Source organism: Coenobita brevimanus, chromosome 72 (assembly GCF_032717465.1).
Source record: "Coenobita brevimanus isolate Jiangsu-jjx chromosome 72, ASM3271746v2, whole genome shotgun sequence".
NCBI classification, from domain to species: Eukaryota; Metazoa; Arthropoda; class Malacostraca; order Decapoda; family Coenobitidae; genus Coenobita; species Coenobita brevimanus.
In genome coordinates this window covers 309358-381446 of record NC_137025.1, presented here as the reverse complement: position 1 = coordinate 381446, position 72089 = coordinate 309358, and the positions used below count along the sequence as shown (strand labels likewise).

At 44.5% G+C, this 72089-nt stretch overlaps 1 protein-coding gene, 1 long non-coding RNA gene and 1 other non-coding gene across 3 annotated transcripts; 1 reads left to right on the top strand and 2 right to left on the bottom strand.

The window, feature by feature from the left end:
- Positions 1-13407: 13407 nt before the first annotated feature.
- LOC145407170 (uncharacterized) lies at positions 13408-33201 on the bottom strand. Its single transcript, XR_013898674.1, has 3 exons — positions 33114-33201; positions 24955-25175; positions 13408-13863 (listed from the first exon to the last, which is right to left on the bottom strand). It is a non-coding gene; the product is annotated as an uncharacterized LOC145407170 (long non-coding RNA).
- On the top strand, positions 30326-30443 carry LOC145407344 (5S ribosomal RNA). The gene has a single exon (XR_013898705.1). It is a non-coding gene; the product is annotated as a 5S ribosomal RNA (ribosomal RNA).
- Positions 33202-38590: 5389 nt separating the features above from the next.
- On the bottom strand, positions 38591-58661 carry LOC145407158 (uncharacterized). Its single transcript, XM_080278182.1, has 5 exons — positions 58641-58661; positions 47021-47104; positions 43758-45080; positions 40988-41110; positions 38591-40094 (listed from the first exon to the last, which is right to left on the bottom strand). Exons 2-5 carry the CDS (start codon positions 47099-47101, stop codon positions 38949-38951), a joined length of 2673 nt encoding a protein of 890 aa, XP_080134308.1. The 5' UTR covers positions 47102-47104; positions 58641-58661; the 3' UTR covers positions 38591-38948.
- Between the last annotated feature and the right edge of the window lie 13428 nt (positions 58662-72089).

Sequence of the window (72089 nt, the reverse complement as noted above, 5' to 3'; positions counted from 1 at the left end):
ATCTCAGTCTTTTATTGCTTCTACATTAAAATAAACCCACATACCCTACATAACCTAACCTATTCTAATCTAACCAAAATAACCCAATTTTAACATAGGTATGATAATGGATGAAGTTGGACAGTTCAACAAAAAGCGCATTGCAATGGATAGATGACTTACCATTACGTAAACTAAATGATGAAATTTTGTGGTAGGTGGGGGCACTCACCATCCACTCACTCGATGTAGTGCTGCTCTCAAGTGACAGTCTTTCCCTCTTTTCCTTCCTTCTTTCCTTCCTTGCTCTTCTGTCTTTCCTTCTTTCCCCTTCCTTCAGTCCGTGGGTGACTCTACACTGAATGACAAGCCAAATGGTTTCCTGTACACCAGGAAACCATTTACTATGCTGGGTGGTAATCATATAATCAAACTATGATGCCTGGTGGTTTAGTGGGTAATGAAGGTGCTCCAACCGGATTGAGCCTGTGTAGGTTTATATGATCCAAAGGGTGGTTGGGGTTTATTGCCCATGTAATGCCACTGAGGGATGTGTGAGGCTGGTCACCATCATTTTAAATGCCAGGACCAACTTTCCTGATTTTTTTCCCCCTCCATTTTTGTTCATGGTTCACTAAAGTTTTCAAAATGTAAGATTGGTAGTCTTAAATTATTCCACAGATCTTTCATGTAGATTCACAAGTAGATTTGTCTTCCGTGCCCTGTCATAACTGAGATTCTTTTTTGCAGGAAGGATGAGGAGAGTGATGTAGTTGTTTGCTGCAGTTTTATACCATGCAGTCCCCAGACCCCCACACTCCTGAAGGGGAAAGAAGGACTGGATGGACTTCCCTTGTGAGTAAGATGTTACCACTGTTTAGAGGACTTGATTGAGGTGTTCTAGTGCTGTATAATTATATGCCCTTCCACACCTTAACCAATAGACCTTGGAAGGTGTAGAATGCTGTATTGTACCTAGAGATCAGCAAACCATTGCAGTAAGTTCCATTGATTTCACCTTTTTTACACCATGCACTTGCATTTTGAGTGGGTAGAGGTGTTGTTCCTGTTTAGAGGGCTTAACTGAGGTGGTGCCATGTATGATGAGATGCTGTCTGAATTGTGTTTTTAACCCTTATGCATATTTTGTTTTCTTGCTTTCTGGACATTACCTAACCCCACCTTTGTGCAGGAAAAACAGGTAGGAAGGATGATGGTAAGAGGCCACCCATAACCTAAATGCATTTGGCTGCAACTAGCTAGGAAATTATAGCTAAGATTTCTCATGTCCTGAATGTGTTAATAACCGTTGAGCGGTTCATAAACATGAATCATTACAGTATAAGTACTGCCAATGATAACTGTTCCTTAATTTCATGCTGGCCACCCACATGTGTGTTAGACCCAGCTTAGATTTTTTTTTTTTTTTTTTTTTTTTTCCCCCCCCAAGGCTCATCTGGATATGAACCTGGTGGACTGCAGGCTGAAATTGTCCTTGTGCTGTCCACAACCCTCCTTTTGGGGGATAAGGAGGGAGCTGAGGAATGCTTGTATAACCCAGCAGCTCCACAGCCTGGCTATACCAATGCCATATACAGTTCCATCAGCCCCTTATGTACATCAATAACTTTGTTGTATTATTTAGCCACCCTCATACAAGTTCCTGATAACTTTGGAGGAACTTCTTAACGAAATTAGAACTCCTATCAACGTCATTGATCAAAGGAGTGAAAGCAAAGGCAAACAGCAATAGACCTAACAAACATTTTGAGGAATTTTTTTTTTTTTTAATAGAAAAGAGTCTGCTTGCTGTGAAATGGGAATAGTTCTCTTCGGCACCACCATGTAATTTTTATGCTTGTAATTATACTTTATTTTTTGTCAGGGCAACTCCAGGCCAGACATGACCTGAGAAGACTCCAGTCTAGGTGTACATGACTGCAACTAACCCCAGCCTGAGTACCTGTGGCTGCAGCATCAACGTAAATCGTCTCCGTTGACACCAGCTTGATTCAGTGCACATGACTCCATTGTGACATACATGATCTTGGTTGCACACAGGACATTAGTAAGGTAAGAGGGAGAGGGAAGTGCAGCACAGGCAGTCATTGTATTTTTTTTTTTTTTTTTTTTTTTTTTTTTTTTTAGCAGCTTCAACTGCTGCTAGCCGAGACCTATCCAGTCTGTTTGTCTGAAGGAAACTTTGTTGGGGGGACCAGATTTCCCCACCCAGGGGATATGTCGATATATTCTCACTTCCACCTCCTGGAGGTGGTCATCAGGGCGCTGTGCCATCCTCACCCATTCTCATGTGCATTCCATATCATTCTCCCTTCAGTTTCCCCTCCAAGCAGTGGCAGTTCAGCTGCACTGAGGGAGGAGATACACAGTGTGTAATGTCTATCTGCCACCAAATACTGTTATCCTTTGAGAGAACATTGATGGGTTGATTCACCAGCTTTCCTGGCAATTCAGGATTTGAACAGAGGGCAGGAGGGATGTGGTGGGTGGTTGTGTTATCTGCTGCCATTCTGATGTGCCTTCCACTTCATTCTCCCTGCAGTCCCCTCCAAGCAGTGGCAGTTCAGCTGCACCTAGGGAGGAGATACACAGTGTAACATCTATCTGCTGCCAAATAATGTTGTCCTTGGAGAGAACCTTGATGGATTGATTCATCAGCTTCTCTGGGTGTTCAGGATTTGAACAGTGGGCAGGAGAGATGTGATATCCATTCTTTGAGGGGACTTGCTGGTGTCAGTGATGGAGGACTGGGACCTCTGTGTCCTCAACACAGGATCCTACACATTAGCAAGTCCAGACTGGTATCCTTTCAGGTGTTGACCTCACCCTGTCTTCACTTGATTGGAGTAGATTGTATGTGGAGTTTTTTGATGATCTGCGTGGCAGTGACCACTACCCAGTTTTACTACACACATCTGGCAGTCCACCCACACCACAGGTTCCTCATTGGTGCCTGGATCAGGCTGACTGGGATCTTTTACAAGACCAAAGTGTTCTTTAGTCATGGGAGGAGGAGTTTTAGTGTTGATGAAGCTGTACTGGGCTTTTTACTTTTTACCAGGCAGGTGTGAGGACAATTCCCAGAATAATTTGCTACTTTCCTTGTGGGCCAGTCCTGTGGTGGGACAGCGAGTGTGCAGCAGCTTGCAAGGCCCACAGAGCTGTATACATTCATTACCATGCACACTGGCAGAGCAAGATTTCAAAGGTGTAGTTCCACCATGCCTGTGCAAAATACTATCTATCTATATATGTCTATCTATGAGGCTAAGATGGGAATGAATGTGTGTGTGTGGATGAGTAAATTGGGAGTGTGTTTTCCTGTTTTGGCTACCTCCCTTTCTTTGGGGGAAGCAGCCTAGGTATATAGATAGAATATAGCCAGATGCCATAATCCCATAAGGGGTGGATGTTTAACTTTGAATTAGTTGATTTAGAGGGAGGGGCACTAACTGTCCGCCAACCCATTTGTTGACACGTAAGGAACACGTATAAAATACAGGTGGACCACAAAGAATGAAAGGCATAGCTCTTGGGAGTCTGTTTTTCTTCCTTTAATTTCTTCATCCTTCTGTTCCAGGTTTGGAAGTGGATGTGGAAGGTACAAAACTTTTTTTAAATATCAGTGTGGGTTTTGGCAGATGAGATCCGCTATGGATAATCTTCTGTTCCTTGAGTCATCCATCTGCACCGCATGTGCTGCGAAACAGCACCATGTTGCCTTTTTTAAGAGGCTTGTGACACGACATTATGGAATTTCATCCAGTCTCCATTTTTTAGTGTTTGGGGTTGCTTGCCCACTTTTATTCAGAACTTCCTCTCTTAGATTAAGTTTCAGGTGTGTGTGGGAGGAGGGAGTGCCACAGAGAAGTGTTTGAAGTGTGACATTATTTGTTGTTGCAGTGAATGGATTGTTGAGGTCCCACTGGAGGGAGTCCTCCTTGTGGATGACTTCTCTGCTTTGTTTGCCATATCCTGTATATCAGTGGCAGAGTGCCGACTTCAGCTTGCAATAGATTGGGATTTTACCTGGGGTCAGAGTCTCTGCATTAAAGTATTTAGAGTCTCCTTATCTAAGACAGTGGTAGTGCTATTCTACTTCTGCCAATTACATGGAGTGCATCCTGACCCAGATTTATTTTTAAATGGCCAAAGGATTGCTTGTAAGGAGGAAGTGAGGTTTATAGGCCTCACCTATGATCCCATCATACTTGGGTCTCATATTTAAAGCAGATAAAAGGCTTCCTGGGTGAAGTTTTGAACCTTTTTAAAGTTCTGGCTTCATACTGGATGGGATACTGAAAGACATATCCTCCTTCTGCGCCATTGAGCTCGGGTGTTATCCAGGCTGGAGTATGGTTGTGATGTGTACTGCTCAGCTGCCCCTGCCTGGTTATGCACCTTGGTACGGTGTCTGTCCCATATAGCGAGGTGCTGGTACAGAGTCCAGAGGCGTCCTGAGACCCCAGCTCATGACTGGGTTTTCATTTCTCCCTAGCACACTTTATATGACCTCCATGTGTGATTTCCTCACTCCTGTAGTTACTGGCCAAAGGAAGTTATCTCCCACATACTGTACTTCAGTCTTGGGCATGGAGACATCTGTTGTTCCACCTTGGGTGTTAAAAGTCAGGGACCCTGATATATTGGCAAAATGTAAGTCAGTGACATCAGATATGGTGATCTACTGTATACCCAGTTTTTAGCTTATGTTATCTCGGTTTTTATAAATGGCAGAAAGTCTGATGGTCTTGTCGGATTTGAGTTGTCTACCCAGATTTTAGCTGATTTTAGCATGAGTGGCACCTTTCCCTCCTCAGCCTCAATTTGTTGGGAGTTCTGACTCTGATAGCTCTCCAGCTTATCTTTATGTCTGAGACAGTTTTACTATTTTTAGTGACTCTAGGGCAGCCTTATCTGCGCTTGAGCTTTTTAATTCCCCACCCTTTGGTGTTGGAAATGCTCATCATTATGGGTTGCCATGACCAGGTTTTGGAGGGCGTCAGCTCACGTTTGACTTCAGAGAAGTGAATGTACAGATGAGGCATCAAGGACAGCAGCTTTCCTTGATGTATCAGACCTCTTCTGTATTGAGATTACTTCCCTGATATTAAGGCTGCTGTCTGGGACTCCTGGCAGCATGCATGGGATACACTTCCTGTACCAAGCAGGCTGTGGGAGGTGATGGCGGTAATAAGTCCATGGACCTATACAGCCAGGCCCCATCACTGGGAAGTTACCATGACCTGATGTATTGCCATCTCTTTGAGGGAAGACCCCCTCCTTACTGTGAAAACTGTCTGGTCCCTTTGACTGCCAGTACCACTTACATGAGTGTCGTAATCTGGGGGATGCTCACTGTTGATACCTCTCCAGGTTTAGGGTGGGAGACAGGTCTTTGCAGTTTGTGGAGAGATGTGTATGACAGTGGGAGCCACCTTTTTGTTGAGGAAGTAGGCTTCCTAAGACAGGTTTAGTTTTTATGCTTAGTCTTAGCTGCTGTTGTTTTAAGCATAATTTTATGGTGTGTCCATGATGTAGTGTATGAACCATAATGGTAGATGACTTTGATTTGTGTTGTTGTTATCTGTACATATGTACACTAACTATCTGTGCTTTGTGTTTACTCCTGTTGTACTGTGACAATGACCCCTGTTGTTATGCTATCATGATCATTTTATTGCAGTCAATCAGCCATTGCATACGACTGTAGAATTGTATTCAGTCAGTCAGTGCATACAGCCATAGAATTCTGACCCATCCCTTGAAATTGCCATAGCTGCCTAGGTCATTTTTCCAAAGAGTGGACTTTTGACCCACCCATAGAAGCTGATATAGCTTCCCAAGGTCACTTTTCCATACCATGGAATTCTGACCCAGTTGTGAAAACTGACATGTTGTAGCTGACTAAGTAATATACTGTAGCTGCATAAGGGTTGCTTTTCAGTACCATTGATATTTGACCCATCCATAGTAACTATCATACTTGGTAACTTTATGAGTGAACTCTCTCCCACACACTGCAGTCCTTGGCATGGAGACATCTGTTTTCTGTTGTTCCACCCTGGGTGTTACCCGGGGTCAGATTTTGCCTGTATGTCGTGGCCCCTAAGGCTGTGGCATAAGATGTTGGTATTTGCTCCCTGTTTATGACTCATACTGCCCTCCATATTGGGTTTATCTCAGTTCTTACCAACTGTCCAAAATCTGATACTGGTGTTGGATTGGGAGTTGTTTTCCCAGATTTTAACTGAAGTGGCACCCTATCGGATTGGGAGTTGTTTTCCCAGATTTTAGCTGAAGTGGCACCCTATCCTCCTCACCCTCAATTTTCACTGTCGAGCTGTCTGCAGTTCTGATGACTGTCCAGCCGGTCCTTACCAATGAGAATTTTTTTCTTGATACAATTTTTAATGACTACAATGTAGCCTTGTCTGCTCTTGAACATTTTAACTCTTCACACCTTTGATGTGGGAAGTTTTAGAAAACCTCCTTCCCCTAGACAGTCATGGCCGTAGAGTTTCATGTTGAACTGAGTGAAAATTAATATTCAGATGCAGCAGGAAGGGCACCAGCTACCTTTGGTGCTTCATCCTTACAAGGATTACTTCTCTGTAATTAAGACCGCTGTTCAGACCTGGCAGCATGTTTGGCATACACTTCCTGTTCCAAGGAAGCTATGGGAAGAGGATAGTAGTAGTTAGTTCATGGGCCTATAGTCCTGTCCTGTCACTGGGCAGTTGCCTTGATCCATCCACAGGTACATCTGGAGGGAAGACCCCCACCTAGTTGTGAAGATTGGTCCCATTGACTTGAAGGCACCTCGTACATGAGTGTCCCAGTCTAGGGAATACTCACCGTTGATAACTCTCCAGGTTTAGGGTGGGGAATGTGTCTTAGAGTCTCACCTCAGTCCTTGGACAGAAGCTATGAATGACAGGGGAGCCAGCTTCTTGTTTGATGAGGAAGCAGACTTCCTCAGTCAGCTTTAGTTTTTATTTATGATTTTAAATGTTTTGTATGCGTAGTCTTACAATGTGTCCTTGAGGTATTATATGATTTCTTCAGGGTACAATATTCCCACGTTATGCAAGCGGTGACTATATATATATATATATATATATATATATATATATATATATATATATATATATATATACTGTATAATGTCACATACATAGCTCCATGTTCTGCTGTTATCTTGATATAAGTTGCCAGTGACTTGTGTTGTTATGCTACTATGATCATTTCTTTGTAATCAGTCTGTTGGCCATCAGCAGCAGCAGCAGCCCATTGCCAGCAACCAGTAACAGCAGCAGAAGACAGTAAAGCCACCAGCAGCAGCAGCAGCAACCAGTATAGCCACCAGCAGCAGCAGCAGCAGCAGCAACCAGTAGCCACCAGCAGCAGTACCAGCAACCAGTAGCCACCAGCAGCAGTACCAGCAACCAGTAGCCACCAGCAGCAGTACCAGCAACCAGTAGCCACTAGCAGCAGTACCAGCAACCAGTAGCCACTAGCAGCAGTACCAGCAACCAGTAGCCACTAGCAGCAGTACCAGCAACCAGTAGCCACCAGCAGCAGCACCAGCAACCAGTAGCCACCAGCAGCAGCACCAGCAGCCAGTAGCCACCAGCAGCAGCACCAGCAGCCAGTAGCCACCAGCAGCCAGTGGCCACCAGCAACAGTATCAGCAACCAGTAGTAACCAGCAACAGTACCAGCCACCAGCAGCAGCACCAGCAACCAGTATAGCCACCAGCAGCAGAATACCAGCAACCAGTAGCCATCAGCAGCAGTACCAGCAACCAGTAGCCTCCAGCAACAACAACAACCAGTAGTCAGCAGCAACAACCAGTAGGCACCAGCAGCCGCAGCCGCCACCAGCAGCAGCAGCAGTAGGAACCAGTAGCCACCAGCAGCAGTAGGAACCAGTAGCCACCAGCAGCAGTAGGAACCAGTAGCCACCAGCAGCAGCAGCAGCAACCAGTAGCCACCAGCAGCAGCAGCAGCAACCAGTAGCCACCAGCAGCAGCAGTAGCAACCAGTAGCCACCAGTAGCCACCAGTAGCCAGCAGCAGCAGCAGCACCAGCACCAGCACCAGCACCAGCAGCAGCACCAGCACCCACCAGCAGCAGCAGCAGCAGCAACCAGTAGCAGCACCAGCACCAGCAGCAACCAGTAGCCACCAGCAGCCACCAGCACCAGCAGCAGCAGCAACCAGTAGCAGCACCAGCACCAGCAGCAACCAGCACCAGCAGCAACCAGCACCAGCAGCCACCAGTAGCAGCAGCAGCAGCCACTAGTAGCAGCAGCAGCAGCAGCCACCAGTAGCAGCAGCAGCAGCAGCAGCAACCAGTAGCCACCAGCACCAGCACCAGCACCAGCAGCAGCCACCAGCACCAGCAGCAGCAGCAGCAACCAGTAGCCACCAGCACCAGCAGCAGCAGCAGCCACCAGTATCAGCAGCAGCAGCAGCAGCAGCAGCCACCAGTATCAGCAGTAGCAGTAGCAGCAGCAGCCACCAGTATCAGCAGCAGCAGCAGCAGCAGCCACCAGTATCAGCAGTAGCAGTAGCAGCAGCAGCAGCAACCATTAGCCTGCAGCAGCTACAGCACAGCTGCTGGCTGCAGGCTGCTGCGGCCTGCTGGTTGTTGCTGTTGCTGGCTGTTGCTGTTGCTGGCTGTTGCTGTTGCTGGCTGTTGCTGTTGCTGGCTGTTGCTGTTGCTGGCTGTTGCTGTTGCTGGCTGTTGCTGTTGCTGGCTGTTGCTGTTGCTGGCTGCTGCTGGTGGTGGCTGCTGCTGCTGGCTACTGCCTACTGCTGCTGCTGCTGCTGGCTACTGCTGCTGCTGCTGCTGCTGGCTACTGCTGGCTACTGCCTGCTGCTGCTGCTGCTGGCTACTGCCTACTGCTGCTGCTGCTGCTGCTGGCTACTGCCTACTGCTGCTGCTGCTGCTGCTGGCTACTGCCTACTGCTGCTGCTGGCTACTGCTGCTGCTGCTGGCTACTGCTGGCTACTGCCTACTGCTGCTGGCTACTGCTGCTGCTGCTGCTGGCTACTGCTGCTGCTGCTGCTGCTGGCTACTGCTGCTGCTGGCTGCTGCTGCTGGCTACTGCTGCTGCTGCTGCTGCTGCTGCTGCTGCTGGCTACTGCTGCTGCTGCTGCTGCTGCTGCTGGCTACTGCTGCTGCTGCTGGCTACTGCTGCTGCTGCTGGCTACTGCTGCTGCTGCTGGCTACTGCTGCTGCTGCTGGCTGCTGCTGCTGCTGCTGGCTGCTGCTGCTGCTGCTGGCTGCTGCTGGCTACTGCTGCTGCTGGCTACTGCTGCTGCTGGCTACTGCTGCTGCTGGCTACTGCTGGCTGCTGCTGGCTACTGCTGGCTGCTGCTGGCTGCTGCTGCTGCTAGCTACTGCTGCTGCTGCTAGCTACTGCTGCTGCTGCTAGCTACTGCTGCTGCTGCTGCTGCTGCTGCTGCTGCTGCTGCTGGCTGCTGCTGGCTACTGCTGCTGCTGCTGCTGCTGCTGCTGCTGCTGCTGCTGCTGCTGGCTACTGCTGCTGCTGCTGCTGGCTACTGCTGCTGCTGGCTACTGCTGCTGCTGCTGCTGCTGGCTACTGCTGCTGCTGCTGCTGCTGCTGCTGCTGCTGGCTACTGCTGCTGCTGCTGCTGCTGCTGCTGGCTACTGCTGCTGCTGCTGCTGCGGCTGCTGCTGCTGGCTCATGCTGCTGCTGCTGGCTACTGCTGCTGCTGCTGCTGCTGGCTACTGCTGCTGCTGCTGCTGCTGCTGCTGGCTACTGTTGCTGCTGCTGGCTACTGCTGCTGCCGTTGCTGTTGGCTACTGCTGCTGCTGTTGCTATTACCTGCTGCTGTTGGCCATGGCTGCTGCTGGCTACTGTTGCTGGCTACTGCTGTTGCTGCTTACTGCTGCTGCTACTGCTGCTGCTGCTGCTACTGCTGCTGCTGCTGGCTACTGCTGCTGCTGCTGCTGGCTACTGCTGCTGCTGGCTACTGCTGGCTACTGCTGCTGCTGGCTACTGCTGGCTACTGCTGCTGCTGGCTACTGCTGGCTACTGCTGCTGCTGCTGGCTACTGCTGGCTACTGCTGGCTACTGCTGCTGCTGCTGCTGCTGCTGGCTACTGCTGCTGCTGGCTACTGCTGCTGCTGCTGCTGCTGGCTGCTGCTGCTGGCTACTGCTGCTGCTGCTGGCTGCTGCTGCTGCTGCTGGCTACTGCTGCTGCTGCTGCTGCTGCTGGCTACTGCTGCTGCTGCTGCTGCTGGCTACTGCTGCTGCTGCTGCTGGCTACTGCTGCTGCTGCTGCTGGCTACTGCTGCTGCTGGCTACTGCTGCTGCTGCTGGCTACTGCTGCTGGCTACTGCTGCTGCTGCTGCTGGCTACTGCTGCTGCTGCTGGCTACTGCTGCTGCTGGCTACTGCTGCTGCTGCTGCTGCTGCTGCTGGCTACTGCTGCTGCTGCTGCTGGCTGCTGCTGCTGCTTGCTGCTGCTGCTGCTGGCTGCTGGCTACTGCTGCTGGCTACTGCTGCTGCTGCTGGCTGCTGCTGCTGCTGCTGCTGCTGCTACTGCTGGCTACTGCTGCTGCTGCTGCTGCTGGCTACTGCTGCTGCTGCTGCTGGCTACTGCTGCTGCTGGCTGCTGCTGGCTACTGCTGCTGCTGGCTACTGCTGCTGCTGGCTACTGCTGCTGCTGGCTACTGCTGCTGCTGGCTACTGCTGCTGCTGCTGCTGGCTACTGCTGCTGCTGGCTACTGCTGCTGGCTACTGCTGCTGCTGCTGCTGGCTGCTGGCTGCTGGCTGCTGCTGGCTGCTGCTGCTGGCTACTGCTACTGCTGCTGCTACTGCTGCTGCTGCTGCTACTGCTGCTGCTGCTGCTGCTGCTACTGCTGCTGCTGGCTACTGCTACTGCTGCTGCTGCTGGCTACTGCTGCTGGCTACTGCTACTGGCTACTGCTACTGCTGCTGCTGCTGCTGCTGCTGCTGCTGGCTACTGCTGCTGCTGCTGCTGGCTACTGCTGCTGCTGGCTACTGCTGCTGCTGCTGCTGGCTACTGCTGCTGCTGCTGGCTACTGCTGCTGCTGCTGCTGGCTACTGCTACTGCTGCTGCTGGCTACTGCTGCTGCTGGCTACTGCTACTGCTGGCTACTGCTACTGCTGCTGCTGGCTACTGCTACTGCTGCTGCTGGCTACTGCTACTGCTACTGCTACTGCTGCTGCTGCTGCTGGCTACTGCTACTGCTGCTGCTGCTGCTGGCTACTGCTACTGCTGCTGCTACTGCTACTGCTGCTGCTGGCTACTGCTGCTGCTGGCTACTGCTACTGCTGGCTACTGCTACTGCTGGCTACTGCTACTGCTGGCTACTACTGCTGCTGGCTACTGCTGCTGCTGGCTACTGGCTGCTGCTGGCTACTGGCTGCTGCTGGCTACTGGCTGCTGCTGGCTACTGGCTGCTGCTGCTGCTGGCTACTGCTGGCTGCTGCTGCTGCTGGCTGCTGGCTGCTGCTGGCTGCTGGCTACTGCTGCTGCTGGCTGCTGGCTGCTGCTGGCTACTGGCTGCTACTGGCTACTGCTGCTGCTGGCTACTGGCTACTGCTGCTGCTGGCTACTGGCTACTGCTGCTGCTGGCTACTGGCTACTGCTGGCTACTGGCTACTGCTGGCTACTGGCTACTGCTACTGCTACTGCTGGCTACTGCTACTGCTGGCTACTGGCTACTGCTGGCTACTGGCTACTGCTACTGCTACTGCTACTGCTACTGCTACTGCTACTGCTGGCTACTGCTACTGCTGGCTACTGCTGCTGCTGGCTACTGCTGCTGCTGGCTACTGGCTACTGGCTGCTGCTGCTGGCTACTGCTGCTGCTGCTGCTGCTGGCTACTGCTGCTGCTGGCTACTGCTGCTGCTGGCTACTGCTGCTGCTGGCTACTGCTGCTGCTGGCTACTGCTGCTGCTGGCTACTGCTGCTGCTGGCTACTGCTGCTGCTGGCTGCTGCTGGCTACTGCTGCTGGCTACTGCTGCTGGCTACTGCTGCTGCTGCTGGCTACTGCTGCTGCTGCTGGCTACTGCTGCTGCTGCTGGCTACTGCTGCTGGCTACTGCTGCTGCTGCTGCTGGCTACTGCTGCTGGCTACTGCTGCTGCTGCTGGCTACTGCTGCTGCTGCTGGCTACTGCTGCTGCTGCTGGCTACTGCTGCTGCTGCTGGCACTGCTGCTGCTGGCACTGCTGCTGGCTGCTGCTGCTGGCACTGCTGCTGGCTGCTGCTGCTGGCACTGCTGCTGGCACTGCTGCTGGCTGCTGCTGCTGGCTGCTGCTGCTGGCACTGCTGCTGCTGGCACTGCTGCTGCTGCTGGCACTGCTGCTGCTGCTGGCACTGCTGCTGGCACTGCTGCTGCTGCTGGCACTGCTGCTGGCACTGCTGCTGCTGCTGGCACTGCTGCTGCTGCTGGCACTGCTGCTGCTGCTGGCACTGCTGCTGCTGCTGGCACTGCTGCTGCTGCTGGCTGCTGGTGCTGCTGCTGCTGGCTGCTGCTGCTGCTGCTGCTGGCTGCTGCTGCTGCTGCTGGCTGCTGCTGCTGCTGCTGGCTGCTGCTGCTGGCTGCTGCTGCTGCTGGCTGCTGCTGCTGGCTGCTGCTGCTGGCTGCTACTGCTGCTGCTTGCTGCTACTGGCTACTGCTTGCTGGCTGCTGCTTGCTGGCTGCTGCTGGCTGCTGCTTGCTGGCTGCTGCTTGCTGGCTGCTGCTTGCTGGCTGCTGCTGGCTGCTGCTTGCTGCTGCTTGCTGGCTGCTGCTTGCTGGCTGCTGCTGGCTGCTGCTTGCTGGCTGCTGCTGGCTACTGCTTGCTGGCTGCTGCTTGCTGGCTGCTGCTGGCTACTGCTTGCTGGCTGCTGCTGGCTACTGCTTGCTGGCTGCTGCTGGCTACTGCTTGCTGGCTGCTGCTGCTACTGCTTGCTGCTGCTGCTGCTGGCTGCTGCTGGCTGCTACTGGCTGCTACTGGCTGCTGCTGGCTACTGCTGGCTGCTGCTGGCTGCTGCTGGCTGCTGCTGGCTACTGCTGGCTGCGGGCTGTTGCTGCTGGCCGTGGGCTGCTGTTGCTGGCTGCGGGCTGTTGCTGCTGGCCGTGGGCTGCTGCTGCTGTTGCTGGCTGCGGGCTGTTGCTGCTGGCTGCGGGCTGTTGCTGCTGGCTGCGGGCTGTTGCTGCTGGCTACGCGCCTCTGCTCCTGGCTATAGGCTGCTACTGCTGGCTGCTGCTCTTGCTGGATATTGGTGCTACATGATGTTATTTTTAGGTTTTGTTTAATTTTTCGTAACTTAATTTAAGGCACACTTAATGACAGTTTAGTGTCTGGAAAAAATGTAACGAGAATATTATATTAATACTGGATTATAAAACTAAACATATTGAGGTAATTTTTTTTTTTTCCAGATATGTCTACATAAATTTAACAAAATAGTTTAAATAAAATGAAATCTGGTATATCTGTGTAAAGCCTAATGCAAATGAATACTAGAATGTGGGGCCCAGCCTCCACCCCAGTTTGTGCTGACTTGTGATCTTTTGGGTTGAGTTTCAAAGTATGTGTATGAAAACATGTCTTCCATAAGAGATCAGATATCCTCTTGATCCACTTCCTCAGATTTGGTGTTGGAGTGAAGCTGCAGTTTTCATGTCTTATCTTGTTCCCAGGTTGAGGATGAGCACTTCAAAGTCATGGATGATTGGCCACTTTAAGAACCGGGAGGCCTAGGTGTACCAGCAACCAACCTTGGGTGAATGCATCTTGCAGTTCCAAGCAGACGAGATTACCATGTACAGCAACATCATCATTCTTGTCACCCAGCTGAAGTTACACACCTGCAGGAAAGGCAAATATTAATACTATACATTACTACTTATAAAACTTAAAATACTTAAACAAGTGTTCCCAAAATAGGGGGAAATTTTTTACATTCCAGGGTATGGAGGGATATACACAAAACCAAACAGGTAATATTTTTTTGTGTTGGTTATAGATTTTATATTTTATGGCCAAACAGCTTTTGCCTCACTTGTGCTGTTTATGAGTAAGGTCAGAATTTTGGTCCCAAATATCATGCAACTTTAAAATTACACATATGGTAAAATATTCCCAAAACTTCTTAAAAATATCCAAAATAATGCTAAATGTATTGCTGTTACATCTTAAGTATCACTACATGGAGATAAAATAAAATAAAATACTCCTTGCAGGGGAGGGTAAATGCTTTCTGGCTAAAATAGGGGAATGACCAAGAAAAATTTAGGAACCTCTGCTTTAGAACAACCATACTATAAGCTGTATAGACAAGCAGTAATCAGCATGAACCCCAGCAAATAAAAGCCTTAGGCCAGAGACATCCATCACCTTCCACTGAATTCCAGTCATGTAGTAGTAAACCTGCTTTCACTCAAACCCTCCTGTTTTTATATTTTGTTCCTGACAGGCTGAACAGTTCACTAGTTCATGATTTAGCCTGCTGGAGATGTAGCTTATTACTTTTGAGTGTACATGAAAGTCATATTACTGATAGTGAGGGAGGAAGGTAGAGTCCCGGAGGATTGAAAGTCAGGTATAATTATTCCCTTGCACAAAGGTATAGAGGAAAAAGAAGTGTGTGGTAATCACAGTCTTCTTAGTATAATAGGAAAAGTGTATGGTAGGATACTTATTGACATTGTTAGAGAAAGAACAGAGGAATTAGTTGGAGAAGAACAGGGAGGCTTTAGGAAGGGAAGAGGTTGTGTAGATCAGATATTCATTCTTAGATCTTTAGTGGAAAAGTTTCTAGAGAAGGGAAAGAAGATGTATGCGGCTTTCATGGATTTGGAGAAAGCACATGACAGGGTGGATAGACAAGGACTGTGGAAAGTATTAAGAATATATGGAGTAGATGGGAAGTTGTTGAATGCTGTGAAGAGTATGTATGATGGTGCTAAGACTGCAGTGCGTGTGGATGGTGAACTGAGTGAATTTTTCGTTTTGAAGGCTGGGTTGAAACAGGGATGTGTCATGTCTCCATGGTTGTTCAATCTGTACATGGATGGGGCAATAAAAGAGGTACAAGGTAGGGTAGTGGATGTTGGAGTGGCCCTGGTGAGAGAGGGTAGTGTTTGGAAACTCCCTGTACTGTTGTTTTTGCTGATGATACTGTGTTGTTGAGTGAAGACGAAGGAGAGCTGCAAGGCTTGGTGGATGAGTTTGGGAGTGTGTGTAATTAATGGAATCTAAAGGTGAATGTAGGGAAGAATAAAGTGATGGTCTTTGAGAGAGTTGAAGTCAGTCAATGTACAGCGAGGTTGGATGGTGAAGAATTGGAAAATGTGAGTGCGTTTAAGTACTTGGGTAGTGTGATGAGTAAGGATGGAGGTTTGGAGGGTGAAGTGCTTGAAAGGGTACAACAGGGTAGAAAGGTTGCTGGTTCCTTGAAAGCAGTGATAAGAAGCGTGGAAGTGAAAAAGTTACTACATGACAGTATTGTGATACCAACTCTAATGTATGGAAGTGAAGCTTGGACGTTGCTGGAAGGACACAAGTCAAGAGTGAGAGCAGTGGAAATGAGCTAAGAGGAGCCTGTGGAGTCACATGGAGAGATAGGCTGACAAATGAGGATATAAAGGAGCACTGTGGTGTGGATGTGATAGGAAGCATTAGGAGGAATACACCGAGGTGGTTTGGCCATGTGGAGAGGATAGAGGGTGAAAGACTGACGAAGAGAGTGTATGTGAGTGAGGTGGAAGGGGGAAGAGGCCAAGGATGAGATCGAGGGATGGGTGGAGAGGTATATGAGAGAGGGGGGTGTGAGTTGGGAGCAGGACAGTGAAATGGCAGGGGACAGGGCGACGTGGAGGCGATTTGTTTGTGGCCACCCCGAACAGGACTGAGGCGTCTGGCAATAGATAGATAGAAAAACAGGTAAAACACAGTTGTAATGATAAACAATAATGCCTGAGATTGTGGAGAACAGGAAAAAAAAAAAGTAATGATAAACAATACTGCTTGAAATTACAGTTACCCCTTAGGTTTTAGCTGTTACTAGAGTATTTTAGCAATGTCTAAACCACTCAGGGCCCAGCCACTTACACCAGTTATGAAAATAAGAAAATTTACCGAGCAGCATAATACAGTAATCCCTGTAAGACCTTTACATTCTGGGCTCGGGTCCTCAGACATACACACACACACAGTTTTCAACCCTACTTAGAATTTAACAAGTGGTGACAAGCAGCTGTGTTTTGGTATGTAGTTCTGCTAACATCCAGTAGAGAGCCCATGTTTCTTCCCCCCTTCCCGCCTGTCTACCATCGTGACTACATGCCCATCGCTACGGCGGCCCACGTGCTTGCCTTTGGGCTGGTGCCCTACTTGCTGCCTCTTACTCGTATGTATGATGAGTACCCAGCTGCCTGACAAGAGGAAATGAGTGGTTCTGACTCTGGAGAAGAGGAGGGAGATATTGGAGAAGTTGGACGTGGGATGGCCGATGTCCTACATCCTCTGAGAATTCAACCTGGCCCAGTCTACCTAGTTTGATATCGAGAAATCCCTGGACAAACACCCAGTACATGGCAGACCTCACATCAGAGACCAAACGCAACGTGCAAAGGAAGATTATGTACCCTCCCAGGTTTGCAGAAGTCAACCGCTCCATGCTGATTTGGTATCATCAGCAAAGTGCTGCTGGTGTGCTGGTGCATGATTGGGAGCTGAAGGCTGCTGCTTAGTTCACAAGGTTACACAACACCCCAGACTTCAAGGCATCTGAGGGTGGGCTCTTCGTTTTCAAGTTATGACATGGACTTACCAACCTCAAGGCCCATGGCGAAGCTTTGGACACCAACGAGGAGGGATTAGAAGAGTTTCGGCAGAAGGTGAAGGGCTTGATCGACAGGGAGGGCCTCATTCTCAGTCAGGTTTACAGTGCTGACAAAACTGGTCTATTCTATCACTCACTGCCAACGAACATCCTAGTAGAGGAAACAAAGAAGCGAATGCTTGGACACAAGCATTCCAAGCAGCAGATATCTGCTTTGTATTGTGCCAATGCTAACGGCATGCACCAGCTCAAACCTGTTATTGTTGGCTGTGCAAAGCAGCCTTGGTGCCTTCTTGGGTTGATAGATGTCCTTCCTGTCGTTTGGTGCTTTTCTGTGAAGGCTTGGTTCACAGCCAAGACCTTCAAAGACTAGTTTCACCAGCATTTTGTCAAGGAGGTCATCCATTATCAGACAAAGACACTGGGAATCCCACACAACCAGGTAAAAGCTCTCCTTTTTTTGGACAGTGCACCTGCGGATCCATCAGACAAGGAGTTGGTGGCTGAGAATGGCTACATTGGGTGCTTGTTTTTGCCACCTGATACTACTGATCTCGTCAACCAAAGGACCAAGGAGCGATCGTGGCTATGAAGAGGCTGTACCGTTGGAAGTTCCTAGAAGAGATGATGGTTATTCTCGAGGACAAAGACAAGCACAGGGTGGGATGGAACACGCAAGGCCAGCTGACTGTGGAAAACCTTCACCACTACAACCTCAAGTCAGCCATCTACAACTGGGCCAGTGCATGGAGGGAAGTCCCTATCAAGACTGGAAAGTGGTTGGTCTCGTCTGCTTCTTGGAGCCGATGTAGTGCACGACTTTCTAGGTTTTGATGTGGATGACTTCCATACGCATCTTCATGCGGTGGGCGATGAGGTGGATGTGGACGAAGCGAGTTTGTGGTTGGATGACGACAACGGTGATCCTGGGTATCAGATCATGTCTGATATCAAGATCACATCTTCAGTTGCAGGTATGAGTACCCAGCTAGGAGATTCCAACGAGGACAGCAGGATGATATGGACTCCTCTCAGCTCCCCACTACTCCAGTCATTCCCAAGCTGAGTGCACTCTGGGAGCACATGGAGTTAATTCTGGACTGCCCTGAACACCCGGACTGCAACCAGGAGGTGGGGCCCCTGGGGCTTGTGGAGGAAGTGCGCGCTTTTAGGCATTGCGTCATCAACCGCCGTTCCTTACGTCAATCAACCATAGACACCTCCCTTAGGTACATGACCCCCTCTGTGCCCAGCCCTGGCTCCACACCACTGCCTCAACAAGACGTGCCTTCCTCCTCCAAGCTGCAGCCCAGCATATCGGTCACGGTGGAGTCGCCACTGGGGGTGAGTATGCATGTATCTTGTTGTCTGCAGTGCGTAGCCCATCACCATGTCCCAGTGACGCGTCCTCCAGCACCTGCAACACCAACCCCCTGCCTCTGACACTGAATAATCAGCAAAAACTCGCCACTAGACCACATGGGAATTTACAGTATTGTGCAGTGTCGAGAACAGACTGTGCTGTGTTAAGAAATTAGAATTCAGAATGCAAAGGATTAAGTGCAGAGTGCAACACTGGTGTGTTTCAAGGGCAGCGCAAGTAAGAAAAGAACATGCAGTGTTAAGAAATTAGAATTCAGAGTGCAAAGGATTAAGTGCAGCACAACACTGGTTTACTGTGCATGCATCAAGTGCACCTTCACCACTGTCAGAGCCTGAGAGGAGGCGGGTTAATCTTCGCAACGGCCACGGATATGTCGTAAGTACTCTGTGCACTGCCAAATATCTTCCATACTCCTAATTTCTCATTCTCTGGTTCCTTTTCATTTATTTCTTGGTTTCTGTTCCTTATTTGTGTGAATAAGCTCTTAAATAGGTCCTGTGTATGTCTGGTTATTTAGGTGGCTTTCAAAGTTAGGTTGAGTTGGGGTGCATAAGTACCTGTCCAGGGGACATTTTCCCAAGTCCCGGACATGCCTTTTGCTCTACTACTTCTGATCTTGGAGGGATTACTGTACAATAATTGAAATTAGCAGTGCCCAGTGGGCATTCACAGCAGATGAAGTGATCAGAGTGAGCAATCCTGTTCACCCTCTTCCTCACTGCTGCCCTAGCAGAGCTATCATGATCTGCAGTGGTGAATGCAACCCAATGCATGTGTATGAATGTGGTGTGGGTGTTAACCTGCCACGTGTGAGCGATGTACATCAATTTAAGATATTCGACAAAATTCAATTTTGGTGCGAGATATTTGCTAGGGATACTCCCATGCCTGTTTAGGACTAATACCCACGTTTTGAGTCATCACACTGTCCCTCCTCCTGCGCAGGGCCCCGCCAAGTCAGCCCCACTTTGTGAGTGTGCAAGTGAGCACCATGGCACATCACAGTATTCCCCAACACAATATTGACAAGCTCCAGGACATCCCATATGATGGAGAAAACATTTCTCCCATTGATGGTGATGTTACTGATCAAAACTACGTCCAAACCAAGTCGGAATCAAGCTGCAAGGGCGAGATTCCTTTCCTAAGAAAGGAGAGGTATGTTTATAAATCACCACTGCTTCCCACCTCACCACACTGTTCTTACTCCATGGATAATTCCTTTGGTGGCGACAAATACAAGGGCAACCTCTCAGATGAACATCACCTGCCTTCGTTGGTAGGATCGCCCGGGAAAACCCAGAGGAGTGGGGAAGAACTATTTAGTAAAAAGTACAAGGTGAGCAGTGCTTCGTTCTATTCATGTGGTGCATGACGATACCTGCCACCTCCAGCCCCACCCCAGCACCCCCACCTCCCCGCGCTTCCTCCCCACAACCTCAAACAGTGGGGAAAAAAGCAAAAGGTAAAGTAAAAGATGGGGAAGAAAAGAGTGAGTCGTGGGGAAAGTGAGGAGGCAAGCTCTATTCCCCAAGCAACTACCAAATTTCCTCCCCATCCTGACGGCAGTGACAGATGTGACTCCGTTGGTGACAAGGGCAAAACTGAAGGAGATGAAGTCACGTGGGAGTGGGAAGATGGGAGCATTTTCGTTCCCATCATTCATCCCTTCAGAGGTGGTGATATGGCAGGTTGTACTGTGCTGGAGCAGACTCCCACCTCGAGAATCAATTTCTTCAAGATTTTTTTTTTTTCTTCCAAGGGAGCTAATACTGTACTGAGAATCGTTCTCCTAACACCTATGCTACCTTCTACCACTGTGTGGAGTGTGATGTGGGGTTGTGCCTAATCCCATGCTTTGTGGAATATTACACCCACCTCCACTTCTAAAAGTTAGAAACAAGTGTTATGTGTGGGGGAAAAAAAAAAAAATGCCTATGAGTGTTACTGAAATGTATACATAAATTTGTGTGATTTCATGATAGCATGTGCAGTGTAAGTACCTCCTATATCACTTGTGTAATGTGTGTTTTGTGTTTGAGAAGACATCCATAGCGAGTACAATGTGCAAGAATAATTCTTGTGTGAAAATAAGATGCAAATGTAAAATATACATGTGTGGGCAAACATTTATGTGTAAACTAGAAAGTCCGACAATACGAACATTATCAGAAAAATGCCAATCACTCACTCGAATGTCATAATGCGCCCCCACACATAATTATGCGTAGGAACAGTTCTCTCATCATCTACAGTATATACCATCCGAGAGTGTCCCTGGGTCTACTTACCCATGAAGAAAACGAAGATCTCCTACCTCAACTCACTGAGTGTCGGTGGCGGCCGATGAAGTCAACAGGCGTTACTCCAAACATTTCAGTTACTCACTGAGAGAGAATTGACCTTCTATGCTTCTGTGAGTACTCTAATGGTTGGTCTTCATGTTTTCTCATCACTCCTAACCTATTTAGCAAAATAGGTTGAAAATTGACTGGCACTGGGGTGCCATGAAGGTCCCAAGTTGGTCGGCACCCGGCGGGTTAAAGAGGGAGGAATGGAAGTCCAAATAGAGGGCACAGTGATAAACCACCTATCATAATCCCTTCAACCCAGTAATGTATTTTATAGAGTAATTTAGTCGTACTTGCCAGATGGTTTTATTCAGTTCAAGAAACATCTTGTACTGAAGAGGCTCGTGTGGGCTGAATCATATGCTCCAACAGGGCTCTTGTTTGGCGAGCCACAGCTCGGAAATGCGAGTATTTTTTTCCCTTCGGTGAGCAAATTTTACATGCAAGTTGCCTTTTGGCGAGGAGAAAATACATCCACTTCAAAACCCAGAAAAGTACAAAATAAGTAAATCTCACTTAAATGAACAAAAAAGCACGTTGTGATCGATTATTAAATCTTTCCTTGTCGCCATTGTGAATATTTAAAACCTCATTATATGATTCAAATCATCACAATGTGTAAATAAATACAGTATATGTATTGCTAGTGATATATTTCGGCTCTTAGTCAGTTTTGGCTACTAAAAATTTATTTCGTTCGTAAATCTGAAACCTTAGGAGCCAAATGGCTCGCAACCATCGGCAGTTAGCAAGAGCCCTGCCCAAGTTGGGAAAGTTTTGCATGTGCTCAATAATAATGTTTGCATTAGCAGTAATAAGAGAATAATTACAGCTGGTCACTTACCCATACTTGGCAGCTTCTTTTACTAAACTCTTAGAATATAACAGGATAATAAAAAGGAAGGCTTTCCCTTGCTCACCTAACCTTTCAGCTGAAACTGGTGGCAGATGTCCAAGGCAGTGATGTAGGATTTGATATGACATTTAACGAGAGGGATTGTGTACGTGGGGAATGTCAGTCTGTTTCAGTACCTGTCCATCAATATTTTTGTTTTTCTAGCTCTCTATCTGGTAGTCACCTTGGTAGTGCAAAATTATGTTCTGATACTTAAGAATAGGGCTGCATTTTTCTTTTGCTTCACTTAGAGCTATCATGTACCGTACAGTGGCACTGAATGTTGAGGAAGTGTTGCATATGGCATGTACTCTGTGTGTGTGTGTGTTCGGAATTACTGTACTGTTTAACCCCTTAACCGCAGGGCGTCACTTTCGTGACGCTCGGGAGCAAGGGATCATACGGCGGGGCATCACTTTTGTGATTCAGTGTTACTGTATTTTGATAGGTTACGAAATAATAAAGAAAATAGCCTTCATTCTTTCCTCTTCCTTCTGCCCGTGGGTGACTCTACACTGAGTGACAAGCCAAATGGTTTCCTGTACACCAGGAAACCATTTACTATGTTGGGTGGTAACCATATAACCAAATTTTGGCGCCTGGTGGTTTAGTGGGTAATTATTGTGCTCCAATCGGATTGAGCCGGTGAAGGTTTATATCCAAGGGATGGTTGGGGTTTATTGCTCAGGTAATGCCACTCAGGGATGAGTGAGGCTGGTCACTCTATCTTAAATGTCAGGACCAACTGCCTAGCCCCAGGCTCCTACGCTCCTCATGGGGCAACGTAGGATTGGATGATGGATGGTAAGCTATAATAAATTTTCTGCAAGCTGATAATATTTTGCAGCAAATTACCAAGGTTTTCACAAGATGTGAATAGCTGTACCTCAGAATTACTATACTTAAACACAATATTGCCCCAAATTTTATTAGCATGTGTGAACTTGGGAAACTTGGAGTTGGAGTCGTGGGAACCTTACCAACTCTGACTCCTACTAAAAACAGACGACTCCACGGCTCTGACTCCGCAACCCTGGCCATTTCTGTATGTTTGTGCCCATGAATCCCCTTCCTTTACTGCCCAGGTTTCACTACCATACAGCATTACACTCCTAACACGCTACAAAGATCCCTTAGGATGGAGGGTGGGCCCTCTCAATGTCAGAAGGGGCAACAGTTCCCTGAACTCCCTTCAACCATTTCTCCTCCTAGCCACAGAGCTAGCACTAGCCCCACCTCCAACACACAACATGTACCCCAAGTAAAAGAACTCTTCCACACACCCAAGAGACGAGCAAGATCAATCCTTTCACACCTGACAATCTCTACATGCTTTCCCCAATATAATGCACACATGAAGTCAGCATTATCTCACAGTCTACCTCTAATACCACTAGGTCTCTTAAACACCCACTTGTCACAAATACTGCACATGATGGAGTTACTTCCCAAATCCTTGTGGCAAACTGCACATGGTCACTCCTGCTTTGACGGTACTGCCACCAGGCATAGACATCATCACTTCTGTTTTATCTACTTTTACTGGACTCTCAAACCTTTGTGCCCTATTCCTTCTTTCCACTTCCTAAATCATTCCTCTGCCTCCCTTTCATTCTCAGCAATCAACTCAGTCATCAACATACAGCATCTCCCAGGGGAGTCCATTTCCGAAGTAATGTAAGAGCGCTTCAACCACCATGACAAACAATAAAGGGTTCAAGACTGGCCCATAATAGACATCAATATTCACAGGAAACTCATCACTCAAATCTCCACTCACTCGTACCTGGGTGTGAGCACCCATACATAGCCATAACCACTACCCTACCAGCCACTCTTTGATCCCAAGCATTCCCATTGCCCACTTCACCACCTCCCTAGGGGCTCTGTGCAAGGGCTTCTTCAGATCAACAAAAACCAAATACAGATCCCTTTTTTCTTATACATTTTCTTGAAGCTGGTGGACTATGAATATGGCATCAGTGGTCACATTGCCCCGTATAAATCCAAACTGCATATCATCAGTATTCACTCTTTCCCTACCTAATAATTCCTTCTAGAGCTCCCCATTATTTCATTATCTGGTTCATAAGTTTTATGTCTCTATAAATTTTCTCTTTCCAGGGCATCACCCTTCCCCTCGTACACATTACAATCACTACTCTTCAGCCAGTCATCTTGGACCATACATAAATAATTGTATTTATCAAATCATTAACTAACCCCTCCCCTTCTATCTCTTCAGGCCTTCAGCAGTCAACCCAGACACACCTGCCGCCTTCCCCAACTGCATCCTGCCTATTGCCCTGCTCATAGCAGCAGCAGCAATCAAAGGCCAAGGGACAAACATGGGATCTACTGACTCCAAACTTTCCATGTTCCAGAGAAACTCATCACTGAGCAACTGGTTGTGAGACTCTCTGCATGCATTTTTGATATCCTCAGTGTTTACCACTACCTTTCCTTCATTCTTCACACACTGCTCACCTATGATATTCCTCATTTTCCTCTTCATCTGATTTGCCACCTTAAATATCATAGTCTTCCTTTCAACATGACTGTACTTAGGTTATCTGTAAATGTCTCTTCTATTGTGAGCTGTGATCATTCATGTTTAAAAATCTCAGTTTATTTTGAATCTTGGTGTCCTTAGGCTCAGTTGCTAAGAAATCATTCACATACCTGCACTAAGTTACACACCTACCTGTGACTCTAGTGTAGTAGCTAACCTCTAATGCTTCCATACATATGCAAAACCATGGCTAGACCCTTGTGTTGCCCATATTGCACTCCATTGAAAGTATGGTAGCTCCTCATATTCAGTGATGTCCTCTGCTCTCCTTATTGCTTGCATGGCCCCCTTCCTTGGTTTGAGGGTGGAGTGACTACGTATTTTGCGGAAGTCCATATCATTGAGGTTTTCGATTAAATTGGGAGAATTTCTTAGATGCTCACCACTTGTGGCACCCAGGGAGTTAGAGAGGGGCATAGCTAGCCACTTAACCAGACTGTGGGGGCACTAGTTAAACTGTGCTGTTGCACCATTGCTAACCTCTTAGCCAGAGTGTGGGGGTACTAGTTAAACTGTGCTGTTGCACTGCTCAGATATAACAACATCCCTCAACCCCCTATACCCCAAAAGAGGAGGATGGACTAAAGAAGACTTTAGCCTGCATAACCACATTCGCATACAAATGGGCCTGGTGCCTCAACAGATCTCTAGAATGTGGTGATATTACTTTACTTATTTTTCAATTCGGCTATTTGCAGTCTAATCCTGAAAGGACTGAAAGATATTTCACAGCTCAATCTTAAAAGACTTTGCAGCCAAACAGAAAATATAGCTAGGGAAGGCCATTCTTCTGAGGGCAAGAGGTTTACAAACCTAAATAAAATGATTTTGTAGCACCCAAAGTAAAATGAAAGTAGATATACCATAATGAAGAAGCTAATGATTTACTAACTAAATAATCAGTACAGTACCTGGAGGTCTGTTGTTCAGTCTTCTATGCTGAAATGTCTGTTGTTCAATCGTCTATGCTGGGTACATCATTATCAGCATGTTACTTCACCACATGGTAATCTCAACTGCTGCCATTTTTGTCTGCTTATTCCATCTCTGCTTGGTAAGGAGAAGATTTCATTCCTCCTCCTGGGTCTATTCCTACCTCCTCCTCACTCTCCATTCTAGGGTTGAGATAGTCCTGTGGACAAATTCATAACCTTTATAGAACCTAAAAGAACTGTGTATTATCACCCAAATCACTACCATCATCATCCCACACTGCGAAAGAGTGAGTAGGATCTTAAAAAGTGAATAAAAACCAATAAACAGAAACAGAATTATTATCCTATTTCCTGCCAAGAAAAATGGAGAGGGTTTGTATGATTCAGATATACAGAGAAGCAGAAGTGACAGAGCTGTGAACCAAATTTTACACACACACAAAGCCAGATATCACACACACACAAAGCCAAATATTTCACACACACATATCAAGCAAAATATTTAACATGCATACCAAGCAAAATATTTCACACACACACTGCACATCCAGCAAAATATTTACTGTAACAATGCACGCACATGTGCACACACAGACCAGTGTTGTAAGATACTAGAAAAGCTGATAAGAAAAGTTTTGGTAAACCATCTAGAACACAGAATGATAACAGACAGGCAGTTCAGCTTTAGAAAGGGAAAATCATGTGTTACTAATCTATTAAGCTACTATGATAGAGTTACGGAAACATTACAGAAAAGAGGAGGATGGGTGGACAATATCTATTTAGATTTCAAGAATGCATTTGACAGAGCACCATACCAAAGACTTTTATGGAAACTGTACCATCAAGGACGTATCCAAGGCAATATGTACTGCTGGATGCAGGATTTTCTCAGAAAAAGGAAATGAGAACAGTACTAAGGGGAAATTACTCATCATGGAGGGAAGTGACTAGCAGTTTTCCACAGGGCTCAGTGTTGGCACAAATTACGTTTTTGGTATATACAAATGACACAGTAATATTGGAAATGGAAGCTATCTAAATATGTTTGCGGATGATGCAAAAATACAAAGGAAAATTACTGACACATTCTTGAAAAGAGCAATGGCCAATGAAATTTAATGTCATTAAGTGTCATGTAATTAAGTTTGATAAAAGTGTGAAAAGACCAGATTGGGATTGAAAGTTAGGAAGATCAACCCTACACATATCAGAGAGGGAGGACCTAGGAGTGATTATCAATAACAGACTATCTCTGGCTGATCACATCGGTGAGAAGGTATGTAACATGTATACATTGCTTGCCAATATGAGAACAGCATTCACATATAAATGAAGGCATGCTGAGAAAGGTAACATCATCATTCATCAGACCAACCCTGCAGTATGCATCAGTAGTCTGCAATCCTCATCTCAAAAAACACACAGATAAGACTGAAAAAGTACAAAGGGCCGCTACAAGATGGGTACCAAGCTTAAGGGATCTAAGCTACGAAGAAAAACAAGAAAAAACAGAATCTACCTACACTACAGGAGAGAAGGAAAAGAGGAGACATGATTATGCTATATAAATGCATCTAAGGGAAACAGAAAATAGACATAAATGAATATATAACCTACAAGGGCACTGCAAAAAGCTGCATAAAAAGGGAGGCAATCAAGATATTAAAATATTCAGTTTCCCAAATAGGGCAACTGATCAGTTGAATGCACTACCAAATGAAACAGTGTGCCAAAACTATTCATAAATTTAAGGATATGTTTGATAATGGTTTAATACATGGAACAGTACAAGCCTGACTCATTCCTGTAATGATACAAGTAAGAACAATCAGGTAAGAACACACACACACACACAAATAATTATCATAATAATCACCATCCAATCCTACATTGTCCCATGAGAAGTGTAGGAGCCTGGAGCTAGGAAGTTGGTAACATACACAAAATATTAATATATGTACATAATAAAATAATACTGGTGTACAAAAAGCAATAAAAATCCACAACCACTTTTTTTTTTACAGGAACCCGAGAACAGAAAAAGCCTATTTACAATATCTGAGGATGGATGGTCCCATTAGAATGCCTATGTAAGGACAGAGAGAGAGAGAGAGAGAAGGCTCCACTGTAGTAATCCCTCCACTATCCGACATAATAGAGCCATAGGCATGTCTGGACAGTGGTCCTGTCCAGATAGTGGTCACCAGCCACCTGGACTTGTAATTATGGACCCTAACTCAGTAAAACACCTATACAACTTCCTCTGGACATGCATAGCACCTATTTAAGACCCAAATCACACCAATAAGGGACATAAAAGACTGAAATAAATGCAAAACAAGCATAAAATGAGGTTTTTGAGGTAGGTTTATACAATATTAAACATTCTGGGTACTTACAAGTCACTGGCTCCTGGACCGGTAGTTATGGACCCTAACCTAGCCTAACTCAGAAAAACACCTCCCTACTGCACATGCATAACACCTGACACTACATATTTACACCAATAAGGGACATAAAAGAATGAAATGAGGTGTTTGAGGTAGGTATAGTATGGAAAATACAGTACAGTACAGTATGAAACATTCTGCCTACTTACAGCAAGTCCATAGCCATCTCGATGAATAACCGCCTCCTCTCAGACTCTGACAGTAAGAAGGATTTCCTGAAGCACTTGCAGTACACTGTTCATGAAGTCTTGCACTTAACTTAGTCATTCGCACTCAGAAGTTCATTCTCTTCACACCGCACTCTTGTCTTACTTATGCTCCATTGTAACATAAGTGTTGCACTCTGCACTTTAAGTCTTTCCACTCATAAAACCAGTTTCAAAACAAATCACAAGTTTATTTACGTTAAATTTAGTCCAAATATTTTGTCTTTTCACTCAAATTTCTACTTTCTTTACAATACTGTATGCACTGTTTTTCTTTCACTGCACAACACTAAATTCCCGTGTGGTCTAGTGGAGAAGTTCTTGCCGTTTAAACACCGTCAGAGTCTGAGAGTATCGCTGGCAGGTGACGTAGGGGTACGTCGCTGGGTCGTGGTGATGGCGTACCCACTGCAGACGACTCGGACGATAGACGCAAACGCACTTCGAGCGATGACTCCACCGTGGCTGATGTGCTGGGCTGTGGCTCGGAGCATGAGGGCCTGTCTTGGGGAGGCAATGAAGTGGAGCCAGGGCTGGGCACAGCGGGGGTCACAGGCCTGAAAAAGCTGTCAATCGTTGATTGACGCAAGGAACGACGATTCTGACGATTTATGATGTGCTGCCTGAAAGCACACACTTCCTCCACAAGTCCCAAGGGCCCCAGCTCCTTGTCGCAGTCCAGGTGTTCCAGGTAGTCCAGAACGAACTCTAGGTGTTCCTGGAGTGTGCTCAGCTTGGGGATGGCTGGAGTTGTGTCATGCTGACAGGAGTCCTCATCATCGTCGCTGTCCTCGTTGGAATCTTCAAGCTGGGTAATGACACCTGCAACTGAAGACGCAATCTCGATATCAGACAGGGTCTGATACCCAGGATCGCCCTCGTCGTCATCCAACCACTCATGCACTTCGTCCACATCAACATCGTCGCCGTGCACATGTAGACGTGCATGGAAGTCGTCCACGTCAAAACCTAGGAAATCGTACACCACATCCATTCCGAGAAGCAGACGAGACTAACCATTTTCTAGAGTCTTGACAGGGATTTCCTTCCATGCACTGGCCCAGTTGTAAATGGCAGACTTGATGTTGTAGCGGCGAAGGTTTTCCAAAGTCCGCTGGCCTCGCGTGTCACATCCCTCCCTGCGCTCCTCCTTGTCCTCGAGAACAACCATCACCTCGTCCAGGAACTTCCGTCGGTATAGGCACTTCGTTGCCACGATCACTCCTTGGTCCATTGGTTGGATGAGAGCAGTAGTATTAGGTGGCAGAAACATGCACCTAATGCGGCCATTCTCAGCCACCAAGTCCTTGTCGCACGGGTGGGCAGGTGCATTGTCGAGGAGAAGGAGGGCCTTTACCTGGTTGCGTGGAATTCCCAGTTTCGCCGTCTGGTAATGTATGACCTCCTTGACGAAATGGTGGTGGAACCAGTCTTTGAAGATGTGGGCTGTGAACCATGCCCTCAAGGAATGGTATCAGGTGACAGGAAGGACGTCCAACACCCCACGAAGACACCGAGGCTGCTTTGCACAGCCAACAATAACGGGCTTAAGCCGGTGCATGCCGTTAGCATTGACACAACACAAAGCAGACAGCTGTTGCTTGGAGAGCTTGCGGCCAGGTACACGCTTCTCCGTCTCCTCGGCTAGAGTGTTCGTAGGCAAAAAGCGATAAAATAAACCAGTTTCGTCAGCGTTGTAGACTTGACTGATTGTGAGGCCCTCCCTGTCGATCAAGCCCTCCACCTTGTGCCGAAACTCCTCTGCTCCATCCTCGTTAGCGTCCAAAGCTATGCCATGAGACTTACGGTTCGTAAGGCCATGCCGTAACTTAAACGCGAAGAGCCAACCCTCGGATGCCTTGAAGTCTAGGGCGTCGTGAAGCTTTGCAAACTTCTCAGCAGCAGCCTTCGGCTCCGTACCATGTACCTTCACACCAGCAGCACGTTGCTGTCGACACCAAATCAACGTGGAGCAGTTGACTTCAGCAAACTTGGGAGTAAACATCATCTTCCTCTCCACGTTGCATTTGCTTTTCGATGAGAAGTCGGCCGTGTACTGCATGAGTTTGTCTCGGGATCTCTTGATATCAAACAAAGTAGATCGGGCCAGGTTGAACTCACGGAGGATGCATGAAGAAGACCATCCCGCATCTACTTTCTCCAATATCTCCCGTTTCTTCTCCAGAGTCAATACCACTCTCTTCCCCTTCTCAGGCGGCGAGGCCATCATCACACACACGAAGGAGAGGCACGAGAGCAGCAGGAGTGCCTGCAACAGGTAAGGCACCACCACAAAAGCAAGCACGTGGGCAGCCATGAAGACGAGCGTTCACTCACGACAAGAGACAGGCGGAAAGTGGGGAGGATGCAGGGGCGCTCTAGCGGACGTCGGAGGAATGACACACCACAACAAAGCTGTCCCACGCCGCGCGCACCAAGTTCGAATTACGGGCGGGATTTTTTTTTTTTTTTTTTTTTTTTTTTTTTTTTTTTTTTTTTTTTTTTTTTGCAGTTTTCGGACCATTTTGGGAATATTGGATCCCGGGACAACTACGTCCGGTAAGTGGGGATGTCCGGAAAGTAGAGGGATTACTGTATATATCACTGGAAGTACAATGCTGGTTGCAGTATGAACTACCAGCCCAGAACATCTACTGGAAGGAATTGGCTTTTTCTCATGGTGACTATCAAAACGGCCATGCCACGTTGAGTACACCGCTTCCCATCCGATCAGCGAAGTTAAGCAACGTTGGGTCTGGTTAGTACTTGGATGGGTGACCGCCTGGGAACACCAGATGCCGTTGGCATCCCTACGTCAAGTGGGGTTGGTGGAGGATTAGTGCCCCTCCCTGTAAAAACAATTAACTCTAAGCCATTGGCCACCCCATTTGGGATACATGGCGTCTGGCAATGGATGGATGGATGGACTATCAAAACCTCAAAGCACCCCTTGGGAATTCAAATTTGTACACCACCATCCTTGACTGGTTTATTAGACCACCATGAGTACTGCACAATTATCACACGATTCTTTAGCTGAAAAGTATTTGGCATCCAGGAACAGACTGAATGAATAAAATAACAATGTATGTCATTCTGCTCCTAATATCAACTGATACATGGGGTGGGTAGGGTCCAGAAATAAGAAGCAGGTATTATAGTACAATATCAGCCCTCCGAATGTAGGTTTTCTGCTCAATACAGTATACTCATGATCACAAGATCCATTCCTGCTGAGTATCTTATGCATTGTTTAGCTACAGACTTCACGAAAGGATAAGAGCTGAGCAGCTGCAAAATATTTGAAACATATCAAATATAAACATAAAAAGGGCATAGGGGCTGCAAAATGCTCAAAACACAAATACAGAACTCACACATCTGGAATGTGGAAATTAAAAGCTTCAAGGCTAAACAAATTTCAAACATTTTGAACAATTCTGAACATGAAAATAACATACCCAGTATAAAATTCAACTAAGTTCAGTAACTGCCAGCCCAATCCACCCCAGCCTTGCAAATTTATGGATTTCATCCCAGTTTGTCTGACTGCATATCTCTTCCACTCACTCCATATTAGGAACTGCCTCTCCATCTGCAGATATAATTGTTTTGTTAGCAATACACAAATGGATATCAACTTCTTAAATCCCTCTGCCAGCAGTCCTTCAGGTACACATTCAGAAGAGCCTGGGGCCACAACTTCAACCTAATGATATACTTTATATGGTACCTGTACTGTATTCCATTCTGTTATTTTTCCTACCAGACAATTCTGTTTAGCCTAAATCTGATTTTTCAAACAAGAGAGACTATGTACAGGATCACCTTCATTAGTCCCAATACTGCTGGAAATCATTAAATAAAAGTCTGGAGTTTGTGATCAGATTGAAGATCTTGTATTGAAACAAGATACGGTACATTACTAAAACCTCTACTAAGTTTGTATTTATAGTAGTGTTAGCCACTATGCCTTCCTAGGAAATTCCAAACAACAGTCAGATAATGAAGGTACTGTAATTTTACAGTGTCTATTCTCCTGTCATGCTGGTAGCTGCTGGCAATACTGTAGTTTGCTATATTTTTAGTCTTCATCTCTGCTTTAACTTGGTCCTTACAGTGACATTCTCAGAAAGCAAACAATAAGTACTGTACATTATACAGTAGTGATTGCTGCAGCAAATGTTTTCAACATCCACTCCCCCCCTCCCCCCATCATTGTGGAAGTTTTGGCCACCTTGTACAAGTTCCCATTAATGAATGGTGAAAATTTTATGGTGACCAAAGTTTCTTTAGGATACCAAAATGTTGCAAAATTAACGAATATGACATCAAGAGCACCAAGGTTAGGTGTGCTGACATGCACTGGTCTTCTGGGGAGGGGGGGTGGGGACAGGCCAAGTCAGATCCAAAACCAATTCATCTCCACATGTTTCATTGTTAGAATGGTTTGATCGTTGTTTAAAAATTAGTATGAACAAAACGACTGATGATGGACTGACCTTTGGACTGAATCAACCTATAAGCCCTACATGGTAGGCAGTCATTTCTTGCATGTGAAATTAACGAGGCCATATAAGTACTGAAATATCTTCAAAACATGCATTTCCACTTCTATTAAATTATCAAAACAATAGGATGCAATTCACTAAAACGTCTGATACAACTGGAGCTCTCCAACATTAGTTTTAAAAGGTAGGGAAGGGGGGAATCCTTGAGAGCCAAATGAGACACTGCAATCTGCTGACTTGGTTGTCATGCTTTGCCAAATTCTTAAAAAAATAATAATAATGAAAAAAAAAATAACCATCACTGGAGCTTCTGCATTTTTTCTTCTAGGCAAGTTCCTTCACAGTATTGACCTTGTGCATCTTTGACCGACAAGACTGAAATATATCATCACTGTCAACTAAAAGTGTAAAAATATCTAAGTTGTGCTCTGGATTAGAGCATCAGGGTTCATTACACTGCATACATTAGAAGTGGCTTTGGTTAAGAATGAAAACAGTCACCAAATGATGTAAATAATCATTAATATACCTTACAAATACTGAAACTATGGAAGTGAGGGTGAAGGCGAACTATGGAAGTGAACATGAATGGGCTAATTCAAATCTCATCTTAGCTGGGAGTGGACTTTGTAGCCATAGCCATGGTTTGATCGTACCATTTTTTTTTTTTTTATCCGACTCTGGGCATAGGCTTCACAGCCTGCTATTTGCACCTTTATAGCCGATTACCAGTTACATAATGTACTATAGGTTAATACTGTATTCATATATAATTTCCTGAACATATGTTCATAATCAGCTACAAATTTTACATAGATGTGGGCACATACCGGCAACAAGTTGTCTGTCAGGCCAGAGTGTATCAGCTTGACCTGTACTTTCTTCCGAAGTTTTCACAGGACTCTGTGTAATTAGATTTTATATCAATGATAGTTAATGTCAGCGTGGTGCCTAACAAGACTTACCTCTTAAGAAAAAATAACCACCGAGCCAACACAGACACAAGAAAACCACACAGCCCAACCACCAACCCTCACTCGCCGCGGCCCGCCCCGGCTCTGCGCTTGTCAAGTAAAATGGCGCCAACCTTGAAATGTCAAATAACAAGAATATTACTAAACTTTCAAATATCGTAAAAATGTTTGCAAAAATACTTAATATACTGCTATATCGCCGAAATTTTGTATTACCGGCAAACAGATGTTAACTTGTTTATATAAAAGCCCAAAGCTGTCATTTGCAACATATCAAAAGGCGCACACTTTGTCTCTATTATCCCCATTTCACAAATCACAAGAAAACCCATATATTTTCTAGAATACAGTTACTTATAAAATTTATGGAATAACATTTTTTAAATCGCCAGTCATCAAAATCTGATGCTTTAGATATGAGTAGACTGGTGCTGGAAACGCTGAGCAGTTGTTCTAACTTGACAAACATCCCCCTAACCCTTGACATCTCAGCTGATGACCATGTGTGACTTGATTAGACGGTTCCTCATTTTCATTTTACTCTACCTTGGCCTAATTTTGTTATCTAGCCACCTTCAATGCCTAGTTGTGCCAACATATTAACACTAGAATGTGATACTAGACATGAAGTGCTAGGGAAAGGATGCAGAGTTATAGTATTCTCTCTCTTTGCCACTAAACAATGTGAAATGAGCTGCAAGAGGACGAAAATCTGGGCCAAGGTAAAGGAATTATGGTAACCAAGAACACTCATTCTTACCTCATAATTACAGCTCAACAAATCTAAGTGGCCAAGATCTGTCAGGTGAAAACAATCGACTATAATAACAAAGGACTCTTTAAATATATTACCATTATGCCGGGAATCGAACCCAGGACTCCTAAAAGGACTCAGTCCTACCTCTTAACTATGGCTCAATGGATCTCATGCAGCCACTACCTGACATTCAACTTGTGACACAGGGCCAGTTCTGTCAGGTGAAAAATGTTGACTACCAGGCTTATCGAATTTCATGCAACTACAGTTACAACTTAGTACCATTCACATTGTGGTGGGCCAGTTCCATCATGTGAAAACAAACTGACAACAGTTATTAGACTCATTCCTACCTCATTAACAATACTGATCAAATTTCATGCAACCATAGTTTAGTATTTGTTGAATGTGCTCCAGCTGTCATGTGAAAACAAAGGAATTACCCTAGTATACAGTATTTAAAAAAAAATAATGGTAATAAAAATATATATATATATATATACATCAGTGATGGCAGGTGGTGTCGACCATCATGCACTCACTTGATGTTAGCGTTGCCTATTTCTTCCTTCACCTTTATCGTGCTACCTCTGTCTGCACTGCTTTATTCCTACTTCTCCCTTTCCTTCCTGTAAATTTTAATTACCCTGTTTTCCACTTCCAGTGGCTCTACATTGAATGACAAGCCTAATGGTTTCCTGTAACCCAGGAATTTACTTAAAATGCTGGGTAATAACCATATAACCATATTTCGGGGTGAAGTGGAGCCCACTATGGTGCCCACTGACTGGGAGAGATGCAAATGCAGCATCCCTTCAGGAGCTCAAACTGCACAGTTTTCCCCATGCCTCACTGTGGCAAGGCCCTGTCAGCCACAAGGGAACATAAATTCACCACAAGGGAGAGCCATGCAGGGGTGAATGCTTGCCTGTGATCTAAGGGGCTGCTCAGCCTGACAGACAGAGGTGATCAACAACAACACAGCTCAGTGAAATAGCTAAAAGGATACAAGAAAATAGATCAAATAACAAATATACATTTAATGCTCTGCAATAACACTGTACAGTTTATAAAAAATTACAACTACATTACAATACTTCTGCAATACTACTCTACAGTGCAGTAAACAATACAGTACATACACTGCAGTTCTACACAATACTTACTACAATCCTAAAGTACAAAACATACTACTGTACTCTACACTACATAATGGTGCAATGGTGCATATATTCCAATCAGCTAGACTCTTGAACACCCCATCCTTGGCTAGTAATACTGTCTGTCACTTTAATATACTCTTGTATGCTGATCTTATTCTTTTAGCACTGATGTACAGAAGCTGGGATAAATATATGGAAGCTGGCATGAATATTGTGTCTATCAGCCAGTCCCACTTGACCCCTTTTAAGGTGTAGGGGCCTGAGGTTGGGCAACAGTAGTCCACTACATTTAAGGGTGGATGGCAAGTCTAATTCCCTTGGTAGCAATGCATAACTGATAAACCTCCTGTCACCTCCTGGAGATCAAACTTCTGCAAGGCCTCATTCAGACTGAGGCACTGCAACCACTACACCACCAGGATGCCATAAATATCATCACCCAGACGTACAAAGGAATATTAATGTGTCATACAATAAATCAACTAGTAAGGAAAAGGTGCTAGTGAGCCTTGAAGCCAAGCGAATACAATCTAATAGAGGATAGCCCAAATAATGCTCCAGTTCCACTGACTTCTCATGCGTTGTGGGGATGGTCCATTCAGTGCTAGTGTTTACCCTGCATCATTTATTCACTTTCTCCATGCCCACACAAGCAGACCGTGCCATTCCCACAACACATAAAATACCACAAGATGAGTTTCTAGTGCAGAGCTTATCACAGACTACCCTGAGTATACTGTACTATACTATCCTACCCAACACTCACTGCAAGCATTGGCTCTTACACTGCTAGGACTCCTCTCACCTGAACAAAATCATCTGGTGTTTACTGTTAGCCTCAATTCTCTAGCAGTTACAAAGCCAATCATACATACTTTTACATACTTACCCTGTAATGTCATGTTTATATGCACAGCTGATTGGTAACAGCATTGCCAATCAAGCGAAGCATCATTTATTTTGCTCTAAGTAATTTTCACCTTATAGCCTCTAAGCATCTATCCCATGCCTCTCTCTCCCTCCCCCTCACACACTACTTGCACATTTTCTCTTTTCATTCTCTCTGACTCTACTACTTTCATACTGTCTACCTTCACTTCCCAACACTCCCCCAAAATCTTCCCATTCCTCTCTCTCTCTCTCTCTCTCTTTCACACACACCAATTTCTGCTGAGCTTATAAATATCACCAAGAATAAATTAGTATACAACTGCATCAGAGGCAGGAACTATGCATTGGTTACTGTGCTTTACACCTAACATTATTATTATTTTCTATACAACAGGAAACACATCAAGTTCTCATTGTAAGTCATATTTTCTGCCAGTCCTTTTTTTTTTTTTTTTTTTTTTTTTTTACTCTCAGGCTTATTTAATTATTTTGCTGACATAAATAATCTGGTGGTAGTAGACATTCATTCTTGCAATCAGGCTCCTATACTCACTTGGGTGAATGAAAAAAATCTCACGTTAGTAAAAATAACACCGGTACTACTACTACTATTATTACAACCATTAGTCATGTCCACAGAAAACTGCAGAAAAATTGCCAACTAAAGGACCACTGCTACCTACATTACAGGTAATGCCATTTTCCCTCATTTCCTCACTTACAACACTACATACTTGTACTGCATGGAAATAGGGTGGCCCACAGATAGCACTCCCACCAGAAACTCACCTGGCGACATCTTGTATGTTGCTAGCATGGCCCTATCCGCTGGTTTGAGTGAGGGCGTGGCAATGGGAGTAAGGAACTAATTAATAACACTGTGCCATCTCTGCAACATGCAAGAAATCGCCCGGTGCAATACAACTGTAGCATTACATATGGGCCACCCTGTATGCTGCTATGAGAAATATCAGGAAAGATATGATGGTAAGAGGCCAGGAGAGAGAAAGAGGAAAATCAATGTTAGACACACTGAGACTAGGGAGAAGTTATCAAGAAATGAAGAGAATGGTCCAGAGGGAAGATATGTCGGTAAGTGGCCAGGTGGGAGAAAGAGGAAATCAATGTTACATAAACTGAGATTAGAAAGTTATCACGAAAAGAAGAGAATGTGGAGCCTGACTGACCCATGGGAGGCCCTGCATGAAGACAGAACACTATGAGGTCTAACCTGTTGTATGAAAAATTTAATATTTTGGAAAACATCCCTGACTTACTAATACTCCATTCAGGCACACTGGATTGACTAATATTCCATTCAGGCACATTCTTATTTTCACTACTGTTTGTTGCAAAAGGCTGATTTGTCAATTTCTCCCATATTAGTGTTCCAGTTGTATTTAAGAGGCTGTGATATTCTTGGGGGCACTCACCATCCACTCACTCGATGTAGTGCTGCTTTGGGTGTCTTGCCCTTTCATCTCTTCCTTCCTTCCTTTCCTTCATTCTTTCCTCGTCCTACTGCCTACGAGTGACTTTACACTCCTTCCTCTGTCTTTCTTTCCCCTTCCTTCTGCCTATGGGTGACTCTACACTGTGCGACAAGTCAAACAGTTTCCTGTACACCAGGAAACCATCTACTGTACCACACTGGGTGGTAACCTGGTAGTCTGGCAAGTAATTATGGTGCTCCAATTGGATTGAGCCGATGCAGGTTTATATCCAAGGGGTGGTTAGGGTTTATTGTTCACGCAGTGCTACTCAGGGATGGGCAAGGCCGGTCACTCTCATCCTAAATGTCATGACCAACTTGTCTAAACCCGGGCTCCTACGCTCCTCATGGGGCAACATGGGACTGGATGATGGATGGATATTCTGGAACACATCATTGACATAATGGGAACTGTCTGTATGTAACACTGTTGGATGCTTACAAGGTGGCCTGGGTTACATATAAAATGCAACTTCATTCTAGCTTTTTTTTTTTTTTAACCCTTTCTCTATGATACTTGTATTTTTCGTAAGCGAAGCAGCCTGTTCCTAAAGACCACACCACTCTCACTCCACCACCTGGGCAATGATAACTGCCTGTCTACAAAGTACTGTACTGTGATATGCTATGGCTACCCTGTATAAGACGGGTATGACAGTACTGTATTAGCGGAAGTATTTTAAAGATACAGTACTGGCTATTGTGGAAGAGCAGTGTAGACTGTATTAACAAAACTGAAATCCTCAAACTACTCTATTTCCTCTTGCATGTGAGATCAAACTATGAGGGGGCTCACATTAATCCAAGCATCTAATTATGTATGATAATTCTCTATCACAGAATTTTCTGCTAATCTAGAATGTTTCCTGCTACACTTCAATATCACAGTTCACTAACTGTCTCTTATCAATGTGAATGCACCTTGTCATGATGCTTAACTGAATTTTATCCCATTTCTGAAAATGCTATACTGCAACTTCTTTCTGTTAATTGGGAATTCTGATGTCCAGAGTTCTGCCACAGAAATGATACATTAAACAATGAATGCATAAAGCATGGAGGGTGTGTGTCTATCTATCAATGAGACAATCTATCTATTGCTGGGCTTCCAAAGTCAGAGCTCATCCAGGAGAGGCATGACAAAATCACCTTCAAGCCCCTTTATCACTAAACCAACCCCCATGGTTCTGGAGAGGATGCCTTCATGCAAGCAGTGAATATGATGTGATGGTTTCAGAAACCAGTGATACAAACATTTCTCAACGTCCACCCTAACCCTCAAAAGAATGGTTGGTTGCAAGAAAAGGGTACCCTAATCTGCAGTCCACCAGGCTCATGTTCAAATGAGCATAGGGTCACAACGACAGCAGCATCCAGTATGGCCATCACAAAAGCACTTTCAAGCCTCTTTATCACAGTACAATGGTACACCCTCCCACCACTCCATGTCTCCTCCATAATGCACAAGGAAGTGGCATATAGTATTTGTTATGTCACTAACTGGCTGGTGGTTTAAGAATGGATCAGGAATCAGGAAGCGAATGTGAGAGGGAGGGGACAGTGGGAGTAAGTGAGACAGAGCCAGAGTGGGAGATTGAGGGGGAGGTGGAGGGAGAACAAGAGAGAGGAGTGAGAGTGGGATGGGGTTGTGGTGAGATGGGGATGCCTGTGGTGGTGGGAGGGGAGTGTGAGAGAGATGTGTGACTTACTGGAGGAGAGTGAGAGAGGGAGAATGTGACAGCAGGAGGGGAATGCATGCCAGATGAGGGAGAGTGGGTGACAGAAAGTGAAACAGGTGGCAGAGAGTGTGTGTTGGGAGAGTGTGAAACAGACATATGACCTACTGGGTAACAATGTGCAAGAGAAAGAGAAGCATTGGCCTGAGTGTATGGAGGAGGAGAGTTTGAGAAGGAATGTGGCAGAGAAAGCGAGACACTAGCCTGAGAGTGCGTGGTAATGGTGGGTGGGGGAGAGGGCGGGAGCGAGCTTGGCACTAATGCAGGTGGTGTCCCTTCTAGCAGTGCCCTGAGTGCTTTGGGCCCAAACTTGTAAACAAAGCTCCTTTCAGAAACTGGTTGAAGGGCCCCAGTGGCATAGTGGTACCGAAGACCCCGGGCAAAGTTCTCATAGGTCAGGGCATCGTTGGCGTGTTTCCCCGCCCGTCGACCCCAGCGTCTTGCCACCGCCCCAGGCTGGACCAGTCGAAACACCCCAGCTTCACGGTTCTCCCATCTCACCAGGGAGGGGTTGGTAGTTGGATCAGCAAGAAGGCGGGCCAGGTACTCCCAGCACTTTGGTCCACGCAGTCGCCTCTTACGTTTGGTGGCAATCTTACCGAGAAATGGATCTTTGTTGGAACGTCCCTCTCGGCTCAAATTAAGGGGGACATCGGTGCTATCTGGGATGTGTGTAAGGGGACCTGGGAGGGATGTGCTGGGTTGTGATGACAAGAAGTGCATCTGAGGTGGCAGGACAGACTCTTTTATGTGTATCTGAGGAGCTCGGACAGATTCTTTTAGGTGTGTCTGAGGTCCTCTGATGTTTTTTTTTAGCAGGTGGGTGTGTGGTGTGTGGAGGGACTCCTTCATATTGTGTGTGGCAGGGTGAGGTGATGGGTTCTCCTCCAGTGGGTGGGCAAGGCTGGGGTGGGAAGGCTCCAGGACCGGCAGCTACGGAGAGAAGAAAAAACTTAATGACATAATTGTATCACAGCTTCATCATCATAACCTTATACAGAATCTCACTAACACCATAATATACTGTAATCTGACCTAAGTTACTCTTACTCACCTTAAACTAATTACAGACACACACTTTTATTCATCATCCTGACCCACTCTAACCTAATATTGGTAAATGTAAACTCATTATGATCATCATAATTATCATCTTGACCTTTCTTCCCAATAACAATCTAATCTGACCTAACATTTGCATTTCAACTAAAGATATCAGACTGAATAAAATCAAATACCATGCTTCCTTTCAGGGAAATTCTCATATTGAGGTTGACTATGGCACAACTGATGTTTCCTATAGACTGGAAGCTAAACCATAAGCCAAAACCAGCTAAATACTTCCCAATTGTTGTTGGAAGTAAAGAAATCTGGATGTGCAGTAAGACTAATAATAATACGTGAGTCTCAGTTTGGATTTTGGCTCCATTTACTTGCGGTTGTGTTTCCATCCTAAGAATGATGTTTGCAAGGGTAGTTACTAAGTACTGTAACTTGCAGCCACATTTCACTCTTACAGTAGAATCATCCAGTGCCAGTGTAGTTTACAAGCTACACTGATGGAATGAGGTTACTCTCACATGTTGAATACAAAGTCATGATTGTATGACAATTGATGAAATTAGTTATGAGGTGTGAATGAGTCTCCTTGATTACCAGTCACATGCACATTCCAATCTGATTACACATGGCCATTAATTGAGCTGAAATGGTTCGGGAAGCATGTCAGAGGGCAACAAACCTACTGTACTATAACTACAAGACTAAAGGAAACAGAATCTCAGAATCAACACCTCAGCATAAACAAAACTGTGTGAAGTACTGACCACAGCTGGCAGATGTGGTGAGGGAATCTTCACCAATGGGGGCATCTTTTTTGGTGGACGCTCCCTTCCCATGGCGATGACTGGTGTGGGAAGGGAGTGGAGGGATGCAGAGGGGGAGAGGGGTGAGACAGAGGTGTGAGAGGAGGTGGAATGGTGAGGTGAGGTAGGGAGAGGACGAGGAAGTGTGGAGTGTGTGCGTGGAGTGCCAGCAAGGGAATGTGATGGTGTGGAGCAAGATTGTGGATGCTTGTGGAAGGACGGAGTGGATATGAGGGGATGAGAGGCAGAGGAGAGGCACTCTTGTGAGCTGATGAGTGGATCAGTTCGGCTGGCATGGATGGAATGAGAGAGTGAGATGGAGCTGGGAGGACTCACAGTTTTCAGGGGTTTTAGAAGCTCTTGTCGGAGGTGTGAGGTGAGTATGAGACTGTGAGAGGATGATGTGCTGGGTGTGGGATAGTGGGATGTGGGTGTGAGGTGGTGGGAAGGTGGTACAGCATAGACGAAGGTGGGTGCAGTGGGCGTGGTGTGAAAGCTTGCCTGAAAAAGAAAGGAAACAATTTGCCTCAGTACAATGATGTTTTATATTATATCATTCATGTGCATATCTACAGCATTTTGCTTCAGCACAGTGTGTCTTTTGTATCTTATTCTTTTGCTACCATACTCCAATGTATTCAGCTTATGGAGGACCTCTTGTCCTGAAAAGGTTGGAAAGCCTCCATCAACTACATAGTAAAGGGGTACTCAACTCCTTCACCTGTGTGTGTGTGTGTGTGTGTGTGTGTGTGTGTGTGTGTGTGTGTGTGTGTGTGTGTGTGTGTACTATTTTCTAATACACAGCAAAGCTGCTTAGTTTTACAAATTTCCCTCAACTTCTTTCCTGTTTCTGAAAGAAGGATGGTGGACTTGAAGAGAAGGACAACTTCATCCTGCAGTCCACCAAGTTCATGTCTAGGTTAGTCTAAGAATGCAACAACAGCAGCGAGATCTTAACAAAGGAGAATCACTGAAGTGTTTACAGAAATACACCCGTCTATTTTACACAGCTACTGCCACAGACTCCTACCAAGCAAAACTCACCTCTGCGTAAGAATGATGTGGCCACCACCTCCCTTCTTCCTCTTCTTCCACTTCCTCTTGCTCCATTTCCTCCTCCTCCTCCTCCTCCTCCTTCAGCCACATGTCAGGGGGTTCCTCCTTGGCCTCACACTGGTGAGAGAAGGGACTACAAGTAATGTACAGCCACTGCCATCATCATCATCATCTGAACCCTACTGTCAGTGAAAAAATCAGGTGGGAAGATTCAGCAAATGAAAAAAAGTAAGCAAGAATATAAACATTAAAAAATCTATCTATGTATCTATTGTCAGATGCAGTAAGACTGTTCAGGAAACTGTCATGGAGTGAACAGAATAAACAACAGGGATTCATAAATGATGAGGGGAAAAGAATCCTACTGATATCTGGGTAGAAGAGTATGTGTATAAATGATATAATTTCATATAAAGAGTAGATATAAACAAGGTGGTGGATAGGGTATAACTGTACTGTATATGGGTGAATATTTCAAGATAAGAGGTATGGTAGGCCAAGAAAGGGGGATGGATATGGCATATGAGTGTGCAAAGGAGGAGTGAGGAAGCAGACGAAGTTAAGCAACTGACAAGGAATAAAAATGGATGGATGATGTATGCAAAGGCTGGCAACCCTTTTTCTTAACTTCATAGGCAATGGAATGACTTCATCTAATATGTTTATGTTCATTTGTTTTTGAAGGCTCCAACATGCATGCATGCTTCAGCCCTGGTCACCTAATGGTGACTCTCCATGATGCTAGATCTCCGGCGGCTTCCCTATTCAGTCCCTTATTCCAGAGGTCACATCCAACGACCTTGTCCCAGGTCTTTTTCGGTCTACCTCTCACAACCCTACCTCGAACGTTATCACTTCTCACTCTCTGCAACCAATTATCATCCCCCACTCTCTCCACAAGCCCAAACCATCTCAATCTACCCCTCTTCATCACAACACCAATACACTCCAGTCCTATCCTACCCCTCAACTCTTCCATCACAAACCTAGACCCCCAGGTTTCACACTCAGAGACACACTGCACATAACCTAATCAGTGTCATTTTTATACATCTAAGCCTGCAAATATCCTCTTCCTTTACTGCCCAAGTCTCACCACCTTACAGCATTACACATGCTGCAACCTATTAAAAACATATATATATATATATATATATATATACAGTATATATATATAGATGGTATTGATTGGAAGGCCAAAATTTTCAATGGTTGGAATGAATATGCAGGCCATTTCTCTGGGCATGTCATTTGATATTTTTCCTGTAACTGTGTTTGCTCGTTCTTTATTCCTGGAAACTTTCTTAATCTATTTTACAGGTTTAAACGGAGGAGGAGGAGGAGGAGGAGGAAAGTCGGATACATGACTGGAGATAGAGGTAAATGATTCCCAATAAGCACTCCAAACATTCAGATAGCTAGACAATCAGAAACCTTATCTAATCTTTGTTTGTTCACACTTGGTTACATCAGATATCACCATTATTCAGCTGATGCATCAATATACAGCACTACCACAAATTATGTATGATTGTGTGTGTGTGTGTGTGTGTCAATAAACAAGGCTTATGAATGACTGAGAAAGCAAATAAATTAGTGAAGATTAGTAGAGACAGAGAGAGAGAGAGAGAGAGAGAGAGAAGGAGAGAGAGAGAGAGAGGCCCACTTCACTAACCAAGGTGTGGAAATTCATGTGGCTGGTATGAAGGGCAACAGGACGCGAGGACCTCAAGGTGGGTGCAGAGGCTGGCCGGGATGTGCCTTTGGGTGTTGTGTCAGCTTCTACAGAGTCACGAGGAGGGGTGCGATCGATGGGCAGGGAGGTGTAAGGAGAAGTGGTATGAGGGCGTACATCCTGGTACCTCAGATCGTGAGGTTCAAGGTCCATCTGGGGTGATGGAAGGCGATGTTTGGCATCCTGTCTGGGTACTCCAAGGATCTGCAGGTCTTGGGGATATGCAGTGCAACTGGGGTCCTGCCAGGAAGCCTTTTTAGGAGGTTGTGGAGAGGTATGTGTATCCTCAAGCCAGATTCTGGTCTGTTTGGGATTACACTGAGTTAATTTATGAGGCTGCATGGAGGTGCAGGGGTCAGACTTAGGTGCTTCTGTGAGCTGTAGGGAGGTGTGGGCCATAGATGGAGTGTGGCAAGATGCATCATTCTCCTCTAAAGTTGTTGGGGTCCATTCACAAAGCTTATCCCTATCTCGCCTGACCAGCAAATACTCTCCTGCCACTTCAATATCTGCTACCGCCTCAACTCGGTCCCCCTGAAACTTTTTTTTAGCCTGGCTGCTTTTGGATGATTGTGCACTGGTCTGATAGGGTTCACTTGTTTCTTCCATCATAACTCTGTCAATAATTTTGTTCTGCATTGTCTCCACATCAATCATGTCTTCCACTGGCACTTTCTCAGAACAATCGGCCTCCATTTGACTTTTATCATCATTGGTGTACTTCAGCTCCCCTTTTCTAAGGCTTTCTTCCAACCCAAACTTCACCTCCCCAAGCCTCTCCTCATTCTTGCACTGAAACTCCCCTTTCCCCAGGCTGTCTTGAATCCCATAGTCATCCTCATTCCTTCCCAAACTGGCCCTGACACTGAATGCTTCCCCACCTTTGCTGTTATGTGTTTCCCTTTCCTTGCTGTCAACAGTTACCCCATCTTCACCACCAATAGTTCTCTCATCATTGCCATCATATATTTCTCCCTCTTTGCACTGTGTGGCTTCAGCAAGCCCCTTAACCTGGAGTGATGCAGCTACCCTAAGCAGCTCCTGGAGCCGCCCCCTTGACACTGTGACACGACCAGTGTACATAAACTCCAGGAGGCTCTCGACTTCGGTCCTCTCTGCCCCCTGTAGGACCACAACTGGCTGCTGGTTTGTTGCAGTCTGGGCAAACACAGAGGAAAAGAACTTGCTAGAGGCAGACAGCACGACTTGGTGTACTGGGTAGACATGGCCATGGCAGGCTAAACTTGCGTCACAGTAGAGTTCCTGTGGGGAATATGGGTGGTTAGTTCTTGCTTTGACTTTTACTAGTGTCTCTCTCCTCTCTATCACAGAACAGCTCCTTTCAGGGACAGGGGACAACAGTTTCTTTACTGCTTACTAATGCCAGCACATATAACTATAACTATACTTCTACTATGGCAATTTCAAAGCCCATTCTTGCAATCTCAAGATACTTTGATTCAAATCAGGAGAGGTTTTTTGACATGGAGGAGTTACATACAGCCTTTACTAATCCCTTCATTACTATGGGGTCCTCCTCAGCCAAGTAAAATCTTTGAAAGTATCAAGAATCTAAAAGACGTAACCAGATTCAACCATGTGCTGTAATTTTCATTTCACTCTTGATTTTATTATACTCAAGGAGAGAAATCAGGATGTGGAGGGATTAATGAGGGTTGTAACTAACCCATTCATTTCCAATGGTTTATACAAAGCTTAATAAAAATTTCTGGGACTAGCAAGAATAAATTGCAAATGACCTTTGGTGGATTCAAGAGCTTAAAAGCCTGGGGGTCAAAGGAAGGGGGATGGTTAGTGAGGGTGAGCATTTCAGAGCTGACTACATTTGGTGTGTTTTCACCTGATGGGACTAAGCCATTTATACAACCTCCATAGCCTACCAAGCAAGGATGCATGAAATTCAAAGAACTTTAGTAATGAAGTAAGAATGATATCGGTAACTATACTCTTTTTACTCAAAGTTGGCCAAAAAACTGCCATCTTTTCATCTTGAATGTAGAGTCAGTACAACAAACACTGGGAAAATTATGTTCATCATGAAGTGCTATGGCGAGATGTCCAGCTATTGTATTGTCTCCTGCCATTGAGCTATGTGAAATAAGCTATAAAAGGATAAAAATCTAGGCCAAATTATCATGAAAGAGCTAATGTCAAAACCACCCTCCAGTCTGACTATACAGTACCTGGCCATCACCTAATCTTTGTCAGGTAAAAACAAGCCAACTATACACGTGAAAATGAAGCCGAGTACTGAAAATGCTAGATAACTCTTGCATTGGAAAGTGGACACAAAAGGAGAGTGTGTGACTGAAACGGTACTGAGGTGGCCTAGCATGCAGTCCCAATGAATCCAGGTTTGAATCATGGCTGTGGCAGGGGACAGCATGAGGATTTGAAGTGCGTCAAAGCAAACCTCTCTGATTTACCATAAAACCCTCCAACATACTGCATAAACACCCACACTAATATCAATACACCAGTCCTGTATGAGAGCCCTACCATGTATTCAACATGGACAATGGGTGTTAATGCCTAAGTGGTGACAAGTGGAGGTGAAATGTGTAGGGGGACTGCTGGGCCTCAGGGAACAGGCTGTGAAGTCTAAGCTCAGAGAAAAAAAAAGTAGGGAAGGGGGAGGATGCAGTCAGAGTTCAAAAGAGCAGTGTGTGGAGTGAGAGACAGGAAACGAGTGAAGCAATACTGTGGCTAAGAGAAAGAGAATGTGGAGGGAGGAAGTGAGAGGAGAGGAGCATGATGAGAGAAAAAGCCTTTAATGTACTTCACCCTGTTAAGATTTAAGTGTGGTAGTTGGGAAAGGATCTCTCTCTCTCTCTCTCTCTCTCTCTCTCTCTCTCTCTCTCTCAGAATGAGACCTTGACTGAATATTTGTCACTCTTTATGGACTGTCTGCATACCTCTCTCTCTCTTCCTTTCAGAATGACAGACCTTGACTGAATATTTATCTCACGCTTTTATAGGCCCTGACTGCATCTCTCTCTCTCTGTTCTAAACTAGTCTGATAATCAATGCAAAAAATGTTATTCCTTATTTTAAAGTAATAAAACGTTAGGCCCACAATAATGAGAGAGAGAGAGAGAGAGAGAGAGAGAGAGAGAGAGAGAGAGACAGACAGACAGACAGACAGACAGACGGAGAGAAAGAGAGCGCGAGAATCATTTTACCTTATATCGGTAGTAATTAAGTAATTCCACAAATGTTGAAGTGTGTGACGTCCACTTGACTTGGTACTGCTTCCCCACCATTACCTGTAACACCATAGCACATTTTCATACACTATAACAACTATGTAACACCATAAACATTTTAATACATTATAACAACTATGTAACACCATAAACATTTTAATACACTATAACAACTATGTAACACCATAAACATTTTAATACACTATAACAACTATGTAACACCATAAACATTTTAATACATTATAACAACTATGTAACACCATAAACATTTTAATACACTGTAGCACCATAACAATAGCATTTTAATAGGCTACACTAACACCACAACGCAAACATTTTAATACACTAACAACAAAACATTCTTATCCTCCAATAAAAAGCACTCAGAGTACAACATCCATACCGTAGAATCAGTCTAAATGCCCGTCTATACGATCAGTAAGCACTTGTGGTTTGGAGTATACAGAACTAAAATAAAATAAAAATGTTGGGCAATAATCGTGCAGGGATGCTGAACTGAAGCACCGTCCCCATTTCTGATCTACTGTTTAGAGTGTGATTCAGAAAGCTCCGACACTGTGGATCATGACTCGAACACAACAGCTGCCCACTGATTGTAAGAATGAGCTATCCCTTTGCCCTTGACTTGTGAGTGAATGCTTTCTAAATCGATTACTATACCCTTCCCATTTTAACTTTACCAAGTTTGCTTCAAATCGGACCGAAAATGCTCATGTTAACCCATGACCTTGACCTCTGACTATTGTTCTTAGCAATTTCATCCTCAGCTAACGAAGCCTTCACTAAGTTACATCCAAATCTCAAAACTGTGTGATATATGGCACTGAACATAGTACGGTAACACACCAAGATACCAGTAACTACTAGAAACACCATAACACACAGCAGCATCACCCAACACGCCATAATACTTTAGAACTAGGCTATCACCATAATACTTCAACATATCACCACCGATAACTAAATAACACCATAACACTCACACCACCGTAACACATAACACCAATAACTACGTAAAACCACGTCCACAACAGCACTATAATACGCCATAACGTTCTGAAACCACCAATAATACCGTGACACCACACAGTACAGTAACATCGCAACTATGCAGTACTACAACAGCACCATAACCCATCTTTAACGCCCGAACGCTCTGTAACACCACCAATGATACACTACAATACACTAACACCACAACGAATGCAATACGGTACCATAACAGCACCATTATACACCACAGGACATCAAAACTTAACTACCACTATCAAAACACTGTACACCACAACACTACAACTTCGCACAAACGCACACCATAACGCGGGGTAAACAATTTTCGAACCACTGTAGCACCGTAACACACCACCACAACATTCTAGACCACTCTACCACTAGACACCGATGCAAACACCACCATAACATACATTATTTATCACAATGTAACACCTGCACCACCAACACACGTACCACAAGACACTTATTGTTCTATAATCTGTAACACTATATAAGTCACAGTATTACACCGCAATAATCCGTCTCTGCATCGTAACGCTGTAGCACTAGAATATTCAGTAGTATATCAAGATCACAACAAACTACCAGCACCACAACAAACAAACACTGTCCCTTAACTACCTAACCTACAGTATTTTACTCTAACTTGGCCTAAACCTACCATCTCTCCACCCTGAATGCCGGGTTGTAACAAGAAACTAACACCACGATGCTAGTCACGAAGAAGTGGTATGAAAGGATGCAGAACTAACTTTTAGCCACTGAACTGCGTGAAATAAGTTGCAAAAGGGCGAAAATCCAAGCCAAGTTAAAGTGAAACGAGTGTATTAATCGTTCTTCTCATAACCTAACTTACCCCTATTCACAACTTTTCGTAACTAACTTCCTAGCCTTATCTAACCTGATTCTCTCATACTTAACCTCATAATCAATCTTATTTCACCCTAACATCTACTAGCGTGATAAACAAACCACTCGTAATCTCACAAATTAACAAAAAATTACTCATAACTCACGAATGCGTTAATCCAAATGCTTAAATGCGCCAGTTAAAGTAATCCATTGACGCTAATCTAATCCACTTATGCACTTAGCACCCCTTTATCCCGGCCTTCCATTATCCATTCACATGCCTCACAGGGTGACGTAACCTTGAGGCGTTTGACAATGGGAATAAATGGGGTGAATAATGACGATGTTATGTATCCGGGAGCAAATGTACTCCCTACCTTCCCCAACGACAACTGAGAGCGCACTGACTGGTGAGCCGAGGCCGTTGCGTTTTGCTGTGACTCTTCCTCCTCCTCCCTCACACGTCATACACATACATACGCACGTGGGCTCATCTCCCTTACGTGTGTACACTCAATATGACGTGCACCACACAAACACACACATGTACACTCATTGCCCCCTCACACACATTTAAGCATACACTGTCGCACATGTATAAAAAGTACCAGAGAGGCTAACACATACAAGCAGGCGATCCACATAGACCCACAAACAAAGCACCAACACCCATCCACCCACCTACAAACACGCACACAATATGCATACACAAACACACCACGTACACACATGGCCGCCACGCACATACACGCGCACAACGTCAAGGTCTCGCCAGCCTCGCCTCTGGATTTTCCTCCCTGATGGTGACGTCACAACCGACAAAGCTTCCTATCCTGACGTCATCTATTTCTTAGTAAAATAACACTAGTTTTCTCCACTAAGGCGACTCATATGTGCACAGACACCTTCCTCTCTGACACGCAGACTTAATTAGCTCCCCAGACGTGGTTACTGTGATTTAGTGGGGTTACCTTATCCAAAGATTTCCTTCTTGCCGCCAAAAATGTCATCTGCGAGGTACGAACCACTGAGCTCTATAGTATGGAGCAGTTTATGCACTACACCCAAAGCCCGCGCCTTTTGATATCAGCCGATGAATTCGGACAATATAGTGCCATGGCCCGCTGCGCAGCTATAATATAGTGCCATGGCCCATTGCCCAGCTTACGTAAGCAACAGCGACGCAAACAGCAAGCTAAGAACACTGTTCCAATTGTACTACCAAGATGGAGGCGACGAGTGCGGGTGTTTCAATGTGGCGGCCAAAGTCACACGCTCGCTGCGGAGATGCTCAGTGGTACGAGCCTATTAGCTTCTCCCTCGTATTATAACATTTTTTTTTTTTTCCACTCCGAGGATTCCTATGTGTGTAGACACCTTCCCTCCTGACACCATGGCCTGTATTCTCGTTGGAAGCTCCCTAACACCTTTTCCTGAGCGATTTATTTTTGGATATAGGTGGTTAATATCCTTTTGTACGTTATATATGCAGAGTACTTTAATATCAGAATGACTAAAGTAACAAAGAAGAGGACAGTAAGTAATGAACAAATCGGTTAGGAAAAGGCGTTAGGGAGCTTTCTTACCTGACGAGAATACGGGATCATGATACAGTATATATAACTCAAGACGTGGCCACTGAGGTGTATATATGTTAATCTGGGCAAAGCTTTCCTCTTAACCTGCCGTCAAAAGTATCCCAAAACAGCGGGGGGGCAACTTGACTTTTCTCTCCCGTGTACATGAGGCTGGGCTACGTGTCTGCTGTATATTTATCTATTTAGTTATTTATTTTTGACGTCAGAGGATCGATTTCTAAGTGGCACGTTCTCCCTACGTGTCAAGTGGGGTTGGTGGAGGATTAGTGCCCCTCCCTGTAAAACAATTAACTCAAAGCCCTTGGCCACCTCGTTTGGGATACATGGCGTCTGGCAATGAATGAATGAATGAATGAATGAAACATAAGACTTCGTTGCACCTGTTAGATATTTACTTCTCATACTTATGGTCTCCACTATGGTGGCTACATCTGAGTGAGTTTTCTTTTATTTGTAAACCATGAAATTTTTAATACGCTGGGTGGTAACCATATAACTAAATGACGCCTGGTGGTCAAGTGGGTTAAGGCGCTACGGCCGTTTTGGGTTCATAAAGGTGTACATCCAGGGAATGGTTGGGGTTTATTGCTCACATAATGCCACTCAGGGACAATGGAGGCTAGTTACCCTTGCCTTAAACGGAGTCGGGACTGACTAACCTAGCCGCGGGCCCCTACGCTCAAAAAAATTATGGATGGGTGGACAAAGCATGACCATTACAAATATCACATAACGGCACTGGAAATACACCTTCGTTTGTTTTCTGAATGAGATTATTCTACAGTTCTACATTCTAGCGTCTTGTCCTTCCTTCTATCTATCTATCTATTGCCAGACGCCTCAATCCCGTTTGGGGTGGCCACAAACAAATCGCCTCCAAGTCGCCCTGTCCCCCGCCATTTCACTACCCTGCTCCCAACTCACACCCCCCTCTCTCATATACCTCTCCACCCCATCCCTCCATCTCATCCTCGGTCTCCCCCTCCCTCTTCCACCCTCCACCTCACTCACATACACTCTCTTCGTCAGTCTTTCACCCTCCATCCTCTCCACATAACAATAAATCTGAACTGCAAGAGAAAAATTATCCTCTCTCTCTCTCTCTGGAGAGTTGGGTGGTGTGGAGGATGGACAAGGAAAGGGAAGAGCAAAATCTTCCTATCTCTCTCGTTCTTCCTGTAAAATATAGTTACGAGAGGAGTTGAGCAAATCTCATCGGTTCGCATTCCCGGCGGTTAAGGAAGCTCCCTATCACCTCTTCCTTGCCGGTTTATTTTCGGATACGGCTAGGTAATATAATGTTGTACGGTATGTATACGGAGTATGGTGATATTAGAATGATTTGAGTGAATGATATAAGTAACACAGAAGAGAACAGCAAGGTGTAATAAGCAAAATAAATCGCGAGGTATTTCATTCTTCTCTGACCAGTTTGGTATGCAAGAAATGAGTTAAGGAAGGATGCTGGTAAAAGAGCAGAAGACATTGTGCTATGATGGTACATGGAGAATTTCAGAGATAGGTTGGTGACGCAGATTTAAACGCTTTCCATCAGTTTCTGTACTCTACTTCACCCAATGTTTTAGGTGGGAATAAAGATTTATAAGGAAAGAAAATCGTAATGGATGGACACAGAGGTAATTAATAGACAGGATGGTGAAGAGGAGTTAAATGCTTTTTTTCACTTTGTACCCTACCTCACCCAATGTTTTGTAAGCGGGAATAAAGACAGATAAGAGGTTGATAAGAGAAAAAAAAAATCGTAATGGATGGACATAGACTCATGTAGACAGGTTGGTGAAAAGAATTATATATGCTTTCTATCACTTTCCGTATCCTGCCTCAGCCAATGTTTTAGGTGGGTATAAAGATTGGGAAGAGGTTGATATGATAAAACACCTCATTATGACTCGGCTAATGGTTAATAATGACATACAGCTGGTTGATGGGTAAAATATGGTACGAGGGATGAGGTAATGGCTAAAGAATGAAGATGAACGGTGAGCATCCGGACCTGTACATACATAGCCTGTCTGACCTTGACAACTTCGGAAAACACTGGAATAAGGGGTGAGGGACAGGGGGAGGGGTGAGGGGGTGGAAGTGGAGGGAGAAGAGGGTAGAAAGAGGGGTGGGGGACGGAGGAAAGGGGATGTGAGGGTGGAGGTGGGAATGAGGGAAGGATGAACGGGGTTTGTAGGGAAAGAAGAGGTAAGTGAGAAAGGATGTGGGTGCAGAGGGCTTGTGGGAGAGGAAGTAAGGAAGGGGTGAGGGTTGGGCTTGGGTAGGGGTTGGGGATGGTATGTGGGTGAGGGGGAAGGGGGTTTTGGTGGTGTTGTGGGGGATGAGTGGGGGGTGATGGGGTGGGGGGATGGTGTTGTATATGCACTCTCACGCTGCCACCCGGACACACACACACACACACACACACACACACACACACACACACACGTTATATGTGACCAGATTATGAACACATTTACACACACACACATAAACGTTATATGTGACCAGATTATGAACACATTTACACACACACACACACACACACACACACTTAAATGAATGTTACGTGCTGATGGTCTAAACATACATTCATACATACATACAAACACACATTACAATATTCCCAGTGCAAGTCATTTTCACATTTTTGGGGAGAGAGAGAGAGAGAGAGAGAGAGAGAGAGAGAGAGAGAGAGAGAGAGAGAGAGAGAGAGAGAGAGAGATTGATACACATTCACCATACTGATGCAGTGACGAACACAAATTCCCTCACACACACACACACACACACACACACAAAAACACAAAATTATACACACGTACACCCTAACCCTGAATCTAACTCACTACTTACAAAATCACACACACACACACACACACACACACACACACACACACACACACACACACAAGCTGTACAAAATTTCCTACTTGTTGAATATTTTTTGTTGGGCAAGTCGCGATGGCAAGGTTTTGGAGCGTCGGTGTACCGGTTCTCTCTCTCTCTCTCTCTCTCTCTCTCTCTCACCAGAACTACCACTACTCACTACACAAGTGGGGGTGTGACACGTAGGACTTACGGGCTTTAGGGAAATACTGTAGCCTACTGTCTGCTGAAAGACAAGAAGAAAAACAATTACCAAGGCTACTCCTCCCTCACAAGTACAACCTCCACAGTACCAATCACTCTAAATACCTGCAACTACATCCACTGCTACTACAACTACTACTTCCACTCATCTACAGCTACAACCGCTACTACCACAGCGACTACTTCAGCCATAACTATTACATCTTCCACTGACCAAAACAATAACTACCACAACCCTAGCTACAATCAAAACTACAACTACAGCCACTACCACAATTCAACCACAAGTAACAACCACAATTAAAGCACTTATACCAAGAAAACAAAAACCGGTCAACTTGCGCGGGTTCATCCGGGAATTTCCCCATGATGAAAGAATGTCGGCCGGAGAACAACTCGCCTATTCCTACACTTCTCTTTTTTTCTTACTCCTTTTTTTCCTTTTTCTGCTCCCGAGGGCTTTGAGAGGGTGAGGGAGGAGGAGGGGAATGTGCTCCGTTTCCTCCAAGCTCCGGGTGTTCCATGCTCTTATCCTGGTGGGTTAAAAAGAGCAAAAAAGTAGCAAAGAGGAGTGTTTGTTTACATTATGGCTGATCCGGGTTAGAGTTTGGAGATGTCGGTGCTACTGTTATTCGTCTTGGTCGCGTTTGGAGATGTCGGCATAAATTATCTCTTCGACTAAGGGTTTGTTTACATTTGGTTCGTCCGGGTCGAGTTGGGAGAGTTCGATTTCGTGGACTTTTACGGCTATGCCTGTTTTCTGCGACGCTTTTCCTTGTAATATCTCCAGGCCATTTTATCAAACTAGGAGGAAAATTTTTAAGAGGGGAGGTTAAGGGTCAGCATTCATTAACTTCACTATTACTATCTCTTACCCCACGACTACAACAACAATAACTACTACTACTACTACTACTTTCTCTCTCTCGCTCTCTAACTTGGACTAAAATTACCATCTCTCCATCACGGGTCCTAACACCAGATTACCACTAAAATTATGCTAGTCACGAAGAAATGTAACAGGAAGGATGTAGAGAGCTAATGTGTGTTTCGGCTAGTGGGCAACCTGGAAAGCAAAATGAGGCAGACCTGGGCCAAGTTAAGGTGAAAGCGGTATAGATGAGGATGAAGGATCGTGTTCTCGTCGGTTAAAGGAAGCTCCCCAGCACCTTTCCCTTACCAGTTTATTTTTGCATATAGCTCATTATTAATTCCATGTGTTATTTTTTGTAAGCTCCCAAGCACCTTTCCCTTACCAGATTATTTTTGCATACAGCTCATTATTAATTCCATGTATGTTATTCTTTGTCTTCTATGTTGGCGTAAAAAAGACATGGACAACATACAAGACAGCAGCAAAGTGTAGTAGGAAAAAATAAATCGCTAAGGAAGAGGTGTTAGGATGTTCCCTTAACAGTCGAGGATGGGAGTCGATCTTCTGCCACACGATTTTACCGAACTAATGATGGGATTTATTAGGGATTTATTAACGATTTTATTTAACTGTATTATTTGTACTCTATCCACTTAAAGATCTAATTATAGTCTGAATAAAATCATCAGGAGTTGCCGAGTTTATAATGGTGAGAGAGAGAGAGAGAGAGAGAGAGAGAGAGAGAGAGAGAGAGAGAGAAATTTAGGCCAAGTTGCATTGAGGAGAGAATAGAACACAGAAATCCAGCATTCAAGATGGAGGACGATGGCAATTTTAGGCCAACTTACAATGGAAGGAGTATAGGACGTGAAATTTATTCATCCTCTATCTTTCACATACTGTACTTAGTTCTTGCGTCAGAGGTAAAATATCCACACATACATTTTTATTTTTTTACCTTTAAATGTGCTTCAGAAACACAGGTGGGGGAGAACCTGTCTCTCCACACGCAAGCTGGTCCATTCGCTTAGATGGCGCTAATAACAGTCATCATTACCAGCTTCATTAACATCATTATCGTTATCATTGACAATATCATCATCATCATCATTAACACCACCACCACCATCATCTGTATCATCACAAACCCTCCTCCTCCTTATCATCATCATCATCAGTTCACTGCAGGACACACACCTCGCCAGTCATTTACCATCGTGACCTACTGTGGGTTAGCCAGTTCCATCCAGTCCAAGCGAATATTCACATCTCATCCAACTTTTTTGTCCGCCTCTCCCCACATCCATTTCTGCTTTTTAACGTAGCGATTATTTCCTTTACATAATTTATCTATCTGTCTCTCTATGTAACTATCTTTCTATCGATCTATTTATCTGTATCTATTATATGGCGTATCCTGGGCCTGACTAATATTATGCCGATCAGACAGTTAAGAAATATGCCCTTCATTAACATCTATAATACGAGAGAGAGAGAGAGAGAGAGAGAGAGAGAGAGAGAGAGAGAGAGAGAGAGAGAGAGAGAGAGAGAGAGAGAGAGAGAGAGAGAGAGAGAGAGCCAGAAAGACAATGTTGTGAAATGCGTGACAAAATCCCTTTGGTAGGGTATACAATGTAGAAAGAATCTGCTCCGTGTGTGTGTGTGTGTGTGTGTGTGTGTGTGTGTGTGTGTGTGTGTGTGTGTGTGTGTGTGTGTGTGGAATAGGAAAGGTTTTCATGATCGTGCGTGTGTCTTGGAGTGTCTGTTGTGTGTGCTTCTTTTTGTATATAAAAGGAAAGTGTGTGTGTGTGTGTGTGTGTGTGTGTGTGTGTGTGTGTGTGTGTGTGTGTGTGTGTGTGTGTGTCGAAGATTAATATTGTAGGAAAACTTTTCATGTGTGTGTGTGTGTGTGTGTGTGTGTGTGTGTGTGTGTGTGTGTGCTTTCGTAACCTGAACAGAATAGGAAAACTTTGCACCCCGAACCTGTATATGTGTACATGTCTGTGTACTGCGTGTATACATGTGGCCGTCTTTATATATCTTTATGTGCTTTCTTGTCTAAGTCTTAAACTTTAAATAATAATAATAATAATAATAATAATAATAATAATAATAATAAAATCTCCCTTTACCTTGTATATAGAAGAAAATTTTGATAACCTCGTATGGGACACTAGGAACTATCGTACAATTTCAAAAAAGATCGGACAATATAAGCAGAACTCTTTAAAGAAATCTGCAACATATATAACTAACAAGACTCCCAAAACGCAATTCCCTGTGGAAAAAAAAAATGAACAAAGCGTTATGAATTCCGTCCCCCATGACTCTCCCTCTCTCTCTCTCTCTCTCTCTCTCTCTCTCTCTCGCTCTCTCTCTCTCACCATAATCCTGGAAGAGTGGATATATGAAAAAGTAGCGTCCGTCACCCTCTCCTCCGTCATCAGGCTGCCTTCCCTCCAACTCCCATCACCGTCAATCATATGCAGGCACAAATACACAGGGAAATTTCTATCTATAGCCAGACGCCTGAATCCCTTTTGATGGCCACAAACAAATCGCCTCCATGTTACCCTGTCGCCTGCCATTACTCTGCCCTCCCCCCAACTCATCCCTCCTTTCATACTGACTCTCAAACGCATCTTCCAAAAAACTTAATAGGAATTTTTCATGACATTTTGCACCTGCCGTGGTAATGGCAACAACAATATATTCTGAGAAGTTTTAGCATTAACACACTCATGGTGGGCAGAACTCTAGCATTCTGCTGCAGCTTAGGATATGGTTTTTAAAGTGTGAGTCACTGAAGCCTTTTAAAACTCCCCAGACTGGCCACTTTCTCCCTTTCTCTCCCTGTGTGTGTGTGTGTGTGTGTGTGTGTGTGTGTGTGTGTGTGTGTGTGTGTGTGTGTGTGTGTGTGTGTGTGTGACCTAATTTATACAGTGTCCAGCCAGAGACTCCAGGAGGAAAAATCTCAACAGTTACGGTGCTATAATTACTGATGACCTTAATGGGGGAAAACAGTCTCCCTTATAATTAACCCACAGTCATCAGGAACGGCTCAGATCCGGACCCATAGAACAATTTTTTCCCTACACAATTAGGCCAAGAATAACCTCCTCAGTGTCCCTCAAATCTGATGGGACGCCCTGTATATCTGGAGTAGTGTGGAAGGAATAGGACCATTGTATCGAGGGAATGATTATCGTGGAACTGATGCTACTGCTGGTTCTGCCACTATTACTACTACTACTACTACTACTGCCTCATTTACTACTACTGCTACTACTACAATATAGCATGGTAGTGGTGTAGTAGTCGTTGCTGTGGTAGTAGTAGTAGTAGTTCTAGGAGCCACACGTCCACTGTACACGGAAAATTTTTAAGGTAATATGCTTGAGGTTTTCTTGTGTGTGTGTGTGTGTGTGTGTGTGTGTGAAAAATGTCCATGTATGTGTGTGTGTGTGTGTGAAAAATGTCCATGTATGTATGTGAAATGTGTGTGCATGGAGGTTGTGTGTGCGTGTGAATGTGAATGTGTCCGTGTCTTTGTCAATGTGTGTACGTGAGTGTATAGAATATGTGGCAATGTGTGTGGGTGATGTGTGGCAATGTGTGTGTGTACGTGAATGTATGTATGTATGTATGTGTGTAAGTGGGGGAAGTCCTACGTCATTTCAGGAAAACTTTACAAGACAGGAAATTTATCACTTTTCCTCCTTTCCTTCCTCCCTCTCTCTCTCTCTCTCTACCACCCCCTCTCTCTTTTTCTCTCGTTCTGCCTTTATAATTACTCTCTCTCTCTCTCTCTCTCTCTCTCTGCCACACCCCCCTTCTCTCTCCCTCCCTCACCATGACCTTGCACTCAAATGGTCTAATTTCCTGTTAATACTTGACACACTCTCTCTCTCTCTCTCTCTCTCTCTCTCTCTCTCTCACTCACTTTTTTCGGTTTTTCCCTCCTTTCCCCTACCCCCCCACCCGCTTTCAAAGAATTAAACAGTTATTAAACAATCACCCTTGAAATGTATTATTTTCCTATAGGTATATTCTCTCTCTCTCTCTCTCTCTCTCTCTGGTGTCTGATGATGTGGCAGGAAAACTGTTCATTACCATCACGGAAAACCCGAGTATAACTTACCGACAATGCATACCTCCATGACGACACCATTTCCTCTTCTCCTATTGGCTGAAAGGGCCATGAGGTCACATTTCCTGCACTCGTATTGGCCTGGGAAGGTGACGTCATGCGAACAAGGGCTCCGACTGGCAGATGAGTGACGTCATGGTTTTGCTTGGCTATAACTGGCTGGATACCTTGGTGACGTCACAAGGGGGCCGTGTTTACACCAAGCCTGGGCTGTGATTGGCTGACACATCCCGTCTATCGGCCAATCCTCGATCGTTACTGCCGCCTGCATTCTAAAACAGAAGAAAATATGATGGAAAATAAGGTATAAACACTGGATTACAAGGAAATTACAAAAAAGTAGGAAAATACATAACAGAAACACTGTACACATTAATCTGAAAATCCTGCCACTCTTAGCTGAATACAATCGTCGGGCGAATATGTCGACCATGAGAGGGATAATGTTACCATTCTCAGCCTCCCATGACTCACAGCTGAAATACAAACATCTGGCGTAAACTGGAAGGGAATACAAGAGTTATCTCCACCATGAGAAGGGTAATGGAGCCAGGATATGCTCAGGCTTCTCTCAGCTGAATATTATCGTCTGGCGTCCACAGGAATAAAATAATGGAGGAAGGAACCATGAAGGAAGTAACCTACTATTCCTAAGAATTTAAAAAAAAAAAAGTGGACGTTCTTGGGCTGACGGGGTTAATGGAATCCAAAGTTTTAAAGCACCAGAATATGGAAGAAGAGAAAAACAGACGGCAACAGACAGATACATAGATTAGAGAGAGAGAAAGACACACACACACACACACACACACACACACACACACACACACACACACACACACATTTACAACGACAGACATGCAGGAAGCAATACTGTAACTCCTGCCCTAGCACGTACAGTAATTTCCTGTGTTCGCTCTCATATGGTTTTATTCTGATAAGGAGAACAAGGGTTTAATTAAGACGGCTATACCTTGTTCACCTTAACTTGGCCTAAAACTGCCTTCTCTCCACGTAGAATATCAGGTTGCAACAAGAGATTAACGCTAGAATATGGTGCTTGTCATGAAGAAGTGCTGTGGAATATACAGACGTAGGACTCGAATTGTCTCTTTCTGCCAAAGAGGTAAGTGATAAAAGCTGCAAAAGGACGACCATCTGGGCTAAGTTAAAATGAAGTAAGAATACTTACTGAATTAATGATGATGATGACTCTCTCTCTCTCTCTCTCTCTCTCTCCCTGACCTATGTCAATTCATCCTCTTAAAGATAAGGTAGAGTATAATAACAGGCTATCTTTTATCTCTCTTTCTCTCGCTATCAATCTAATTCTTTTCCTTGCAATACAACTCCTAACTCTCTCATTTTTCCTTCACACAAACCTATTATTTTCCTTCAGTTTTAATTCATAAATTGAGGTAGGGTGGCTCAGTGATAGAGCGCTTGACTGGAGACCATAGGGTTGAGAGTTCGCGCCCCGCCTTGCAGGGAGAGGTAGCGCTCTCCCGTCACCTAGCAGGGCTTGGTCTATATGATCTATCAGGGTCTAGCTCGGGAAATTTATTCCCGTTAACTGATATATACTGTACCTTCCCACCCTGTGTATATTATATCTATCTATCGATCAATCCACCTAAACAGCACTCCACTACAACCTCATCTGGTGATCTCGTGTTACGGAGACGACTCAGTATGCTGGGGTGGGCGTGGGTGTCAGTGGGAGTAGGAAATGAATAAATAACGTAGGGCAGACACTGATGAAGCTGACCAAGCCGTCCCGGAACACACAAGAAATCACACGATGGAGTGCATGAAGAAAGCATTGTGAAAGGTAATGTACTCTCCCCCCACATACACGTTCTCTCTCTCTCTCTCTCTCTCTCTCTCTCTCTCTCTCTCCTGGGTAAGAGCGATATGATAAGCTTGCATCACTAACTAGACTCTCTCATAGTCTTTTCCTTGTGATAAAATGCTTACTCCACCTCTCTTTCCTCTATTTTTTCCTTCAAGCAATCTCTCTCTCTCTCTCTCCCTCCCTCTCTCTCTCTCTCTCTTCTTCCTCGTGGCAGTTCCCCTCTCTCTTACGACACTCTCTCCTTGAAGTGTCCCTGTTCCTCTCTCTTCTATTTTTCTATATACCTATCTTCCTATTTATCTACCTATCTGTCAATATACATACATACCGATATATAATTTCCTGTTATTTTCCTTCATATTAAACTTCCCTTCTTTTCCTTAACAAAGATTTAAGTACTACATTCCTGAACTGATAATCGGATTAATTGTCTCCTGGTTTTACCTCTCTCCCCTCCCCTCCTTCCCTACCTCCCTCCTCCTCCTCCTCATCATCATCATCATCATCATTCCGCCCCATCTTTTTTCTTCTGTGTCTTCCCTCATCCCTAGGTCTTCTTCCCTGACTCTCCATTATCATCTTCATCATAATCATCTTCATTATCATGCTTAACATTAATAACACCTCAATTGTATTATTACAGCCATCAGCATCGTCATCATCAACAACAACCTCACTATTATCATTAACCATCAATACCACCCCAATTATTATGACACTGATCATCATCATTACTACTATCAAAGGCATCACCATCACCATCTTTAAGCATGAAAAACTATGGTGTGTGTGTGTGTGTGTGTGTGTGTGTGTGTGTGTTATCTTTGTACCTTGAAAGATAATAGTTAGTGGCATTTGTGGTAGGTCATAAAGGGACCTTGCTGTCGTAGGTGCAGTAGTAGTAGTAGTAGTAATGGTGGGTGGGTACTATTGCTGAGCATTAGTACAGTACGGTATAGTACAGGACAGGGCAATACATTACAGTACGGTACAATATGGCATAGTACTGTATAGTATTAGTGTGGTATAGCAGAGTATAGCATATGGTACAGAACAGCACAGTGTTAGTCTAGTGTATTATACTGTAGCATAGCAAAATATAGTACAACATGGTATATCACAGCAGTGTATATTGTATGGTATATCACAGCATTATATTACAGTAGCAGTGGTAGAAATTTTCCTCATAGCTCATATGTGTGTGTGTGTGTGTGTGTGTGTGTGTGTGTGTGTGTGTGTGTGTGTGTGTGTGTGTGTGTGTGTGTGTGTGTGTGTTCCGCTCTCTGAGTTCAGAATTCCTAGTGATTGCCCATAAAACCAACACTAAATTCTACTATCTCGTCTAGACAAACCGGGACTCTATCTTGCGACATTAGAAATACCAATTCAGTATAATGGTCACTAGGAAACACCCCGGCACTTAGTGGACGGGATTTCAACATTATTCTGGGCAAGACACACAGAAAATACTAGATAGACTGCATGAGAAACAGAGAGAGAGAGAGAGAGAGAGAGAGAGAGAGAGGAGGAAAAATCAGGAGGAAAACGCACAGGGAAAACTGCACAGAAGGAAATGCAAGTGTGTGTGTGTGTGTGTGTGTGTGTGTGTGTGTGTGTGTGTGTGAGAGAGAGAGAGAGAGAGAGAGAGAGAGAGAGAGAGAGAAATGATGAAGGATGGGTGGACGCTGACGAAAAGGAAAACGATCACACAACAGGCTGTCAAATACAATTCTCCCATTAATCCCCCCCCCCTCTCTCTCTCTCTTTCTCATCGGTGGACTCAGTGGCACTCCATGTGAAGTAGTTGACTGAGACGATTATTTGTCATCCGTGAGTGATAATGTGCATCTATGTCCATTACGTTTCATTCAAGCGTATATGATAAATTAGTAATCAGAGAGAGGTAGTACATCCTGGAGAGAGAGAGAGAGAGAGAGAGAGAGAGTCAACAACAAAAACAGTAACAGAAGGAAATTCTTTGTTTTCCTGGAGTTCCCCAGACATAAGGAGACGCAAAAAATGAAAAAAAAAAAAAATCCAGGAGCTCTACTATCCCACTATCGTCAATAGGGATATGGAACACACACACACACACACACACACACACACACACACACACACACACACATTCTCTCTCTCTCTCTCTCTCTCTCTCTCTCCCACCCCGTCCTCTGCTGAAGGGCGTGACCACCATATCTCTCTCTCTGGGGAAATGACCCACCCTCACCCTGTCCTACGTGCTTGGCTGCAGGTGTGTGAGCTTTGCGAAGGTTAGAGTGAGAAATGATGTCAGAAATGTGTTTGTTGGAGTGACTGTGTGTGTGTGTGTGTGTGTGTGTGTGTGTGTTATAGTGACTGTTTGTGTGAGGCTGTATTATGTCATCTAGGGTGGGTGGGTAGTGGTGGTGGTGGTGGTGGTGGTGGTGGTGGTGGTGGAGAGGGTCGCCTGCACGTGGTGGCATTGATGTGGCGGGTGCTGCCTGGTGATATAAACATCCCTCACCTTCCTCCCTATCCCCCATGAGGAGGATGGTGGATTGTAGGACGACAATTTCAGACTGCAGTCCACTGAGTTTATGTTCTGGTGAGCTTGAGGCCACAACAAGAACAACAGCAATAATAATAATAATAATAATGATAATAATAATAATAATAATAATAATAAAATGGAGGAAAGAACATAGAAACGTACATGATGATTATGATGATGATGTTAATGATGGTGGTGGTGGTTCTCGTACTGTGTGTGTGTGTGTGTGTGTGTGTGTGTGTGTGTGTGTGTGTGTGTGTGTGTGTGTGTGTGTGTGTGTGTTTGTGTGTATTAATTTACTGCTGAAACGTGTATGACATAACGTGGCAGTTCCATCGCCTGGATATATCAGTGCCACCACGCGAAGGCATCCTGTCCAGAATCAAGGGAGAAGTAAAACAAGAGGGGAAGAGCAAGTAAGAAAGATTAAATGATGTATAGAAAGTAAGAAAACTAATAAGAGAGAAGAGTAAAATGAGTAACAAGAAAGCAGCTTGGATATTCTTTTTGTGGGGAATTTCCCCGGAAAGTACACAACATTACCCAGTTAGCCCTTATTCTGGAAGCTCCCTAACACCTTTTCCTGGGCGATTTATTTTGTTTATCACACCTTACTGCCCTCCTCTGTGTTACATATATCCTTCCAAATCGACATACTCTGCACAAATAACGTACAAAAGGATATTAACCAGCCATATCCAAAAATAAATCGCTAAGGACAAGGTGCTGGGGAGCTTCCTTAACCGACGAGTAATAGGTCCTTAGATACAGAGGGACGTATTCTAACTGGCGTAGGTGGGTTTCGTAGCACCTCTTCCTTAACGATTCATCCTGCATATTCCACCTAAAGAGGGACGCATTCTAGGCGGCGTAAGGGGGGTTTCGCAGCACTTCCTCCTTAGCAATTTATCCTATATATTACACCTAGAGGGCTGTTTTCAAGGTGGCGTATGGGATTTCGCAGCACCTCTTCCTTGGCGATTAATGCTGCATATTACACCTAAACATGGCATATACAGAGCGGTCCATACATAACGCTGCACTTCCACTCCACCGGATGATTTTCTCGTGTGTTGAGGGGACGGCTCAGTGTTCAGTCTGAATCACTTATTCATTTCCTACTCACACTGCCACACCCACATCAGCAGACAGTCAGTGTTATGAGCGTCGACAAGCATCACTTATGCATTTCCTATTCCCACTGCCACACCCACACCCACACCAGCCGACTGAGCCGTCCCCGCAACACACAAGATACTGCCAAGTAATTTCCACTGGAGCGCTACTTACGAGCCAATGTGTATGTTATTAACGTAGACTATCTCGATAATAAAACGTTATAACATGAAAGATGTTAAGATGTAATATACGAAGAAAATCTCATGAGACAGAATGAGACAGATATACATATAATATAGACAGACAGACACACAGATGAATGGGTAAAAAAATATATATATACCGGTAAAAAAATATAGACGGGTAAAAAACTGACAGACAGGCTGACAGATAGGTAGATATAAACAGATGAAAAACAGATACAGATGTGTGTGTGTGTGTGTGTGTGTGTGTGTGTGTGTGTGTGTGTGTGTGTGTGTGTGTGTGTGCGTAACAGACGTATATAATGTCGATAATAACAGGTTTAAATGACATACAAGATGCTAAGGCGTGATATACAAAATAAATCGCTAACGAGGGAAGCCTCCTATCGCAGCCACAATAGGACCCTTTATCCACCTGAAATAAGACCCGTCGTACTGAAGGGACCATGTTATAAAAAAAAGAATAAAGGAAACTATAAGAATATCAGAAGTTTCCTAAATACTGAAAAAAGGAAACGGTGTGTATTGAAGTGAGCAAAGCAAGGTTACACATTGTCTATCTATTCCTCTCTCTCTCTCTCTCTCAGACGCTTAAAAGCCTATTCTTCTCCTCTTCCTCCTCCTCAGTCTTCTTCCTTCCACTTCCATCTCATCATTTTATTTTCTATTGGTCCTCCTCCTCCTCTTCTTCTTCTTCTCCCCCTCCTCTTCTTCCTCCTCCTCCTCTTCTTCTTCTTCTCCCCCTCCTCTTCTTCCTCCTCCTCCTCTTCTTCTTCTTCTCCCCCTCCTCTTCTTCTACTCCTCCTCTTCTTCCTCCTTCTCTTCCCCAACTTTTCTCTTCCACCCCGAACTCATTCTTTTTCTCTCTCTCCCGCTGCTCCTTCCTTCTCTCCTCCTCTTCCTACTCTTTTCCCCTCCTCCAATTCCTACTCTTTTCCTCCTCCTCTTCCTATTCTTTTCTCCAATGTTTTCACCTCTTCCTTCTTCCACCTCCGCCTTCTCCTCCATCTCTTTTTCTTCTTCCTTCTAATTTTTATCCCTCAAGTATATTCCTGGGAAATTTGAAGGTCTCTCTCTCTCTCTCTCTCTCTCTCTCTCTCTCACACACACACACACACACACACACACACACACACACACACACACACACACCTACATACATATTTATAACCATAAATACACGGAAGAGCAAGATAATATACCGATGATGATGCTCATGATGATGAGGATGAGGAGAAGGAGGAGGAGGAGGAGGAGGAGGAGGAGGAAGAGGAGGAGGAGGAGGAGGAGGAGGAGGAGGAGGAGGAGGAGGAGGAGGAGGAAGTAAGGAAAGAAGAGCCAGAAGAGGAAAAAGACTAAGATAATGATGAAGAAAAAGATGAAAATGAGTAAAAACAGAATAATAACAATCTGTGGTCCCATATTTATCTCCAACGTGAACCCGGTGGACTGCAGGCTGAAATTGCCCTTTTGGAGCCCATCCTCCTCCTTAGTGGGGATAGGGTTGAGTTGTGGGATGTTTGTATAACCCGGCAGTGGATCCAACAGGCTTTATCAGTGCCACCACGTGTTGGCATCACTTTCCGGAGCACGCACACACATACACACACGAGAGAGAGAGAGAGAGAGAGAGAGAGAGAGAGAGAGAGAGAGAGAGAGAGAGAGAGAGAGTGCTAATGATGGCTGTATCTAATCCCCCCCCACTTCAAAAATTCTTACTTCCAGTTCAAGATTTCGATTTAACCCCTCCGTTCCATTGACGCATTTTTTTATTTTTTATTCCAGCTAGTTCTTAATGATTCTGTTCAGATTTGGGCCCGTGTACTTGTCAGGTAAGGAGGCTCCCTAGCACCATTCCTTAGCGATTTATTTTTGGATATGAATGGCCAATATCCTTTTGCACTTTATCTATCCAGGGTATGGCAATGTTTGAAGGATTATATAACACAGAATACGATTAAGGTGTAGTAAACAAAATAAATAACTTACGAAAAAGTGTTAGGGAGCTTCCTTAACCGACTTCAATAGTAATAGTTAAGAGAGGTAATAAAGGCCATATGTAAACCCTTCAGTTGTAAAAATCCCTGCTAAACTTATATATGCAAAATAAATCGCTTAGGAAAAAGTGTTACGGAGCTTCCTTAACCGACGAGAATACAGGCCTTGGAGAGACGCATAAAAATATATTAATTCCGTATAAAGAAAACTTACTGTAGGCTCTTTGACATAATTTTCTGTTTTTCAATTTGATTTAGGACAGTATAGATTGATTTAGGTCAGAAGAGATGGGCTCAGAGGAGTGGGCGGGATGGACTGGGAAGACTGCTGGGGTTGGGAGTGAGGTTGGGGTTGGGGTTGGAGCCGGGCTGGGATTAGGATTGGGATTGAGGTTGGGGTTGGGGTGGGAGTAATACAACCAATGAAGATATGGTGATGACTTTTTTTTTTTTTTTACAAGAGCAGAACAAGATGAAATTACGCACGCGTTTCTCACCTGTGCTTGGCGTCTCACTAAGTACAAACTGGTTATATCTATCTATCTATCTATCTATCTATCTATCTCTACATGTCTATAAAACAAGGACATATATTTGGGTTAAAAAGTTCATGATAAGAAGGCTTCAAGTATTCTCTCTTGTAGATACAGAGGGAGTGCACTTATCTCACCACTCAAGAAGGAAGGGGATACCGAATATGAAATGGAGGTATGGAGCAGGGGAAGGTATGAAAGAAGGGGGGAGGGGGTGTAAGTTGGGAAGGGGGTAGTGAAATGGCAAGGGACGGCGACATAAAGGCGATTTGTCTGTGGCCACCCCTTACGGGATTAAGACGTCTGGCCATAGACAGATGGGCAGACAGACTTAAGTGCCTGCTTCAAGCCACTCTGCTATAATATGTAATGAACTGAGGAACCAGAATATCGACTGAAATGGAGAAAAGAAAAAGAACTGAAGACCTAGTGAAGAAACATCATGAAAAGGGGAGGGAATGGATGCAGGAGGATAATTGAAAAAAGAAAAAAAATGGAAAGGTAGAAGAGAAGACTTGTTATAAAAGAAACACCTTAAAAGGGGGAGAGGAAGGATGCAGGAAGATAATAAAATGGATGGAAAAACCAAGGATGTAAACAAGGATGACTTTGGCTGGTGACGCGCTGGAAACTCTCTCTCTCTCTCTCTCGGGAAATCCAGCACTTGCCTCCCCTCCCGGACCTTACATCCCATTCAACAATAAAACCACTACATCTTCGTTATTATTATATTTCTACCTTCGTTATTATTATTATTATTATTATTTTTAACTTGGACAAAAGCTGCCATCACTCCATATTGAATCTCAGCTATGACAAGAGATCAACTTAACAACATTGCGCTCTCGGAAAGCCACCATCTCGCCTCTCCTCATTCAGAACATGGAGTACATCTTCGTTATTAATCTATACCTATTTCAATTTGTCCTAAAGCTGCCATCTCTCCATCCTAAGTGCTATACCAGGAGATTAACATAAAAATATAGTATTTTTAAACTCACCACACTGTTTCCATGAGCTGATTCTTCGTTATTTACTTCAACTTGGCCTAAAATTAACATTTCTTCATCTTGAATACTGAGCTCAAGCAAGACATTAACACATGGACCTGTATTCTCCTCGATTATGGCAGGTCCCTAACACCTCTTCCTAAGCGACTTATTTCCCTTATTACACCTTGCCGTCCTCTTCTGTGTCAGTCATTCTAATATTACCATACTCTGGAGAAATAGCGTACAAGAGGATATCAGTCAGCCATATCCAAAAATAATTCGGTAAGGAAGAGGTGTTTGACAGCCCTTAAGGAGAGCCACCGTACTGCTTCTATACGGATTATCTTTGTTACTATACTCTTTCCATTTTATCTTGGTCTAAAACTGACATCTGTCCATCCTGAATATAGACCAAAAAACAAACACACGAACACGCCCCCTACGAGTTTTTGGCTGGTATTCTTGTCAGGTAAGGAAGCTCCCAAACACCTTTTCCTTAGCTATTAATTTTTGGATATGGCTGGTTAATATCCTTTTTACACGTTATCTATGCAGAGTATGGTGATACCAGAAGAAATTACGTGACACAGAAGAGTACAGTGAGGTGTAAAAAAAATAAATAAATAAATCGCTTAGGGAAAGGTGTTAGAATATCCAGCACCTCGCCTCCTCTCCCAGACCTAATCCCCCATTCACCATCACTGCCTCTTCTACAGTACACATATTAATTTTTTTCTGTTTCGTACTTCTCCTCTATAGTATACCGTATTTTTTCTTCTTCCTACCATCACGTTATTACATCCAGCTCTGTGGAGACCTTTCACTGAGCCTTCCTACCGCTGTTAAACGTTCCTTATAAACGTTGTATTAAACGTTCCTTTTTTATGAAATCTGAAATATGACACTACAACTGATAATGAATAGGATGAAACGCAGAGGTAATAAGAAGCAAAATGATTATAGGGAGCAATTACCGGGAACAATTATAGGGAACAATTATGGGGAGCAATTACAGGGAGCAATTACAGGGAACAATTATGGGGAGCAATTATAGGGAACAATTACAGGGAGCAATTATAGGGAAAATTATAGGGGGCAATTACAGGGAACAATTATGGGGAGCAATTATAGGGACAATTACAGGGAGCAATTATAGGGAACAAGTATTTTAAATGGAATAATCTACCTTCAACATCTGTGCACGAATTATCTATTCTATAGATAGATAATTCATGCACAGATAAAGTTATGTGGACATTTATTTATTTATTTTTTTGCTGTTTCCAAGGTGATATTTATGCAGATGGTTGTGAGATGACTGATTTATTACGAACTGATTCTGCCTGGCCCCCCCCTCTCTCTCTCTCTCTCTCTCTCACACACACACACACACACACACACACACACACACACACACACACAATCGCATCGGCTGGGTCAGTATCACCTTTCACAGTTGCATATTTTTTTAAAGATACAACTATACGATCATATTCCTCTGCGTGAGTCATAGAAGCCTGAGTGAGGAAGATACTGCATGCCTGGCGTCCCCACATCACTGCTAACTGCGCTATGGAAAGTGGGATGCAGGCTAGACTCATTCGTTATAGGCGTTCCATTAACATATAGAGGTTGTCTTATACCTAGACGCACTCGGTAATAAATGAATAAATCAATAAATATATAAATAAATAAAACAGAAACAGGCTGGTACTCATCAATTATATGTTTCAGGCCAAGAGCAAAGCATTATGACAGAAACTGGCTAAAAACAACAACAATAACAGTAGTAGTAGTAGTAGTAGTTGTAGTAGTATACAATAATCATCATCATCATCATCATCATCATAATAGCATCGACAAGTTCCATAACAAGAACAACAGAACAATGGACTAGAGTAACAGGGTTTTGGTGGATACAAAAATGGTTATGTCGAAAAAAAAAGAGGAGAAGGAGGAGGAGGAGGAGGAGGAGGAGGAGGAGGAGAAGGAGGAGGAGGAGGAGGAGGAGGAGGAAAAATATACTAAGGAAATATCTCTCGTGACCTTCAAAACTCACTCCCGGATCTTCTTCCTCCTCATTACAATTCCTCAACTCTTCTCTTCCTTTTCCTCCTCCTTTTTCTTCTTTCTCCCCCTCCTCCTTCTCCTCCTCCTCTTCCATTTTCCGAATCCTCTTCCTCCCCCTCCTTTCTCTCCTCTTCTTCCATTTCCCGATTCCTCCTTCTCCTCCCTTTTCTTCATCATCATCATCATCATTCTCTCTTCATTCTTCCCCTTCATCTTCTAGTTCTCTTTTCCTAGTCTTTTTAATCTCTTCCCTCTCTTTCTCCTCTTCCCTCTTCTTGTTAATCTTCAATCTATTTCCTCCTTCCCTTCTATCTCCTTATCTTTCCTTCCTCTTCCTTCTTCCCAATCCTTCCATTCTTCCTCTTCTCCTCCTTATTAGCTTCCTCTTACTTCGTCTTTTCCCTCCTCCATTTTCTTCCTCCTCCTCTTCCTCCTGTATACTGACTTCTCTTTCTTCCCTTCTTTCTCCTCCTCCTTTTCCCTTCTTCCTCCTCCTCCTCCTCTTATCTTTCTTCATGTTTCTCATTCTTCTTCTTCCTGAATCTTTCTCTTTGTCATTTTTCTTAATCGTTTTCTCCTCTTCTTCTCCCAAATGTTTTTATTTTGGTCCAAATCTCAACCATTGTCACTTGAGAGAGAGAGAGAGAGAGAGAGAGAGAGAGAGAGAGAGAGAGAGAGAGAGAGAGAGAATAACCAAGTCCTCCCTTATCAGTTAAGTTCTCAACCACAAAAAGAAAACGAATAAATACGAATTATAAAGTCATCCCTTAAATTTAGTTCTCTTTATCACAAAAAGAAAACGAATATTAATACCCAAGTTCTCCCTCAAGGTTTAATTCTCAACCACACACACACAGAAAACGAATAAATCTGCAACGGCAAGTTCTCCCTTAAGTTTCGTTCTTTTAAAATCCAGAAAAGAAAACGAAGAAGCCAACAATATAGTAGTAACCTTTTCAGTCCAATTACGGTATATTTATAGGGGGGTTCATATATAACGCCCCCTTTCCACTCCCCGGCCGATTTCTCATGTGCTGAGGGGACTGCTGTCAATGTTATCAGTGTCTATCCTGCATTACTTATATCCTACTCCCACTGCCACGACCACGTCCTCTGTGTCTATCCTGCATTATCTATCATCTACTCCCACTGCCACACCCACGCCCTCTGTCTATCCTGCATCTTCTATTCATCTCTTACTCCCACTGCCACACCCACGCCCTCTGTCTATCCTGCATCCTCTATTCATCTGCTACTCCTACCACACCCATGCCCTCACCAGCAGAATGTGCCGTCTCCGCAAAAACACAGAATATTAAGATGTTTCTAGCAAAGCGCTATTTATGAATCATCCTAATATATATTTAATTCTTGACTAAAGTGCAACCAAGTAGTTTTTTTTTTTTTTTTTTTTTTTTTTTACTAATTTGGGTCATATTTCGTCCTTTACATCACGTAGCGCAACAGCTCGTCATCCTTTCCATAGCACTTCTTCGTGACTAGGAGTATATTCTACAATACGCGTGTTTGACGGAGATCCCTAACCCCTTTCAGCTCTGTTGATGGCCAAGTGTACTAAGGTGGGAAGGGGGATTTGACTAGTAACCAAGAAGTAATTAAAACCCATCGACTATCATGGAACCGCAACTTACTTCTAAAATTCTGAATGTGGTCCAGATCCCTCACAGGAGAGAGAGAGAGAGAGAGAGAGAGAGAGAGAGAGAGAGAGAGAGAGAGAGAGAGAGAGAGAGAGAGAGAGAGAGAGAGAGAGAGAGAGAGAATGTTAATCTATTGTTACAACTCAGCATTCACGATAGAGGGATGGCAATTTTAGGCCGGATTAGAGTAAAAAGGGTAGAGTTGAACTTACCTTTTAGCGCCGGGGTGGTTCGGTGGCAACGCGACTGCCTTCCAGTCCGAATCCGCTGTGGAATACAGAAAAACCACACTGAAATAAGTAGTTTTGGAGACTCCATAATACCTCTTTCTTAGCGATTTATTTTGCACATTACACCTTATTTCTCTCTCTCTCTCTCTCTCTCTCTCTCTCTCTCTGCTGGGGAGAAATTAGCTGGTTTTGGAACAGCTTAGCTTCCAGTCATTGAAAAAAAAAAAAAAAAAATCCTTGACAATCCGCAAAT

What these genes read in the sequence shown, in the direction of transcription:
- LOC145407158 (XM_080278182.1), bottom strand. Translation starts at nt 47,101, where the DNA reads ATGGTGGGGAAGCAGTACCAAGTCAAGTGGACGTCACACACTTCAACA. An exon ending in ACATGAATTTCCACACCTTG is followed by an intron (nt 41,111 to 43,757) that starts GTTAGTGAAGTG and finishes ACCTCTGTCTCA; the next exon opens with CCCCTCTCCCCCTCTGCATC. An exon ending in CACCACATCTGCCAGCTGTG is followed by an intron (nt 40,095 to 40,987) that starts GTCAGTACTTCA and finishes TTCTCTCCGTAG; the next exon opens with CTGCCGGTCCTGGAGCCTTC.